Here is a 60,948-nt window from a genome sequence, read left to right as displayed (position 1 = left end):
AAAGGAGAAACTCTGCCCCTGTTTTTTTCCAGCCCCTTCTAGATGTCCACCTAGAGAAGCTGCTGACTATCTGAATGGTTAGGGCTTCACCCACTGGAAAGTATATCACTAAGGGGCAGGGCCCTGCCTCGAAAGGTGATGGATCTTCATAGTTATATTCTCTATTCCAGCTTTGCCATCTGGTTTCTGCTGATACGTGACCGGCATGCCCGATTCAAGGGGGAAGGAACAGGAAGCTTTGCTTGAGTTTCCTGGCCTGAGTTTCTTGGCCTGAGTCACATTTTCCAATCTAGCTCAGTTTTACCAGGAAGAAGCCCTGTATGTGGAGGAATGACTGCCACATGCCCAGCGATGTGTAGAGCACCATATGACTTCCCACCCAGTTAGTGTTCTTTGTGGTCATACTCCCTTGAGGATACCACAAGCTGAGGCAGGGGAAATGGTAGAATTAGGGCACCAAACCTTACCCAAAGTCCTTAACACTGACAGACACTAAGTTTTCTTTACAATAACATCAAATGAGGTGCTGACTTTGGAAACAAGCAAAAGTTAGTCACAGTTTTGAATCATAATGGTGCAGAAGCAATGAAGGAGCATCTGAAATTTTCTTGAATTTTCAGAAAGTAATTTGTACTGTAAAAGCTATTTAAACTACAGAGAAAGCACAGAGATCAGCAGTTTTTAAAGTGACTCCTGGGCTCTCAAAAGTTCTTAATTGGCATTTGTAAAGGGTTCTATTAGCTTGAAAATATATGAGCATATTGGTTTGACTACTGCTGCTTTAATAAAGACTGTAATTTTTACTTAAACCATGTAATTATATGGTAAAAATATTATGCTTTCCTTTCAAAATTCCATTTATTCAGGCCACATCTGGTGTCAAGAAACAGAAACCTATTCCATCTGAGCTAAAGTAAAAGTGTGATTTATTGTAAAGATAATTATCCCAAGCAAATCCAAGGAGAAAGAATATACAGCCAGGCCTCATGAAGCTGGTGAACCTGACTAGCTCTGAAGACCTCACAGCAGAACTGTGCGGCTCTCTCTAAGTCACTCCCTTTACCATGATCCAGACACCAACTTACTCAGCCATTTTTCTCAGTGCAAGTTTTTGACACTGTGAGAGAAAATCTATTGGTTCCCCTTGAGTAAGGTGTGTTTATTCTAGTCCAATCAGTTGAAGCCAAGGTGGTAAGAACAGCCGAGCAAACATGGCCGCTCGTGTCCGTGCCTTAGGTATGGCCTGTGGGGGAAGCAGGCTCTCTTAGAAGCAGGTACAGGCAAGGATGCAATGACTGACCATTGTATTTTAGTGTAGTTTAAAAAAACAGCAATTGACACCAAACTATATGAGAAAATAGGACAAAAAGCAAACCTATGAGTGGATTCAGGTAACACAAAATGATTGAACTCAATCTTTTTGTGTGTGTGCAGTCACATTATTGTCTAGCATAACATTATCTAAGATGGAAGTCAATCTTGCAAACTATTCTTCCCTAAATACAGGCATTCATGGGTCTTTCCATATTTATTACACCACCAAATATCTTTATAGTTGGTCTAATTTATCTGTTGCTCTTCCACCCTTTTGTCTTCAGAATCTGTAAAAGGAGGAGAATGAAAAGGTGTAACTATTTAAAAATCCACTAGTAACCTACGTTTTTATTAGCTTTTTGTTTGCTCTCCTCTTTCTTCTGTTTCCTGGATTCCTGTATTCAATCTGATTCAACTGAGGGAGTGTGTGTGAGAGGGATTCTATCTATGAGGGACATCAAACCACAAGACCATCATTAGATCTTTTACATACAGCAAAACTAAACTCTGGCCTCCCTCCTGACCTTAATCTATTTCTACTTGCAGTGTTGCTTGGTTCCTTTGCTTCCCATTCTGAATTTTGCAGCTACATGGTCAGTTCCATTTCTTCTCTTGGCTCTGCTTCTCGTCTATGTACCAATTCTAATTCCCCCTAGTTAGCCCCACTCCAAAGCCCATCATCCTATACATTTTCAGAATGGAAGGTACCATGGATTTGTTCATTTTATTGGACATTCAAATAAGAGTTTGGAGGCGTGGATGAATATCCTGACTGGTCAACCCCAAAGAAGTCTATATCAGCCTGGTTTTCAAAAAATACCATGACAACTAGGTTATAGACTTTGAAAATCTGGACTTGCAGATATATCTGTGTCCATTTCCTTACTTATTCATTCTAAAGGAAGGATTCAGTTGCATTGACATAGCCCTGGTTATAAATGTAGGAAGGGAGGTTCCAAAAGTGTCAGCAAACAAAGCTGGGGATGTAAGGGGGGAGGGTTTGAAAAGAATTATATCTGGGGGACACTTGATCTCTTCTACCCAGTTCTATTAATAGAATAAGAAAAGACTAGTTAATGTTTTGTTTCCCCACCTACCATTTATGGCTTCTTGACTGTATGGCTTTTCAGAGATGGGTTGAGGAATCAGATCTAAAAGATCCACTGCTGTAAATAGAGAATGGGCAGAACAGAGATTTTAGTATCTAAAGCACATTGATTTTTGAAGTTAGTCTCATTTTCTCCTATCCTGTTGCTTCCACTCCAAGTTTCTCTGAATGCCTTGTTCTTGGGAAGCTGCAAGATGCCCGATCACTTTTATATGGAGTCTTGAGAACTGGACTACGTTCTTCTGACCACAACGTCATTCTCTAAGACCCGACAGTGTGAGTCATGACCATTAGCACTACAGAGATGGTATGTGACTCGATTGACTTAGTGTCTGACATAACCAGGTTTTTTTCCTCATCTTGGATTAGATCAGAACACATTCTATCTTTATATTCTGAAACCAAAATTAGATAAAACATATTGGATTTAAAATATAACTAACAACTATGAAATGGTCTAGGTCAGTGTTTTTCAAACTTGGTTGACCATGACTCACAGTAAAAAATGCATTTTACATTATAGTTCAGTATGTGCACTTGTGTGCTTACAATAAAACAGAAAAAGTTACATGAAACAGGACTTACCCTTTTCTTATCTTTTCTACTCATCTTTGTTTTTCTTTTCTATTCTATTCTACTGCATTGGGAAAAAAAATCTGTTCTTCTTACTTACTCTTTTCTTATCACTTTTATTCCAGTTTAAGGAAAAAATGCCAGTTGTTAAATTGATTTCATCACCCACGATTTTTTTTTTCTTTTTTTAGTAGGCTTCACACCCAGCATAGAACCCAAATGGCGCTTGAATTCATGACCCTGAGATCAAGACCTGAGCTGAGATCAAGAGTCAGATGCTTAACTGACTGAGCCACCAGCAGCCCCCACAAAATTTTTTTACGACCCACTGAGGCCACACTGTGGAAAGCACTATCAAGTGATATTTGATTCTAATGCTCATTCAACACATAGCCCCTCAAACAACCTGAAATCAGCCCCATTTTCTCTACTTTATCACCACTAACCTTCTTCAGTCTGTGTAAGATTATGACTTAGTAGAGGGTCTAAGAATCTAACATTTTAATTAACAACTTGGATTGTTCTGATGCCTAAACTCTAGAATACATACTCTACAACTTGGCTCTTTTTCAACCATGCTGGAAAGCTGCCAGTCACCTTGCTCATGACAGATCTGACAGTTTTTTCTCAGTTCTCTCACAAGGGCCTTGGAGCCCTCAGTCATTTCCTTGAGTATTGCTCAATACCAGCTGGGCCAACTGGAACAACAGTGCTGCACCCATCCTAAAGATACTATATAAATACCTATTCTGTCTGGGACTGAGCTCACCACAGTCCTCTGGACAGTGATTTGGGTGGCTCCATCATCATCGAGGGGGCCAATGAGAAAGCCAGGTTAGTTCTCTAAGCCTAATAGCAGCCATTTCATACTTGTCTTGCCACCCACCAGCCACTTGGCTGAGCTCTCAACCAGCCAAACTAGAGATGACCTCCACGTGCCTCTTCCAGTTCTACTCATCATTTCGGGATCCTCTGCTCTAGTCCAGCTACTCTGTTTATTGTCTTCTGAATACAACTTTAGACTGCCTTGGGTTCACACTTCTGGTCATGCCTTGGCCACCTGAAATGCTTCCTCTGCCCATGTGGCTCCTTCTGGTGGGGCACCTTTCACAGCTTCTCTGACTCCTCCACCTGCAGGCTTCTTTTTCACTACATGACATGAGAAATTTCTACTCATCCTTCCAGACTCAGGTCCCATGTCACTTCTACTTGAAAGCCTATCCTAACATTGCTGTCCCTATCAGGAGACCCCCAGTGTAGTTCCATTATACCTGGGCCTCTCTCTACATACCACTTCCTTCTCAACAGGGTAGGTTTTTTTTTTTTAAGATTTTATTTATTTATTTGAGAGAGAGAGAGAGAGAATATATGAGTAGGGGGAGGGGGAGGGGCAAAGGAAGAAGCAGACTCCCCGCTGAGCAGGGAGGACATGAGGCTCAATCCCAGGACCTCAGGATCATGACCTGAGCCAAAGGCAGACGCTTAACTGACCGAGCCATCAGGCGCCTCTCAACAGGGTAGTTTTTGATTGGCTTTGCTGTTTCCCATGCTAGACGGTGAGCACTTTGAGAGCAAGAACAATATTTGATTTATGTTCATGTCCCTAGGACCTAGTGTGGTTTCTTTCTTTCTTCTTTTTATTGTGCTAAGAACATATAACATGAAATCTACCTTTTAAACATGTTTTTCAGTGTACAGTACAGTATTAACTATGTATACATTGTTGTATAATAGATCTCGAATATTTTCACCTTGTGTGACAGAACCAGCAGAGTTTCTGAATAAATGATCATTTCATTATCTTTAGCCATCTTAAGTCCCAACTAGGTTTGAAGATACGACTAAGTCTTCTTCATATATTACAAGGAATTCTCCTTTCCTTGTGCCTTTCTAACACATATAAATTCTAAGATTATTTATTATATACTCTCTTTCCTTTTGACCTGTATTGCTTTGTTTTATTGAGTTAAAAAACTCATTGTGCGTCTTGGCATTTACTTCCTCGTATTCTCAGGGCTCCTCTCCCCAGACATATCTGTATGGCTATAACTCTGTCATTGGTCTCCAGTGTCTCTCACAGTGACCAGTATACAGAAGGTGCTCAATGAATATCTGTTAATTTCCTTCAAAATTTTAATGGATTTTAAATATGATCTGATTTTTGAATATAGGATGAGGGTGATAAAAGATTTAATTTCCACTTTGTGGCTAATAGATGATCAAATTCCTTTCTTCGAAATTTAGTGTTAAGCCTTGGATAAAAAGGACATTTTTTTTTTTTTCAATTGTTATACCTACCATCTGAGACTCTTTGATTTTCCTGGCTGTTGTATGTGGTAGGTAAGGTGGTCTTTTCGTTGCTTTTGGCTATGTCAGTCTCTAAAAGTCAAGAAATTAAGTATTAAATTAATCAAAAAGATTAAACAAACCTCATGCATGAATCATCTCATTGATATGCTAATAAGCAGAGATCTCCAAACTGTACAAAATTCTGATTATTTTCAATGCCCTGATCTTGGAATCTCTGGAACAGTGTTTTGGGCAAGGTCTGAAGTTGACAGAATCAAGATCTATATCTATATCTATATCTATATCTATATCTATCTATCTATCTATCTATCTATCTATCTATCTATCTATCTATCTATGCCTTGACCTTTGTTAATGAAAACAGCATAAAATTAGGTTACTCTTTTTCAACAAACCCTCTATAATGCAAGTATTACGGAAAATTCAGGACTAACTACCAAAGGAGTCAAATTTAGAATGACTTCTTTATAGCCCATTCTCAGAAAAGGAATTTGCAGCTCTACTCTGCAAAAGCAGGAAGCCACACAGAGAGCTTCTAAACTCTGGGAATAAAAGAGTTCCAGTGAAAACCAACTGCTCTTCGGACTTCTGTGTCTATGCCCTTGGATTCCATGCTGCCTTTGGACTTTATCTGCTTTTGCCCATTCCTAGTGACTTGACCACTGGCAGAACCAGATCTGAATTCCCAAAGCCCATCCTCTGCCCAGAACCTCTTTTCCTCGAGGCCTGGTCTCTCTGCCCTTTCCATACTGCCATACTTTGACCTCACTAAACCCTTTCTGGTCTGGACCAAGGACAGTCTTCTGTCCCCTGCCAGGTTCTTTTTTACCAGTTAATTCATTCTGAGAGGCAGCAACTATTTTGATTGGGTGGAATCTGTACCATACTGGTTGTTAAATATTTTCAATATTTAGAGATCAAAGAAAGATGATAGCACTTTCTTGTGAGCTTAGTATTAAGAGAAACTGCCAGTGAGAAAAATAGGCTTGTTAAAATGTATTGTTTTTTTTTTAAGCGATCTAAAAGTAAATGGAATGTTGTGGGTTGGATTGTGTTCCCAAATGGGAGTCCCAATCCCTGATACCTGTGAATGTGACCTTATTTGAAAATAGGGTTTTAGCAGATTTAATCAAGTTAAGATGGGGTCGTACTGGAGTGCAATGACTGGTGTCCTTTTAAGGAGAAGAAACAAGACACACACGGAGAGGAGACCGGCACGTGAAGACAGAGGCAGAGACTGGAGTGATGCAGCCGTAGCCCAGAAGAGGCAGAAAAAGGTGCGTCCCTAGAGCCTTCTGAAGGACCATGGCCCTGCCAGCACTTTGATTTAGGCCTGCTAGTCTCATTTATTCACTAGAGAGTAAGTTTCTGTTGTTGAAGCCACCCAGTTTGTGGTCATTCGTTACGGCAGGCCTGGGACATGAATACATATGTTACACACAACATTTATAAGGTCATTGTGTTTTTAAGACGTGATTTCTTTAGCATTCTTATGAGATGTTTTATTTCGAAGGAGACACTAAACTTGGCAGTTTCTTTTGTCAATAATTTCATTTAAAAGTGATAAAGTATAGATTACAGTTATCAATATTCAATAGCAATTCAGTTTTAACAAGTATTTTTAAAAATTTTTTCAAGATTTTATTTACTTATTTGAGAGAGACAGAGAGCACGAGAGAGAGAGAGAGAGAGAGAGAGAGAGCATGAGCAGGGGGAAGGGCAGAGGGAGAGTGAGAAGCAGGCTCCCTGCTGAGCAGGGAGCCGGATACAGGACTCTATCCCAGGACCCCGGGGTCATGACCTGAGCCGAAGGCAGATGCTTAAATGACTGAGCCAACCAGGAGCCCCAACAAATATTTTAATAGTCTTTTAGTAGCAGCTCAATAAAACATCACATTGAAAAGATTACCTGATTGATAGGGCTGAAAATTGATCAAATCTCCAAGTGCAACAAGTTTCTCCTGTTGAAAAATTTTATAATCAGAGAAGTGACCACAATTGCTAGCTTAATCAATCAATCTTCAATAGAAAAACACTTTGGGTCTTGATTTTTAAGTAACCAACAAATATTTTTAACATGCCAGACATTATGTAACATAATGAGTAGTGTTCTTCTGATGATTTCTTCAAAGTCTTATTGCCTCCTGGTTGTTTTTAGGAAGAGGATGCAAATTGAACCCACAGAAAATCAGTGTGGGTTCCTTGGCCTAGAGGAATCAGTTTACGGTCATTATCAAAGTCAGTGTTCTTATATCTATTCAGACATTACCTGAATGAGATCACTTGTCATTCTGGTCATTATTTGTTCACTGATTTCAATATCTTTGAGATCTGTAAGAACCACCCAAGTTCCATTCTCAAATTTTACAGGCATAGAAAAGACGATCCCTTCAGGAATACCAAACTGGCCTGTAGTGAGCAAATAGAAAGCAAAGCAAAACAAAAGCACTCAGAACAATACACCCTTCATGTAAAGCGTTGTAGAAAAGGACAGAGATCGTACATGATTTTTAATGGTAACGGTGAACTAAATTTCTGAGAATTCCTTTCCCGGGAGGATTGAAACACCTACTCTAGAAGTATTGACTGAGCATCTCTCCAAGTTCTGACAACTCTCTCTTCTGTGTTTCTCTCTGAAAGAAGAACTACTGCTCCCTCCTGTTACCCCTTCTGTCCCCTCAGGCTTGGTTCAGACCCCACGCCTGTGCCTCGGGGGCTCATGTCTTTCTCCTCCATTTTGTCTAGACTCCTTTTTTCCGCCCCCTGTGGCCTTTCCTTGCCCCCTCACTGGCCCAAGACCCCAAGACATTTGTTCCCCTGGCCTTGCGCTCTTCCAGCCTGCTGTGGTGGTCCCATAACTGCAGTGTGAGGCCTGGGGTGGGGGTGGGGGGCTGGGGAAGTTGATGATTTCCCGGCAGCTCCCAGGGCCCAGTTTGGATGTGTTCCAAATGAAAAGATGGACGACACTTACTACTACTAACTATGCAACATTCAGATAGAATTGCCCCCCTGCCTTTTGTGCCTCCATCAAATGAGAAAATGATTCTCGCCATTCTAGTCATCAAAAATGCGGTCAGTAGAACAAAAATGTGAGGATAGTCAAGAAACCAGGATCTAAAAGGCCTTTCCTTAGAGGGCATCTGAGGTTCTCTGTTCACTCTCTTTTTTTTTTAATCTGTAAAGAGCCAGCCTGATGGGTGGACAACATACAAGAGTCTACCTACATGGTTTCAGGAAGACAGTGATGACCTGCCCTTCACCACCAGTATTGCACTGTTTATTGGTGAATTCCTACAGAAATTAAACTGTTAACAAATAAAGATAAGGTTTTAAATGCCTATTACACTAAAAAGGTAACATACTGATTTGATTCACCTTATGCATAAAAGCGTGCTCATGCACCTTACTGCAATTGAAACAAGATTCCCTGAGTGTCTAACCCTGAAGTAGCAGCAGGAAGACTCAGCCAAAGCCCTGCCCTCAGGGTGTATGTGCTCGAACACAGGACACAGGGGACTTAAAGAAATTAACCACGCCACCAACAAGGACAGGTTGGAATGCGCTCCCTGACAGAGGGACAAAATGCTATTCACATACAGAGAAGAGACAGATGATTTCAGACTTGGGGGATTTGGGAGATTTCCTTGAGCTGCACGATGGTCACTGGAATAACAGGGAGGATGGTGGTTCCACTCATAACATAAGGAACAAAAGAGGTAGATCAAATTGGAGAGGAAGACCATGAGTTCAGTTTGGTGTATGTCGGTCTGAGGTGACAGCATGGTCCAGGGGACAGTGTTTCATAGGCTGCTGCTCAGCAGAAAGGTGGAGGCAGGAAGCTTTAGCAGCGAATGAGTTTGCACAGGGAGAAAGTAAAACACAAAGGGAAGAGATGCTTTCGATAGAACCCACAGAACACAGAACAACTCTTCTCTCTTTCCTACTCTTCAAAAACATAGAAGTCCTCTGAAGTAGTTTGTAGCAGATGAAAGCGGTAAGGTTGTAAAAATGCATACACAGTATTTGCAGCTGGAGCTTTCCCCGTTCTCACGGGTGCCCTAAGATCTGCATCCTGATGTGTCCTTCGTATCCTGACCCTGGATCTTCGCCACTCTGGCTCCTGGGGGGTGTTCTTTCCACACTAGTCTGCCAGGTAAACACTGCTCAGACTTGAAGGCTTCCTGGGGGGTCACCTCCTTATTGAAGTCCGTCCTGATTCTTCCTGCCATCTGCCTAAAACCAACCTTGCTTTCCCTTCCTCAGCTGGGATACAGTGAGAACAGCTTAGTGGAACTCTGGAGTTTTTGTAGCTGGCTCTTCTTCCCTCTGCTCTAGGTCTCCTGAAGGCAGCAGCTGTGTGTGTGTTCCCTGCTCATTCACACAAAACATCGCAGAATTTCTCAATGGCTGAATGAGTGCATGAATAATGAGTGAGTGCATGAACGATAAGTGAGTATGGTACTGCGGAAGTCCAGACAGCTTACAGACCAGGTAAGGCAGAAGGCAGGGACACAGAAGCAGGGGTATGAGGCATACAGGCAGGTTTGAAAGTAATACAAAATAAAAAAAAAACCCAGATTGACCTTCACTTAGTACTCCCAAGGACACGATCTCCCCAGGTGGTGAGCCATGGTACCAGTATTTCAATGTAGTGGCTACACTGTGTGCAGATAAGATGGCTCCAAATTGTTTTCCTGTGGCCGTCAGGTTTTTAAGAGTTTCCACATATTGTCTGTTTACCCAGTCACTATAAGGAGAGAAAGAAACGATTTTACAATGGAGGGAAGAATGGGAATAAAAGAATGTTCTTTGGGTCAATGGATCTCAGTATAAGAAATCATCTCCATAAAAGAGAAATATGCCTTCCTGTGTACCTTCCTTATTCAAGCTTCTTGAATCCTGTAAAAAGTCAATCGACTCCTGCTATCTTCTTCTTCATGGAACACTACATCAAAAACTAATGATGTAATGTATGGTGATTAACATAACATAATAAAAAAAAAGTCAAAAATATTGGAAAGGAAGTTTAAAAAAATAATAATATAGGGCAATATGGGCAGAACATACAGGGCAGGCTGGCAATCCCATCTTGGGGATTGAGCTCCCAGAAACCCTCCTAAACAAAATGCCATCTAATTTAATTTTTTCACTGAAATATATGTTTTTATTTGTAACAAATAAATATTAAGCTATAAAGTATTTTTGTACAAATTTAATACTTTCTTAGCATGGTATTTATCATCTATGAATGATTTTGGGGAATTCAGAATTGTTGCAAATATTTGTATGGAAAAAAAACCCTCTAACAAATAAACAGTGATTTTTAAAAAGCCAAAAAAAAAAAAAAAAAAGTCAATCAAAAAGTAATGAAATATCACAGAAAGGAATCCTGAAGTGTCAAAACATGATAATAGAAATATGGAACACAGAAAAGTGGTCAGACTGCAAGAACAGTTTCAAAAAATTTATTCTATGTAGACGTTATCTTGGAGCCAGTGGTATCCTTCGTTCTAAAGAAAATGTTATCTGGGGATAACATTATCTAAAGAAAATGCACATTGAGAACTGGGGAAATAACTAAGTTGTTATCATCTGAAGTTTAAATTTAGGGAGTAGACCAGCTGGACTAGAGAGGGCGATAAAGGGCTGCCCCTGCTAAGCTAGCACCCAGAGGAAGCATGCGCCAGGAGGGTGGGCTTGGGGGCGCATCATTTCTGGGCAGGGATGAAGTGCCCCTGGCCTGAGGAAGGGGCAAAGGAGAGGAAATGCTACAGCTGGAAAGGGGCTGCAAAGCTTAGAAGGATGCTTCAGAGCCACTCCTCCTCCTCTCCCCTCCCCTGCCCCGTCATAAAGGTAGTGCTGACTGCAGTGGGGAGGTTCTTGGGGCTTTGCCTGTACTAAGCCATTTCATCTTCCCAACGACCCTGTAAGGCCCATGCTTTGGGACCATTTCCACCTTGCAGATGAAACACCTAAGGCATAGAGTGGTTAAGTAACGTGTCTAAAGTCATACAGCTAGGAAGTGGCTGCTTGAGAATCCCAACCCAGGTAGCTTGGTTCTAGAGACGGTGCTCTTGCCCAGTCCTCGGTCCTGCCTCTCCTGGGACAGAACACCCAGCACGGCCTAGGCCCGCTCACCGTCTTAATTTATTCTTGACTCACTTTGCAGATGCTTGATTTAGAGATAAATTTAAAGGAATATGTGAGCCGTTTTAAGGATAGTCTGAAATATAAAAATTCATAATTGCAAAGTCAAATAAATTGGGCGTGGGGATTGACCAGTTGGGATTCTGTGGGATTTTCTGTATCTTCAATAGAGCACATAAACAAAGGTGAGTGTGAACAATACCAATGCCAAGTCATTTTGGTTCAAAGATTTCTAAGATGATTTAAAGGATTATAACAACTATTATACATGTATCCAACATTGCTAGTATACTTCACTTAAAAATATACCATACCTATCAAAAATCAAGCTCAAAACAGGACGTGAGTAGTTAGGAGGTCCCCAAATAGCACTCTCATATCTGTAAACCTTGGCTTTTCTCAGATCAATGTAGTTATTTCCACTAATATTACCCCAAACTATCACATTTTTGATACCTGTGAAGAGAAAGAAATTTAAAATTAACATAAGAATGAGCATTAATACAAAAAATTGCCTGTAGTCTATTTTTTGTCTGTGTGTTGTTTTAGGATTGATCTTTTTGCTATAAAATGATCTAAGTTTATGCTCCCCCCAAATGTACAAATGACATGGATGATTTACTGAATCATCAGGGTTCGGCAATTCCTAATCATGTTCATACATAGGCCATATGAGTGAATTCAAGAAATACTGAAATGCTCCCTGAAAGACCTTGCTACTGAAAATTATACCACTGGTGTGGTCCTAACTTAACCACTCTGCTTGCCATTAGGAGAACTTTTTATCTGCTTTGGTTCTGACAAAGGTTCTTGATTCTAGACTGGAATAGAAATTTGGGCTAATCACTTAACCCCCGGATGGGTTTCATTTCCTGCAGAAGGAGGGTGTTATAATAAGAGGACCTCAGGAACATCCTAATCAATAAGTAATTGAATTAGCTTCTATGTGTAAGGCACTTTTAGGTGGAAGGTTTAAAAGGAAACACATCAGCCCAAATCCTTGCAACGTTCTGGGGGTGGAGGGGAGTGGGTAAGAAAGCAACTACTATACAAAGTGATTCCCCTGTGGAGGAAAATAAGAGGACAGGGGTTAGAGAGAAATAGGGATTAAAATTTAATATGATTCTAAAACTGTGGATATTCTAGGAATGTTGTATCTGAAGTGAAAATAAGTAATTTTATTGATTTTTTAACTTATTTGTTTAAAGACTTAATTATCTTCCAAAGTCATACCACTTCCTACGGTGGAGATTAAATTCTCTACTGTTGTGCATGAGGTAAGTTTGATGTGTAGGTTTCAAGTAACAGAATATCCTTCTGACTTGGCTTAACTCGGAGGAGCTCACTTTTCTCAGGCAATAACAAGTTGAGGTAGGCAGTAACACTGGTGCTTGCTCAGTGGCTCAAAGATGCTATTCTTTTGGCCTGCCTCTCATGGTCCTAAAACAGCTGTAGCAGCTCTAAGTATCATACCCTCACATGGTTGTGTTCAAAGGCAGGCAGTAGGGAGAATAATTTTTCTTATCAGACTTAGGGCTCTATATAACTCTGCTAGAGAAAATCATAGTGGACATCTGCTGTTTTTCCTCCTAACATTTCTTCCCTACGGTTTTTCTTTAACAGCATCCCGGTTTTCCTTTAAATAACTACCTTTTCTCAATTTCAGTCCATATGGTTTGGGTGGGGCTGTCCTCACCCCTCAGGTCTATCAATAGGCAGGAGTCCCAGATTCCAGACTCCTGGCCATGACGATTGATTTGGAGATGGGTAAATGGCCCAAGCCCGGCCAATGAGATATTATCCTGCTCCTTTTGTACATTTGAGAGAGCAAGCCCTCTTTCTCCTGGGTTGAGCTAAATTATGAATGTATGAGCCTGGAGACACCAGTGGCCACTTTGCCACTCTGTACAGAGAGCCTACCTGAGAAGCAAACCAATGCTGAGGAAAGCAGGGCTGAGTGATAGGTCAAGAGAGAGTGCAAGCCAGTCCTGACATCATCGTTGGAGCCCCAGCATCCATCTATGCCTGAAAATAACCTCTCTCTGTCTACAGTCTACAGTCGCTTTAAGTGGACTTGCTGTCACTTGTAGCAGAAAGAGTTCCAACCAACCCCAATGCACATGGTCTGAGAAACAGGGTTATGTGTGAACTGAACTCAAGGGACATCCTGGAAAGATCTGCTACCCTCTTGGCATCTGGACTCTTCACTGAATGACTCTCCTTGATGGTTTTCTGATTTCAGGAAACTGGCTTTGTTGGTGCAGAGTCTCTCGTTGCTGCTTTGCGGACCATTCCCGTGGACCTCTGTCCCTCCAAAGTCTCTCTTTCCTTTACCCAACGTTTCTCCATTTCTCTTTCTTCTGCTTCTCATATGCTTATTGGCTTTGGGTCCAGGAGAGCTTAAATTTATGGCACCACCAGACCCACATGAGAGCAGCTTTCTAGTTGAAAGCCCCCACCTTGTTTTAAATTTTCTAACACTGCCTCTTCTTGGCACTTCGATCCGCGTTATCAGAAATTTTTTGTGATAAAGCAGTGTCTACATATCTGTATATAAGGTTGGCACAGAGACAAAATGATTAGAAAGTGTTTTTCTTTCCTACTGAATAATTTTATAGCAATTTGGCTAAGGTAATCACTGAACCTGGGGGTGAGGCACTTAAGATCTGTGTGTGAGAATACCAGAAGTGATGGGTCTAGGGCCTTCCTGTAAAGCAGTGGGTGATACAGCTCTTCCTATAATGTAGGGGCTTCCTGAAGCCCTTTATGGCCCCAATTTGGAGCATGTGAGGCTCACATTTCATCGTCTCCCCACTGTCTTGAGGGAACGCCTCGCACCTCCCTGCGTTTTCATGGGCTTTGTTGCACCTGCTCCAACTAAAGGCACGGACACCTAAAATTTGTTAAAGATGATAAGTGTTTTCAAATACAGCACTTCTCTTTTAAATACAACAATCCATTTTCTAATCCAGTCTCATCCTCTCGTGGTTCTGACGTCTACCGGTTCCAAGACTAATTGGGGGCAGAAACCGATCAGACAGCAGAATCCTGCGGACAAGTTTAATACCCTTGCAAATGTTTACCATCACATCGGTGGGAAGTGGGGTGGAGCCACTTAAACACACCCCTGATGATTTTTTTTTTATAACACTGATTAGGGGCACCTGGGTGGCTCAGTCGTTAAGCGTCTGCCTTCGGCTCAGGTCATGATCTCAGGGTCCTGGGATCGAGTCCCGCATTGGGCTCCCTGCTCGGTGGGAAGTCTGCTTCTCCCTCTCCCACTCCCCCTGCTGTGTTCCCTCTTTCACTGTGTCTCTCTCTGTCAAATAAATAAATAAAAATCTTTAAAAAAAAATAAAAAACACTGATTACCTTAGTTGACTATTATTATGGAAAATTGAAATATTAGGTTTCAAATTATAACTAGAAAAACAGAAATCTTATTATATTAAACATTGGTTTAACTTTTTAAATGATGGACAAAGTCAGCCTGTCATGAAAAATAGTAAGAAAAAAATGTTCGCACCGTAGTCAAATCACACAGTAAGGAGTTCTTTGTATCTGCTTCCTACTTTCTATTCCAGATATCCAGAATAATCCTAAAGGGGTACAGTGTTCTTCCTAGCAGCTTTGAAATCACGTTGTTGAAAAACAGAAACAGACACAGAAGCTCACTCACATGAGGAGGTTGTTCTCAGTTTTCTGGCCAGTGCAGCTCTAGCTTGGCCTTCCACGCCCAGAGCCACAGCAATGATGTTGTGGGCCACGTTTGGGGCGTATCTCATAAGCAAAACGGTTTTAAGATTCACAAACGTTTTTCCTCCCACAATAACTCTGACAGAATCGTGAGCATTTTTCTCGATCAGGTATCCATAGAGCCTACACAAAGGAAGCCTGCTTCGGATGCAGTCTTCTAGAGTGTACACCTCCTGGTCAGTGTTCTCATCCAGGATGATGATCACGTGGGCCTGGAGGAAGGCGTCCTCCACTCGGGTGCAGATGGAGATGCTCCGGAGCAAGGGGGCCACCAGGTCCTGAGTTTCAGTCACGATAACGTGGAGATTTTCTTCTGCCTGCTTATTGTCAAATAGATTCAGGCTAATTTCCGTGTGCATTCCAAACACTTCACCACTTGTCAAGATGGGAATTAGGTTGTAGCAGGCAGGGACAGATGCGCTAATAAAAATGCAAAGCTGGATTATGAATGGTTAAATCTTTTGCTCCTGCTAAGCTTTTATTCTTAATAGATATTTCTGCAGGTGCATTAATAGGGTGGTTTAATATCTTAAATAGGCATACACAACCACATAGACTTTTTAAGGTGAGGAAGCAAAAGTTGAGCAAAAATATTCTTACCACCAATCCCTTGCTCTGACCATCTGAACACAAACCCCAAATAAGAAATGTACAAAGACTTTTCAAATAAAATAGAATATGCAGAAAGCAAAATTTAAAAGAATGGTGTCATAGTAGTCTAATTACATGTTGACATTTTCTTTCAAAAAGGTAAAGAAATAAGTTTTATTTAACCATAGCTCTTTTCTACTTTATACCCTCGTCTACAAAGTAATGACATTTTTTTTCTTTGGAAAGGACTATCTTTTCTAAATCCTTGCAAAGAAGCTCAGGATCAGCATAGGCTAGGTGTATCTGTACCCACAATCCGGCAAGTATCTGGGTACTCTATAGCTTGGCTACCAGTCGACAGGTGTAATGACCCTGACAGGAGTTTGGAAATGCACCTGGGCATTTTTGATTTTCACAATGGGTTTAGGGAGGGGTTCAATGAAGGTTTCAACAGTATCTGTACCATTTTAATCCTTTAAAAATATCTAAAGGTGATGTACTATTTATTAAATCTGGGTGTGAGTTTCATGTTTATGCTTATTACATCATTCTTAATTCTTTTCTGTGTTGAACTATTTCATAACGAATAATTTTCCAAAGGAACGTGACTGTTAGGATACATGCAGGTGTAGTAAGAAAGAAGGGCAGTGTGAGAGACACAGTGAGGGGTGGGGAGGGAGAGAGAGAGCAAGGACAGCAAGAGACACCAAGAGAGAGAGGGAGTACAGAGACAAAAGGTGTTAGTGAAGACTGCTTGTACCCACGACTGAACGCGGTGAGGAGCAAGAGAGGAAAAAAAGGAAGACGGAGCAAAACTCAGGTGTAGTATAAACCCTGGCAGGTTTGTTTTCTGTTTTTTACAGGTTTTGGTTGCCGAGGAGGTATCCACTTCAAAGATGGCTATCTGCAGTAAACACGCTGCCAGCCACACCGCTAAGGAACCAGGGGCCCTCCCACACCGAGGCTCAGTTGTTTTAGAGATCTCTGATGTCAGTAACTGGCCAGCCGGGCTGCTTGTTTTTTCTCTTCCCAAGCTTTAAATTTCCACTCCTAGGTTTTAAATTCGGCAGTACAGAGTGAGCCCACAAAACCTAAGTCCCCCACTCTCAACCCCAATAAAAGCGGAGCCCCAGGGCCTTGTGTGCTCACACATTCTCTCTCTCTCTCCCCACCAGTGACTTCACTGTGTGGCTCCAGGGCTGCCATGTCATTTCCAGGATGTGTAAGTAACAAAACCCCTTCTCCCCACGTTTCCTGTTGGTTATTGCCGAGGGGGTCTTGCCAACGTAGTGAGAACCACAGTCTGGTCCAGCCACAACATTGGTTACTGAAGCGGGCACACAACACGAGGTCAGCACTAGCAAGTGGGAAAGCGAGGCAGGGCAGCAGGCAGTGAGACCGGAGTGGGGAGAGGAGAAGGAAAGCGAGGGAATGGGAAGGAAGGGCGGCAAGGCAAAGAGCAAGAAGGCAAGCAGCAGATAGCATGAGAGACACAGAGTGAGGAGACAAGAGCTGGAGACAGGGTTGTCGAAGTAATGATCTTTGCTATACAGTTGCTCTTAGATTTTATACGTGTGTGTGCATACATACACCTATAATCTAAAACTTAAATATGGAGCTATATTGGGGGATATATATGTATATATTCACATATCTATACATGTACATATCTATACATACGAATCTCAAACTTGACATTCAGAGGTTCTTCCATCATGGACTTAGTCCCACCTTATCGTCCTTTCTAAATGTAACACCCAATATCATGAATCCTGGAGTCTGACTGTCCCACCTGGTGATCCAGACCTGCAAAGGGTGGATGAGATCTTTCCTGATTTCTTCCTCCAGTTCTTTTTCTATATGTGTTTCCAGGTTCTCTTGAGCAATTATCTTCATCAGCTCAGTAGTCATGCTAGAGGTGACACCATAGTAAAGCTAAATATTAGGAAGAAAAAGTCAACACTGACAATGATTATAATGGAAAGTTCTTGTTTAAAGCCAGAATAGAATAAAGAGAGCAGAGAGAATACTTTGGAAAGCAAGACATTTGGAGAACAACTTGAGAGAATGGCAATGTTTTGAGCAGACAAACCAACTTAATCCATATACCTGGGCGTATTCCAGGAACTCGTTATATCCTCCCAAAAGCAAGCCCTTTCCTCCACGATCCAACAGCTCTCTCCATATGATGGGGGACTTTTTGTGACTCCACGTATTTTTCTCACACAGGTCTTTTAACCACTCCTATTGAATGATATTCCAAGAGAAGTCGTCCATTGAATCTGTCTCAGAATTCAGTTCCATACTTCAGAATTCAAATACGAACTAGCTTGTTTCTTTTTTTTTATTACCACTGAGCATACATAATAAAATTTAGATATCTTTACGTTGTAAAATGTAAATAGAGAAAATAATGGTGAGTGAAGTAACAAATTAATCAAATACGAAAGACTATTCTTCAAATTCGCTGACCAAATAAAGGTACCGAAAGTTGCTCTCTTTGCCGAGGAGACGGAGAATGCAAGTGGTTAGCTTAAAAGAGAAGCCAAGTCTTCCAACTTAGCTGATTTCAAAAAAATTCAACTGGTTCTTACCTTGCTCTTCTATGTGAGATACTTCCAGTCTTAGGGCCACCTAAATTTGATATTGCTGTCCAAATATGTGGGTATAATTTGTCATTCGGACCGAATTAATGAGCTAAAAGTTATCTGTGGATTTCTAATAGTATTCATTAGAGAAAGTTTAAATCATCATTATCTGGTTTGTGTAGACCAGGCCTTCTAATGACAAGAGCTGAGTAGAGACAGAGAGCAACATTCTTGTGAGTAAAGTACATGACAACATTCTTGTCATTGGAGGCATGTGTAATGAGGCTAGCTTACACATAAAATCTTAGAAACTAATTTCTCTTGATGATGTTGAAGATCTCTCTGCCTTTATCTTCCCTTAAAGCAAACAATGCTGCTGTGAGGATTCCACCATGGTTCCCCTATTCATTGCATAGCCTGGCCAGTGAATTGCCAGGCCTCTGGAGGAAAGGGACTCTGCCCCATAGGACCTTCAGCACCAAGTGGGGCATGTTGATGTCTTGGTAGGACTGGGGGAATATGTATAGGACTGGACCCTGAGGGTGCAGAATCAAGAGTGGAATATGAAGTTGGACAAGGGAGAATTTATCAATATAAATCACTCTTCTGCAACTCAAGAGTACATATTCTGGCAAGCACCTCAGAAGACAGTGGCAACACGTTGCTAGGATGGCTCTCCGAAGCTTGGAGAAAGTGATGGTTCACGTGAAATGAAACAGAAATGCCAGAACATCCACAGAAGACAATGGAAGAAAGAATCAAAAAGCTTAGAAAAATCGGCATGCTGGAGTGGATATGCTACTATGGAAGGCAGGAAACCTACTAGTCCATTATGTTCTCCAGAAGGGCCTGGAGGACACTACATCCATCAAAATGATAAGAACTGCACTGGTGATAGGTTCTCAGCATCATGGAGAAGACTGGTGTGGCTGTCCATCCTAGGCCAGGGCTATTAAAGGACATGCTGTTATAGAGCTGGACTCCCTGATAGAATCCTAAATAAAAAGAGGCCAGGGGCAGTGCCCATCAGAGAACATAGATGGTGATAAAAGCATGGAACAGCCCAGCAGATAAGGTGACTTAGCTGAAGGCACACTGGGCTCACAAAAGAGACAGAGGTTATGCTACAGCCCTAGAGAACAAGCCACCACTCACCAAAGCTGATCGAGCCATTGTGGCTGCTAAACGTCCAATGTGCTGGCAACAGAGACCAACACTGACCCCCTGATAATGGCACTGTCCCTCAAAGACCCTAACCAGCCTCTTGGTGGCAAGTTGATTACATTTTACCCCTTCTACCCTAGAAAGGGCAGTGATTCACCTTGACTGGAATCAACATATATTCTGGGCAAAGAACTGCTTTTTCTTCTTATAGGGCTTTGGCCAGCACCCTGCCCAAGAGCTTAGAAAATGTTCAACCTAGCAACATGGGATTCTGCATAACATCACTTTGAACCACTTTGGAGTAAAGCATGTGTGGGATTGGGCACGTAACCATGGGATGCACTGGCCCTATTATATATCACATCAGCTGATAGAGGGATAGAATAGTTCACTGAAGGTGCTTAGAGGTTGCTACCTTGTAAGGATAAAGCACTGTCTTTCAGGATGCAATATACACCATGAATCAATATAGTGCTTTCCCCACTAGGTGAAATACATGAATCCAGGAACCGAGGGATGGAATTAAGAGTGACCCAGTGACCCACTTGGAGAATTTGTGCTTCCCCAAGCCCACTTAACTCTAGATTCTATGGGTCTGGAGGTTCTAAATTCCAGGGGTGCCAGGGTGTTTCTATCAGGAAGAGTTCCACTAAAGGTTAAGCTATGGTTGCTGCTTGGTCACTTTGAGCTCCTGTGCCAAGAGACAGCAGTCAAGGAAAGGAGTTACCATCCTGGAAGGAGTACCTGGCCCTGCTGATCAGGGGCATGTGGGCAGGAAAGAATATCTGGCATCTAGGTGACCCGCTGGGGCATCCTTGGTACTGCCTTGCTCAATTTTGCCAGCAAGCGTACACGTGCTGCAGTCACATCCAGTTACATCCTGGGAGACTAGGACTCAGACCCCCGAGGATACAGGTCTAGGTCATCACACCTCAGAAGTCACCTAGACCAGCAGAGGGTGAGGGGGATTGACATTGGATCATAGACAAGAACGGTGATGAGTGTCAGTTACAGCCCTAAAATGATATGCAGTGGAGACTGTGGTTCCTTTCACTGACCATCCTCTTGTCAAGTTTCCCCAGGGAAAGATGCCAACCAGAACCCCAGAAGAGCTGCTCCCAGATTGTATGAATTTATTATATGGAACATGTAGATCCAAAAGGCACAACAACTGGTGACCTGTAGCAGATCCTGTCATATGTCGTTCAGATTCCCCCTTCATGACCAAGACACTCATTCCCTGGGTCACCAGGTGTACTTACTGCTGACGGCTCAGTGCTGAGTCTCTCTCTAGGAACTGACCTCAGAGAGGTTCCCTTGCCTAGAGTTAAGTCCCCTGCCCAAGAGCAGCCTGCATCCAAGGACTGTTAGTTGTGTCAGTACAAAAGCCCAGCCCCCTTACCTGTATTTGGGGCATCTCTGAAGGGCCAGCCCAGCTTCAGAGGCCAGGGCTGGCTGAGCCCTCTGTTGCAGCAGCACGGTGGTTCAACCTCTCCTGTTGCACAACACTGCTGTCCTCATTCCTTCCCAGAGCATTATTCCCAAGAGCACCCCCCAGTAAAGAAACTCCTTCCCCCAAATCTCTGTTTGTGGGGAAACACAGTCCCAAAGAAGGGTATTTCAAATAAGCAAGTGCCTCATGTCATTAGAAATCAAATGAAGGAGAATGAAAAGTTAAAAAGGTTAATACAGGTTACCTGGATTCCTGGGAGAAGAAAACAGCTAAATTTATTCTACTGATTGGTTAGGGCCTCATTTGTTTTACTAGGTACAAAGAAAAAAACATATAATGTTCTGAGACTGCTAAGTAGGAATTAATTTTATTAGTGTTAAAATATCAGTAGTACATGAACATTCATTATTGGAAGCCCATCTGATAACACTGGCTAATATTTCATTAAATCAGAACACATTTTTGTGAGTGTGTGAGTTTAACAAACAATAAAGGTTTCTTACCTCCCAAACATGAGGATGTTTTGTAATTTTATGTACCCGAAAATCAGGAAGATTCTTTTGTAAGTAGTCTGCTAGGAGTTCTGCTTTAGCATAATATGGGCAATCTGCTCTACCTAAAAGAGTTCAAATTTGCAACATTTTCTTATATCACACAGAAACTATCATGTAGTTGTAAGTATTTGTCATATAATTACAGAATTAATCATATAGTTATGATATATTTTATAACATAGAATTATAGTATTAAACTGCCACCATATAAACTTCTGATTTTTATAACAGTAGTAAAAATAAAATGATCTCACAGGAGGTCAGAATCTTAAGTAATAAAATGTGGAAAGAAGAAAAGGCGATTGGATATTTACTCTCCTCCAGGAGTGTGCTAGACTTCACATTCTCTAAGGGGCTGCCATGCTACTAAGCATGAACTATTAATAATGAGCTAGTCATTAGTAGCCACTAAAAGGCAAAGTGTAAAGTGAGGAGTGGTGGTAAAATCACAGGTAGATTTGATATGTGTTCCAGGGAGTGGTACTGCGGGGGAGGAGAAGCACAGAAAAGTCTGGGATAACTCCTAGTTTCTGGCTTGGGTAGATGATCCTGTACTTACTGAACAGAAACCACAGGCAAGACGTTTAATTGTAGACAAATGCAGCTGGAGGTATGCGCAGTTTACCTAAGTGGATAAGCCCAGCAGGTAGCTGCACCTATAAGTCTGAAGTGCAGGCCCCATGTAAGGGCTTAAGAAACAGATTTTGCAGCCATCAATACACAGGAAGTTAGAGCTGCCAGAGTAGATGGATTGGGTGGGTGTCTGATGGGAGTTGGAGGGGCAGGGGCCCAGTGCAGAACCCTCTCTGCAACAATCTTCCCCAGTTACTCCCAGTCGTGACTTCCTCCACTTCATGGCGACTTCTAAATCATCAACCCTCTCAACCACTCCCTGTCTGTGAGCCTCCCTGTTTAGTTCAAATCCATGGTTCATGAGTTCAAACCACACTCTAGCTCATGTTTTAAATTATCTTGCCCCACTATGTTTCTGGCAAATCAGCCTGGTAAAAGCCTCTCACCCTGGATGAACGCAGTTACCTGCCTTTTCTGTTTCTGGGTTCCATCTACTGCTAGGCACCCCTGGAGAAACATGGGAGAAGCAAGCAGAGAGGCGCCATTATAAATTCATGGTCACTGGCCTCAACTGGCCTTCAGCTCTGCCTGGAGACTTTTCTATTTTCCTTATCAGCACTCTCTTCTGTTCTCCACAATTTCCATTCCAAACGTGGCTCACTTCTTGCAAACTTCTTCCTTCTCTCCATTTTCCCACACTGTCAGAAGAGATAACCTTGCTTTCTACTTTACAAAACCAAAACCAAATCAGGGGCGCCTGGGTGGCTCAGTTGATTAAGTGTCTGCCTTCGGCTCAGGTCTTGATCCCAGGGTCCTGGGATCGAGCCCTGTATTGGGCTCCTTGCTCAGTGGGGAGCCTGCTTCTCCCTCTGCCTGCCACTCTCCCTGCTTGTGCTCTCTCCCTCCCTCTCTCTCTGACATAATAAATAAATAAAAATCTTTAAAAAAAAAAAGAGTGATCTAAAAACAAAACCAAATCATACAAAAATGTTGTCATTTGGGAAATCCCCTAACCTCCTGCCATCATACCTACAAGCCTGTCTGCATCTGGACTCATCCTTTCCTTCTTTCTCCTATTCACAGAAGATGGCTCCTACCTCCTGTTCAGCTCTAACCTCACCACTTAGGCTCTGAACACCACCCTCTTCCTCCTTCAGAACTGCCACCAACTCTGCTTAATTGGTTAACCTCTCTTTCAGCACCTTATCCCTATTCTTAATGGTCCTTTTCCATCCTATTTAAATATAGTCAAGTTACATTTAAGTTTCTCCTGTCTTAAGAAACAAAAAGCCTATGTCCCTCTCTAGCTATTGTGTTCTACCTGTCTTCTTCTATTAAAATTTCTTGAGAGAGTTCTCTACACTTACCATCCCCAGTTCTTCCCTTCCATTTGCTTCCCATCCCCCTGCAATCTGGCTTTAACCACAGTTCTCTAGAGGGGTATCAAGGACCTCCATGTCACTACATCCAATGGATACATTTTGATCATTTTCTTGTTGGCATTTGCCTTCTTCTATCCTTCTGAAACACCCACTATGGTGGGGGTCATTCTTCAGGTTTTCATCCTACTTCTCTGGTCATTCTCACTATACTTTGTAGGTTCTTATTCCTCTATTGATCCACTAAAAGGTTAGCATTCTTCAAGGCATCTTTATACTCTATGCATTCTTCCTGGGGGATCTCCTCCACTCCCTGGGTTCAAGTAGCAATCTGCACATCCAGTTCAGAACTATCGCCTTATCTAGATGTTTATACTTTCCTGTATTTTTCCATCTCCCTCTGAATGTCTCATGGGCCCTCAGCATGTCTAGTACAGATTTTGCCAAAACTCCCCCACCAAATTTGCTCTTCTCTTATGTTCATTATGTTCAGTTATTTAAGAGAATTAAGAGTATCCAGAGTATTAAGCCTACTTTTCCACTTTTTTTTTCCAATGACTCATCTACCCATTTTTCCAAACCACTGGTTGGAAATAATTTTAACTCTTTCTTCTCCCTTGCCTTCCTCCACCCAATCAGACATTTAGTTCTACGAATTCTGCCTCCCTAATATCTCTCTAGTTCACTCAATTCCTTCCATTTCCATTTCCCACCATACTAGGCCAGGCTACCACTATCTTCTTCCTGGACTATTGCAACTAACTGGGGTCTTGGCATCTAATCTTTTTCTTCCCATAGAGAATACCATTCAGATAAAATGCAAATTTGATTATGTCCTCTCCTTCCAAAAGCCTTCTATGTACTTTAGATAACGTTCGAAATACTGAACATGGCTCACAAGAATCTATATCTAATTCTGGCCTCAGCCTATGACACTCTCTTTCTTGTACCCTTTGCTACAATCCTACTAAATCTATTTCCATTTTCTAGCTTTCCTCATTCCAACCCCAGCCCCTGCCATGGATGAGTTAATCACTCTCTTCTTCCCTACCTCCTTCTGCTAGGTAACTCTGCTTAAAGATCTCTGCTTAAAAAACCACTTCGTCCAAGAAGCCTTTGCCTGACTAAAGGCTCCTGCCACTGCTCCTATAGAACCGGCCCTGCCACTAGCCCACATGTAACATTCTTTGTAAGTGTCTGTATCACTGCCTTCCCAGCATATAGTCAGTCAGTGCTCAAAAATGTTCTGAATGAATAAAGAAGCAAAGGAAATAGATTTCCAAGCAGATGGGAGATGTCAATTGTGTTAATGCATCAGAAAGTTCCAATAAAGACTGGACAGCTTCTGTAAAAGTCATTGGTGACTGATGAAGGCCATTTCTGAAAGGAGGCAGAAGTAGAAGCCAGACTGAATGGAAGAAGTACCTGAAGAAACAAAAGCAGTCTACTCTTTCAGGAAGCTTGCTACGAAGGGACGGAGGCAGGTACAATAGCCCGTTGTTTTTACTAAGACCCTTTAGTAGTTTTCCGGATGCCAGTGACATTTTCCATCCTTTTCCTCCATTTGCTGACAAAGGTGGGCTTCCTAAAATGCAAACCCATTAAGGATACTCTCCTGCTTAAAAAAATTTTAAGACTCCTCATTGCTTTCAAGATACAGTTCAAACACCTTTGTTTGGGGCACTTCAGGTGCCAGGATCCGGCTGCGGCTCCCATTCTAGCCCCAGGTCCAGTCACTTCCTCCATATCTAGTTTCTCCATTAGGCCATGAGACTTCCAGCTGTGTGCCTTTATCTGGAATGGCCTCCATATCCCAAACCTTCACAAAATCAGCTGCTGCAACACCTCCCAGAGCCCTGTACATCTCCCTCATTTCATTAATTACAGTGGATCAAAATTACTTGTTTACATGCTTCTGCACTCCGTGAGACTGAAAGTTCCTCGAAGGCCCAGGTATATCTTTTCCCCCACTGTGTCCCCAGTGTCCGGGAGTGCCTTGCACAGGACCCTGCCCAATAAGCATCTTTGAATGAATGCATTAGAAGCCTGGGGTAGTCCATATGGAGGTTGGAATTGCTAGAACAAAAGGCAGTTAAGAAAATCACTGCTCAGCGACCAAAGAGGGTGAGTAGTTGTCGGTGTTTTGAGCGATCTACAGGCGGACGTGGGGATCACTCACCCGCAAGCACGAATTTGGCCATGTTAAAGCCTCGACCCAGGGGCAGGAACCGCGGCTCGGCGGTCTCCTGGCAACCACGGCGTGGCGCAGGCGCACTCTGAAGTTGAACGAGGGGTCTGGGGCCCTGCCAGAGGGGTTAGGTGTTGGGGCACACGATCATACACTGTCTTTAAAAGCTTTATGCTTTCCCCTGTCCCTATACCTGAACCCAAGGAAACTAGTCGTTCTCTTCGGTAAGCTGTTTTTTTACTGAGCAAACTTCTCCGACTACCGCGAACGTAAGCTTTTTGACCTATGAAGGATCCGTAAAATCTCGCGATACTCCCAGCTCGCGAGAAAGCTGTCATGGCTGCGCCTGTATAGAACCACGGGGTTTTGACCTCAGGTGAGTGGACAACGAATATAGGCGGAGCATTTGGCAGTGCTACACCGTAGACTTCTTGCGTTTTGGGGGAAGATCTTAGGAGTTGCTTGGGTCTTACCTTTAGGGAGGTGGGTTAATACTGGGTGGCCCAGCTTGGGAAAGATTAGCTCATAACACTTTATGAGATCTGGTGATACTGGCTGATGATTTATCACCCTCCCAAGCTCAGGCCGCATGCAAGCGTCACTTTGGTTTGTTGATTCCTCTCCTCACTGGTTCTACTTGTCCCAGCCCCTGTGCTTAAAGTCCGGGTTCGGCCGTTGCTAAATCTTCATTTTAAAAAAAGTATCCGTCAACGTTAAAGTTTTTTCATTGAAGACCTCTCCAAAGCAATGGTAACATAAAATGCCTTTCTTAAGAGGAAACTTTGTGGGAACACTTTTCACCTGAAATTTCACTTTATTTATTTATTTTTTAAATACGGCGACTACTTCCAAAGTAACCTGGCTTCTCTAAGACAGTTTACACATTGTGGGAGAAGTGGAGGAAGCCTATATTGGTAAAGTAGTTTTACCGTTTTCATCTTTAACGTCTCCATAGGTTCCCATTTTGGTGTCTATTAAATTCATTTCCTTTCTTTAAATAAAAGTTTTGCTTTAATTTTTATTCCTTTTATAGTTCCTTCCCCTACAGGAAACCAACGGCATGTCTTCTCTTTAAACAACGGCTTGTCTTCTCTTTCACTCCCTGAAGTGGCACTGTATTATATAGACTACTTTAAAGCGATTTGAAAGCATTTGAGTGGATAGCACAATGAATAGCAGAGCAGGTTCCTTTTTATGGAACCTCAGACAATTCAGTACTTTAGTTCCAACAAGCAGAACTATGAGGATGTATCCTTTGGGATTTTCCAGACTGAAAATTGTTTATTCAAACTGGAACCCAAGAAACCTTCTCTTAAGTGACTTTGGTAATGGAGTGCAGTCATCTATTAGGTATCTATTTCAGGATGCCTTAATTTTTAAATCAGGAGATAATTTTCAAGCAAAGGGCATAGGCACTGAGACAGTCCTTACAGTCAATAGACTGCTTTGTCCTAGAAGACTGTCCTTTGATTCAAAACACTCTCTTGACCCCGATGATGGATTGAAGAAGATAACATTTCATCATAAGGCCTCCAATGAAGATGTGCTCACCAAGGAAACAAAACCAACCCCTGTCAACTATAAAAAACTGTCTCAGGAGTGTAGTTCTCTGAGTGATGTGTTAGATAGATTTTCAGAAGGACCTATATTTCCCGGTAGTAACTATTTTTCAGCAATGTGGATAATTGCCAAAAGGATGTCTGATGACCAGAAGCGTGTTGAAAAACAACTGATGTTTAACCACCCTGCATTTAACCAGCTGTGTGAACAAGTGATGAGAGAATCCAAGATCATGCACTATGACCACCTGCTGTTCAGTCTTCATGCTATGGTGAAGCTTGGAATTCCTCAGAACACTCTGCTGGTACAGACTTTGCTGAGGGTGGTCCAGGTAAAATCAAAAGGAGACTTAAATATTTTACACAGTTTGGCATATTTTGAAAGAATGAGGGGAAATAGAGATGGATCCTCCTTGGAAGGGATTATCAGTGGAATAGGTAGTTTATATTCATTTCTGCATATACATGATTTAGAGACCTTAAGTTAACCAGGTCTTGCCTTCCTTTTGCTGTGGGAATTTATGAAAGCTTGCACCATTTTTCTTTGCCAGAGATGACTAATAGTGAGTAATAAACTAAAATGAGGAGAGGTATAAAATATACAAGGAAAGGTTGGTTAGTTGAAGGTAAGAGAGAAGGGAAGAGGGGAGAACTAGTATTTATTGAGTACCTACGCTTTTTACTTATTTAATCCTCTCATTAGCCCTGTAAGACGAGGAAACAGATTTAGTGATGTTAAACAACTTGGCTAAAGTCAAACAGCAGTGGATTCATTTATTCATACTGTAAACATTTATTTAGTGTCCGTTATGTATCAGTTACTACACTTGTCACTAGAGAGATTTAGGAGATGTGATTCTTGTCCTTATAATGTAAAGGGGAAGACAGATACTTGTAAGGCAATTGCAAAAATAACCAACATTCATTTAATAAGTCATATATTTACTACATTATAGGCACTGAGCTGAGCCCAAGGGAATATAATTATGAACAAAATAATGGCCACAGGGAGCTTTCAGTGCAGTGGAAGAAAAATTTAGTCTTGTAAGAGTGTATAACAGACTTCTAACTTAGGAGAAGGCCTTCATGATGGGAAGAGGAGACAGGGGAGGAGGATACAGGATTAGTGTTTGAGGCAGAGATATATGTATGTAGTTTGAAAACAGAATTGCCTCATGTAATCATCAGTGTAGCCTTTTAAAACAGATACTACTTTAATTTTACTAATGATTAGGAAATTCAGGCGTAGGTTAAATAACCTGCTCAAGATTACCTTTCTGTTAACATCACTATTTATAGGTCTTGATTTGCTGGATGAATTAACAAACACCTAGTTCATGGTAGAACAAGGATTCAAGCTCAGTAGGAGATGATATCTAAGTTGAATCCAAGGAATGAGCAGTAGTTTGTGAGTGAGAGATCGATAGTGAAGGGGATAGTATTTGAAGAAGAGGGTAGCCTGTTCATCCAGAAGAGAAGTTTACCAAGTTTGGGGAGCTAAAGTAGTTCAGTAGTGCTGAAGTATAGACTGCTGGGGTTGTGTGTTTGAGGGAATAGGGAGGAAATTACATAATTGTGGCCGGGGAGGAGGGGTTATGGGTATAGGGGCGAGATCTGAGTCTGGAAACGGGAGGGTGGGTATTAAATTATAAAGAGCCTTTTATGCCTCTGTAAGGATTTTGGAGTTATCATATAGGCATTGGGGATCCATTGAAATATTTTAAGCAAAGTGTCGACATGTTCAACTTTATATTTTAGATCACTGTATGAGTGGAAAATGGACTGGAGGAAGAGTGAAATTGGGTAGAAGAGCCACTTTTAGTTTCAGACAAGCGAGTCAGTGTGCTGTTTGATCTCACTGAAGCACCAGATACGATGATGAAATGATAATGCATTGACGTAATTATTTACCTTTTAAGGGTGGACATCTCAGACTTCTAAACTCAGTGATCAGAATTAAATAATTTTTAAATTTCGAGGATGATCTCACATATAATCCTATTATAGAATTAAGTTATTAAGCATATGAGTTTTTAACTTTTTATGTTACTGTGATTTCCATATGTCCTTCATTAAGAATGAATTTTTACTTGTGTGTATGTGTGTTGAAGCCACACAATATATCCATGTTTATTTGGTAGACTGTGTTCCCTATATAGTTATTTAAAAGTGATTATGATAAGTCACTACCTGGTTAGTAATGCTTTTACTAGAGTTTGGACGGGTATCCACATCAGCATAGCTTCTGCATTGGTGAGGTATGAGCAGTGGATATTTGGAGTCAGAATATATGTATGTATGATTGTGTCTCCCTGACCTGTTGGAATGTTGTAAAGACATTTTAGCTAGAGATGAAAGGTCAATATGTCATTAGTGAATTTACCCTTCAGCCAAATGGTCTTTCCTTTCACAGCAGATATTGATGGAATGGTGTAAATCGCTATGGAAACCCTCCCATGGGAATGAGACCTTTCTTTTTCTTTTCAGCCTTATCCATTTCTTCTTAGTACCTGGTGTTCTCACCTGAGACTTCATGCCTTGTTTGTCATGCCATTTTAGCAAAAAAGCATACCTCTTTCAGCCTAAGTTTTCCCACCTGTGATGACAACTACTCTTGTGAGTTGTATGAATTGGTTGTGATTAAACTGTAGAGCCCTAAGTAAGCTGTGTTGTTTCTCTTAACTTTCTGAATTATGCCCACTGCCATTTCTAGAATCTGGATTAGTGCCTTAACCCAGGAGATCTGAAAGAAGGATCTGAGGCCAGGGGCTCCCCTTGAGACCCAGATAGTGGTGGTAAAATGGGATAGCAGATGTGGATCAGAAAACTCACAACTGAAGTTATAGTTTGATACCAGGAAAGGATATAGAGAAATTATAAGAGGACAGCTGTCTAAGGTTCTTTAGGGATGGACAAATTGCCCCATGTACCTCTGTAGCTCTTATATTACTACACTTGTCTTCATGCTGAACTTGAGTCCTAAGAAGAAGTAAAAATAATGTTTGATAAAAGTTATTTCAGAAGCAGAGGAATACAATCAATACCAAATGGGTTTTCAATGGTAATGGTAAATGTAAAAAAAGTGTTGATATATAAAAGTGTGTATTGGTTATTTGGAAAATTCATTACATGTGACATTTTATTTCTCAAAGATGTTTATTGTGGGCTATGAATTATTGGTTTGATGCTTAATCATTTAATTGAAAGCTTCAGTTCAGTGCTTTTGCTTAGGTAAGGTAGTCTACTATGGGCTTATCATCTGCAGTGTTTTTGTAATTATTTCAATAGGAACGTATCAATGAGTGTGATGAGAAATGTCTTTCAGTTTTGTCAACTGTTTTAGAGGCAATGGAGCCATGTAAGAATGTGGACGTTCTTCGAGCAGGGTTGCGGTAAGTACTCTCTTCATGTGGCATTCTCTATTCTGTTTATATCTCGAATCAAAAACCCAAATGAAAACTGACTTGCCTTATTTGGGTGGGGAGAGACTTTGTTGGTAGTTACAGTCTTTAATACCTTATTAAACTTAAAATCCTGATTCTGGATCAAGTAAAGCTAGAGATAATGCTTCTCTTAGGGTCCATTATAAAAACTGTGTGGGTAACATTGAATTCTAAATTGATCTTATAAACCTAGTACTGATGTGGGCTGGGAGTGCACTGACATTTACTTGGCTCATAACGGTTATTTGGGCACTGTGTGGAGGTTACATGATGCTGACCTGGCCCAAAAAAGAGCTTGAGTTTTATAATTTATAAAATTGATGCAACTGATCTAATGTCATAGGTCAGTGAGAATAATACTGAATTTCCTTTTTCATTGACTATGCAATGGGATATCTTACTATAATCTCCTGATGTGATTTGTTTGTTCATGGTAACAGAATAATGTGAGAGGAAATAGTGCTAGATTGGTCCTCGATCTTTAACTGCTTACACTCCCTTGGGCAGGTAGGTTGTTTCTGTAGGCTTCATCTTCCTTGCCTAGAAGTAGGAGCTGGACCAAATGACTTTTAAAATAATTCTTCTGGTTTTCAGATTCTAGGAATGTGGTATTTATTGTGTCTAATTACAGGATACTAGTTGATCAGCAAGTCTGGAAAATAGAGCGTGTCTTTACATTACAAGCTGTGATAAGATGTGTTGGAAAAGATGCACCGATTGCTCTTAAAAGGAAACTGGAGGTAAACACATTTTGAATTTTCTCAAGTGGGTAAGATTTGAAAAAAAAATTTCTTATGACCTGCTATCGGTTCCTAAAGTTAGTTTTTTAGGAGGACATCATTGTGCTTTTAGGTTCAGTTTTGCTAAAGTGAAGTAATAGAAGTTGATTTATATTTATTTGTATATATAAATATATATATATATTTTAAAGATTTATTTATTTATTTGAGAGATAGAGAGGGGGAGAGAGAATGTGCACATGCGAGTGAGAGGAGGGGCAGAGGGAGAGAATCTTCAAGCAGACTCCCCACTGAGTGCGGAGCCCCAACACCAGGCTCAGTTTCATGACACGTGAGATCATGACCTGAGCTGAAACCAAGATCGGATGCTTACCCCACTGAGCTAGCCAGGCGCCCCCGTACATATAAATCTGTATATTTGACCTGTATATCTGTTTGAGTCATTTTGCTGAAACTTTATCCTTTTTACTTAAAAATAAAAGTTTAATATACTTTGCCACAAATTATAAATTAAAGTTTGTCTTTCTTTAGATGAAAGCCTTGAGAGAATTAGACAGATTTTCTGATTTGAATAGCCAGCACATGTTTGAGGCATTAGCTGCCATGAATCACCGCTCTATTATACTTCTGGATGAATGCAGTAAGATGGTCATAGGTAAGGGGAATTTTTCTTTCATGCTTTTTAGCATCTGACCTACTGTTCTGGACTGTAATTGTTAGTTTTAAAAACTTTACTGTTATACAAATAATAACTGATGATATGATTAGACCTGAGTTTTACTTTTGCCTATTAGTTTTTTTGTTTTGTCTTTTACAAAATACAGTGCTCTATTTTTCTAAAGAAACAAACATATTGAGTGTAGAGTGTCTTGGATTTTAAATTCAAAGCCATCTGGTAATTTTTGTTTGTTTATTTAACTCATTCTTAAAGGTAATATCCATGGGTGTCCTTTTAAAGTACTGAGCAACATATTGCAGTCTTGCAGAGACCTCCGGTACCGTAATTTAGATCTTTTTAAGGCAATAGCAGATTATGTGGCTACAACTATTGACATCTGGAAGTTAAAGCAAGTAAGTTTGTTAACAGTTTAGAATAAGCCTCAGAAATTTTCAAGAAGCACATCAATTCATTTAACATTCTGGGTATTTCTCTGTCAGCTTTATAGTAGTTAAGAGACTAAAATATTCCAATGTTGAAATGACTTTTGAAAAAATAGCTCTTTATCATTTCTGTCTAGGAGTTACCTGTTAATATACTATTTAATCTTTTGACCATCTTTCCAAAAGAAAAATTATGTTGTCCAAAGTTTGTTCTTCTATTTGTTTTTTAAAAGATAGTGTGGTACTTTGGATAATTAGGATTATTTCTGTCTTTCTGTTTTTCTTTTTTAGACTTAGAATAGTAAAAACAGGTGATGTGACAGGCTTATGTGTTCTGAAGAATAAAATGCCATTACTTAATTCATGTCTGTCTTCTATTTATGGAAGGTTGTTTTGTTCTTCCAGAACAAGAACCTTTAAATTTGGGGGCTATGTTAGTAATAGAAACATCTAATGAAGCAGCTGGTAAAAACTTCTTTTTGTAATGAAGCCGCAGTAATTGTGTTCAGTCACTAGGTTCATTTTACTTTGGAGAGTAAGGTGCATATTGAGTTTGCCATGGAAATTGGTTTTGGAAAGAGAAATACTAATAGTGAGAAGTTCCAAGAGGGAAATGAGAAGTGAACTGGAAATTTTAATTTAATCACAGTATATTTCATCTCTGTTCTCATTTGTACAGCTCAATATTGAATATAGAAATTTTTGAGTTACCTCTTAGATGTTTTGAATGTAGAAAGTGTCTAGGTTTGGAAGAGGGAATAGTTCAAAATTGAGTTGGTCATTTTGAAAAACCTCAGAAAAGGTATATTTAAGGTAGTTTTTAGGTCTGATGTATGAAAAGCATGTAAGAAAGGATTTATTTTTAAATGAAATGGAAGTATGGAAACCATTGTATGCTCTGGTTCTCAGTTTATAAAAAGAGGTTGTTTATTAACATCTGATTCAGGAATTGCTGGAACAGATTTTGTGAAGAAAAGAGAATTGTTTCTTTTTAGGGAATATTCTCTTCATCTGGACAGTTCTATTGCTGTTTTAATTTTTTGAGATCTAAAAAAATTCCTTGTAGCATTCTATAATTGAAAAGTTTTCCCTCAATTCATTCTTTTTTTAAAGGTTCTCTTTCTCCTCATTTTATTTGAAAACCTTGGCTTTCGACATACTGATTTGATGGACTTGTTCATGAAGAAAGTGATAGCTGATCCTGCCTCTCTAAACATGAAAAGCATTATCTGTATTCTTCATGTGTATTCTTCTCTCAATCACTTCTACAAATGCCAAACCTCAGAGTATGTACTTGTTTTTTTTTTTTATTGCCACATAACATACTTCAAGAAAAGGTTACATATTATCATAAGCTTAATGCATTATTACAAGTGAACACATCCATGGCTGTCATTATATCAAGAAATAAGGTGTAGTATTCTTTATTTGTGAAGTTATTTTTGTTGGGGTTTTTTGTCTTGCTTGTTTCTTTGTTCTTTATGGTGTTATTTGTTAATTCAGCATAGGAGTCTTCATTTCAAACTCTCCTAGCTTATTCCCTCAGCTCCTGAGTTCATAGTTCAGTTTTGACCCTGCCTATTCATTTGGTCCCAAATTACTGCTTTCTATAATTGTCATTTTTAACCACAACCATGCATTTCTACTATTAAATACAGCAGTTCCTCAGACATTCTGGGCTCTTTCATACCTCTGCTTTCCACCCAGAACGTCTTTTCTCCCTCTCTAGATCAGTTTGAGTTCACTAAAAACAAAAATGTATATAAAATGTCATTTTTTTTAGAAGCACAGACTCTGGAGACATATTGCTTAGGTTTGAATCCCAGCCCTGCCATTCATCAGCTCCTTAACTTTTGGCAAGTTGCTAATCTGTGCTTCAGTTTCTTCATCTGTTAAAACGGGGAGAAGAAATAAGAGTTATTCCTAATCACATTGAGTCAGGGATTAAATGGGTTAAGCTGTGTAAAAGAATTACAGTGTAGTCACAGGGTGGCAGGAACAAACTAGGCCAGTTCTGAGGGTCTCAGTGGCAAGAGTCACAGACCATCTCTTTGCCATCAAGTGAGTGACTTGACTTCAGCTGCTTTCTGTCCTTGTGGTTTCCCTCAGGATTCAGATTTCCAGAAGAGGAGATCCGATTGAGTTTGGGTCACACGCCCTCCCTTTGGAGCACATAACCCAAGAAGTGGTGCTGGGCCCGCTGAACAGCATCTGCCCGTCGTAGCCTCTGCTGTACTGAAAAACTCTGTTCGTGCTGTGTTTCCCGTGCCTCCCTGGCTTGTCCGTCAGAGCCCCAGTGCTTGTCACATCTTCTATGAATCTCTGGTCGAGCCTTGACACAGAGCTATAATTATATGTCCGTAAGCCTGTGTCTGCTTCTCAGTTGGAAAGCTCTCCAGAGTCAGACCCAGCTTCTTGTTATTCTGAACTTAGCACAAGACCTGGCACAGAATAGGCATCTAATGAAGGTGTACGAATATCCCCCAAATTCCGTCTTCCTCTGCTCCCCTGGATTGGTTTTCTTCTGAGGCTGTCTCTCATGTACCTCCAGCACTTTCTTGACAAACACTGTCAAGCTAAGTGGTAATTGAAACTCCAGAAACAGCTGCATGGATTCCATGGTATTAGGAGAACAAACACTGGGTGGTTAGGGAGTTTTTCAGCTCATTGTGGGCATCCCAAGAGACAGCTTGGTCCACATTGTTACATCGTGTTCCCTGTTCTTCCAGTCTACTTAAGGAGGCAAGTGTTGGACTTCCAGAGGAAGGCAGTAAATGGAGGTACCAAATGAACACTTGACAGAGAAAGGATGATGGTGTCTTCGGCTGCAGTGGCAGATTTATAGAAGCAGGCTAACTCAGACCATTTGGGAAGTTGATTAGCAGAGAGTGGTAGAAAATTTGGCTTAGCACATTATATATCCACATGTGGTACGTTAATCATTTTATTTATGTGGTGGCTTCTAGGGGAGAGGGTGTATTAAATCCAGAGTATGTTCCGGGGTTTGGAACCCAAGAAAGAAAACATTTAGCATTTCAACTTTCGTTTCAGTCCCCTGGTTTCTTCTTGATCTGTACTTACCACCCCCTAGATAATCCCAGATTTGCATCTCTGGTCCTCAGTGTGCTTCTGAACTCGAGAATATCTGTGGCTTGCTTGTGGTCACCATAGATCTTCTTCCTCTTCTTCCTCCTCTTTTCCTGCTTCTTCTCTTCCCTCTCCTCCGCCTCCATCAGTTATTTACTAAAAACTATGTGAAATGATTTTTTAAACCACCTTATTGAGGTATGATTAACATGTAAAAAGCTGTACGTGTTTAATGTACACAACTTGGTGTACATAATTATTCTTGATTCATCTTTCTCTACTAACATTCTCTTCTTTGTGTCTTCCTCATCTAAATTTGTTTGTTTATTTAGCCAGAAAACCTATACCAAGCACTTGGGTACTCAGGACAAAGATGAGTAAGACACAATCCTTTTTTTTTTTTTTTTTTTAAGATTTTATTATTAAGTAATCTCTACACCCAACATGGAGCTTGAACTCACCACCCTGAGATCAAGAGTCACATGCCACACCAACCGAGCCAGCCAGGCACCCCACGACACAATCCTTTTTGCCAGGATTCTCTGTAATGGGTAAGGTAGACACATAGAGTTTGGCAATTAAAGACAGCTTGAAAATTGGAGTGATAGATTTTATGCAGAACTTATGACAGTAGAGGAAGGATGCACCAGAACTCTAGCCTGGTGACGTGGAGCTTCAGGATGAATGCCAAGCGGTGCTGCCTGGAGGAGGTGGTACCTAAGCAGATCTTCAAAGGTGGGGAGATAGGAGGTAACCATAGGAAGATAAGCAGGAAAGAAGACTCTGAGCAGAAGGGACACCATGTTAAAGTCAGGGAGGAAAGAAACAGCAGAGCATTGCAGGGAAGGACACGAAGTCGGGTGTTACTAAAGCAGGAGGTAAGGAGTGGGATGAGATCGGATAGGTGATTACCACCCAGGCTCCAAAGGCGATCGTCTGCAGCCCACCCTTTCTGGCCTCACTGCTGTTTCCCACCCCGTAGTAACTCCCGCAGTCCTGCTTAGCCTGCCACATCCTCCCACTCCCTCCCTCAGCCGTCTGCTGCTGCCTGTGGGACCTGCCAGCTGATCTGAGGCCTTTTCCTGGACAGCCTCATTGTGTGTAAGGGCTCGCTCCAGGGCGGGCTGCCTTCGCCGAAGAAGCAGCGCTCTGTGCCTCTGCCTCACCAGCAAGCAGATAGTGTGCCCTTGGGCCTCCGTTTCTTTGCTCGGTTCCACATGATCGTCCCTTTTCCCATCGTTTCCACTTCCTGAAATTCTCCTTATACCCAGAGCTGCTCTGTCTACTTCCTTTCCTGTACGCTATCACCATACTTTGCGTGTCATTCATTTTTTTCTTACAGAATGATAGATAGCTTATGTCCTAAGCCTGACCTGGGTTCAGAACCTGTCTGTGCCATTTATTACCATGTCACCCTGGGCAAGGGGCCCCACCTGAATTGATCTTTGCTCTCTTCATCCATGCTTAACTGCTTTGTCATACTGTAGAACATTAGTTCTGCGTGGTAGGATTAGGCTTGCAGTTCTTTTAACTCAGAATATTGATAGCTAGAGAATTTTAATTGGTTGTGAAACTATGGTGGTGTTCCAGACCTTACAGACACACTCAGGGTAAAAATGCAGGAGAACAGCTAAAAGGCTCTGGAGCCTGACAACTTGAATTCCAACACTGTCTCTGCTACTTCCTGGCTGTTTGTTCTTAGACAAGTTCCTCAACCTCTCTGAACCTGTTCACTCATCTTTATTATGAGAAGAAGAAGAATACCTGCTCCATAAAGTTTTAATAGAATTAAATGAGTCACAGCCTATGAAATACTTACTCTGCACAAGACATGTAGCAGTAGCTAACTGCCATTTATTGAGAATATGTATTTACTTTGAGATAGCCACCTGACCTGAAAGACATAATGCCAGTCTGATTTTCCTACTTCCTTTCTTTGGACTCCTTTGGTTCTCTGGCACCCTACTCTCCCTACCACGACCTTGTCTTCTATTTATATTTGAAAGCTGACTTTTCTTTGTTCCCTTGAAGGTTCCAAGAAGTTATGGCTACTTCTCTGACTGGTTATCTCCACCACATCTCTTCTGAAAATTTATTGAATGCTGTGTGTTCATTTTGCTTGATGAACCATTTTCCCATGGCCCTTATTAATCCACTTCTCCAAAAGGACGTCATCAATGAACTGATGTCAGGTATGGTGTCCGCATACAGTGGTGACAGATATAAGGCAGTCCCACTAGCTAGCTACTTTGTGATTCTGAATGGGGTCATCGTTGGAGCAGAGTTGGTTAAAACATGCAGAGCAGATGCTGCTGAGGAAAGGACCCAAAATGGTGAAGTCAGAGGTCAGTGCTTCAAACCGGCAAACCTATGCAGCCTCCTTTAGTAACAGACTCTTAACGTACAGAAGGCAAGGATCAGAAACACATCGCCATTGTTCCTTTTATTTATACCGTCTGCACCTGTGTGAAGGCTGCATGTTCACAGTGTTCTTTATGCCTTGATCAGAGGTGTTTGTACTTCCTAATCCTTAATGTCGCCTTTGGAGCTGAGTTCAGTCAGCTTTTGCAGCCTGAATCACTTTGTCACTCCTGGCCTATAATGAGGACACAGGCTCTTAGATCAAGCAGTCAAATAGTTCCCAAAGTGGTGAACTTATTTATACTCTTGGAATGAAATTAATTGTTGACTTTGGTCTTTAATATTAAATAAAGAAAAGCAATATCCGGCTAGATGTACAAAATTCAATAATGTGTCTGAGAATAGAGAAGTTTAAATTCTTTTAAAAACAATGTTGGGAAATTCCAAAGTCAAATTGTGAAGAAGGAACAGCACGTGCTGATTTTTTTTAAGCGGTGACAGTGGGGGAAACAGCCTTAAACCCAGGAAACATGGATTTGAGTCCCAACTTGGCCTTTGGTAAATCATGAGGCATTTGAACCTTCCTGGGCATTGCTCATCATTCAGTGAAGAGTTTAGACTAAATCACCCAGAAAGATCTTTTAACTTTCAAGCATAATCAAATACCGGGCACCGATGTAGGCACTGTGGGAACTAGGGAGACCCAGAGAGATTCCTCCTGAGAAGAAACAGATCATTAGAAATATAGGTACATTAATACAATGTCTTAAGCGTGGCATTAATGTTTCTTCTTAACTGTATAATTTTTTTCTCCTTTTTTTAGGTGACGAGAGGAATGCTCACAAGCTTCGTATTTTGGCTGCTTGCCTAAAATTGGATATTTCTTGTCACAACGTGGTAGATTTGGCCCCACCACCGCTGCCGTCCACGGCATTGTATCCAAACGTGAAGGTGGCAGATGCGCTAAGTAGCCTTCTGGGAGAAGGATACTTCTCAAAAAACAGACAGTTGCCACACAATTACCATATCGGTATGGGGCTTTCTTTGGTTTTCCTCTATTGTATTTTATTTTATTTTCCTTTATTTCGGGCGAAGATGAGGAGTTTTCCACGGCAGGTTGGTGGAGCGTTGGCTCCGGAGCTGAACTGCTGGTTCGGAGTCTTGCTTTGTGTGTGCTAGTGCTCTGTTCGCGAGGCGCTCACTCCGTCCCCTCGCTCTGTCCCCTTGCTCCGTCCCCTCGCCTGTAAAGTGGCAGTAGATGGAGTGCCCGCCTCATCGGGCTCCTGTGGTGAATAAATGAGGTGATGCGTATAAACCCCAGACTGGAGTCTGGCACATGGTGCGCTCATCATATGTTGCCTCTGATGCCATTATCATTATTGGTAGGGTTAGTACACATTTGGAAACAGTATCACTTTGAGCAGTGTTTGAAAAATTAATTCTTTTCTTTCAGATTTTGAAGTAAGAATGGATATTAACAGGAGTCAAGTGCTTCCATTTTCCGACGTGGTAACTTGCGCTGCAGATACTCAAAGGTTGCTGATGTATATTCATTTGCTGAGCTTTCTGAATTTAATTCTCAAAGACTTCATATTAAGTAGCAGTAACAATACTAAGACCTATTTGTGCAGAGCTTGTGATATACCAAGAGACTTATCATCCATTAATCTACTGCTTAGGTGTAAATACAGACATTCCTTAAAGACAGTGGACTGCAGTTGAGCCATGTAATGAAATAGGCAGTTTTTACAAATGAGGTTTTAAAGCTGAGTACTACAATAGAACAACGTTACCATAATTGAAATTATCCGTGCAGATGCTTCAGGTCGTGTTGCACACACCCTGTGTTCAGTCAGTCTCTGTGGAAAGGCCCTGCAGGGCAAAGATGAGTCACACATGGGCTGTGACCCCAAGGAACTTCTGTCCCCATTGCTTCATAGGACATGCACATAATTACAGTAGAGAACAGAAATCTGTAGGGCTTCACACTCTGTCTGCTCATGCCTTTCCATTCTCCAACTCTGTAAACTTTACCCCTTTCTGAATCCATCTAGCTTGTTCCTCGGCCATCTTTTTCACTGTGACCTTCCCTGTACACATTACCCATCTCCTCTGAAAGAAAGGCTTTCTCTTTGACCTCTGTGAAAGATAATTTTTCATTTTCAGGTACTCCACTGTTTGGGCCTCGTAATATAGCAACTCTCAGCCTAAAGTACTGAGGAGAAGTAAGGAATATGAGCATTCCTTTAAAAAATAAAATTTCTCTTATGTTATCTCAGATAACAGCCAAAGTATAACAGAAGACAGTAAGGATACAAAGGTCTTGTTTTTCCCCCAACCAACTTAATCTTTCCAAAAGGCCAAGAACAATGAAAAAACAAATTACACCTTCCATGTTTTGTTACACATACAGATTTTATCTTTTTAACAGTCTGGCCTTTCTCGTAGTGTTTTCTTTGTATTTGCTCTCTCCGTTCTGGTTTTTAAATGCTTCTCTCTCTGGGAGACAATATGTACAACAAGAGCATTTGTCATCTGGTTTATCTACATCAATACTTCTAGTAGCATAAATAATTATATTTAGATCAGAGATTAACACTGCACAGGAAGGCCTTAAAATGCTTTCCTATCTGGATATTTTCTTCATCAAGAATACAGCCATCCTTAAAGATGGTTGAGGGATAATCATGTAAAGCATTATTATAAGCGTTTGGTGTCTGTAGCCTTCGTATACTGGAGTATTTGCAGAGGCCAAGTAACAACGTGGAAGACAGTCAGGGCAGGAGGGAATGGTGACAGCTGTGGTCAGCAGAGAACTCGACTTTAAAATCTCCAAAGAACAGGAGTGCAGCACGATTGTAGTTGTAATCTCATTAGTAATGGGTCTTCTTTTGTGCATTTTCATTTTCAGAGTAGCTGTACTGTGTGTTCCTAGATCTACTTACTGTTTGGATTTAGCCCACCCCAGAGGATTCCTTGCTATGAAAATGCGACATTTGAAAGTAATGGGTTTTCACGTAATCTTGGTAAGAAAAAAATGCAAACAAAATACTTTTCAGTTACTGATATCCATTCTGCCGGGGGTGTTGTGGTTGAGCTTGGTTATGAGGACTCTAGAGGAATCGTCAGCAGTGTTGGACTAAGTACCTTAGTTATTTTTTCTTTGGAAAAGAAAATTTCTGTTCATGATGTGGTTTCTAGTCAGCTGATAACTATTATTTACCAGGAGTTTTATAAGTGCTACGTTTGGTCAATTTTATTCCTTTTTGTTAAGAGGAGAAATGTAAATAATTAGTTTTCTTATTTAATTTAAGACCCATGACATGATACTCAATTTCCAGAGTTTCTTGAACAAGGGAAGAAAAGATGTGAATTAAAGCTTTGTTTTCATGGGCTGATGTGAGGCTGTTGTAGGATGTTTGTCGCCGGGAAAAGCTGGATGGGCATGAGAGGAGAGTTCTTCTTCCCCCTCACACCTCATTTTCATTCCAAGCTCCACAGCTTTGCTTTGCTAGCCTCTCCAGATGTCTCTGTATGGAGCAACAACCTTATGAATGAACTTACATATATTAATGTTGGGATCTCTCTAAATGCCACTCATTTGGTCCTGCACATAATGTGAAGTGTGAACATTCTCATCTTCATTATGGTACTTTTTGTATCCAAATACGGATTACGTGCAGATTACTGAGGTTGAGATGGCACGTTTCTCTTAATGGGCTACTATTTACTATTTTTTCCCCCCATAATGGATATTATATGAATTCTCGGGAAGATTATCCCAAGAAGGGAGTTTTTGCACACTTTAGAGGGCCTTTAAAGTTTTCAGAATTTTCACTGGTAGAGCTTTCTTCAGCCCTAGCACATAGTCTTACTAAACCTTTAAAATATGAGTAATTATAAGATAACACTTGTTTTTAAAAACCAGTTGGCTTGATGTTACTTTGATATGCTTGGATCTTGAAACTAGTTTTTATTTTACTGTCATCGTCTTCTTGCAAACTGATGATTTTCCCCCTTCTTTGGTAAGGTCCGTAATTGGGAGGTGGAAAGGCTGGAGATGCAGGATGTAGTCACACTTTTGAAGACCAAACTCTACTCAGCTGAAGTCTTTCTTACTGCTGATGTAAATCTGCAAAGCACGTGTTAAAGTCAAAGCAGCCTTTTCGTATTAGCAGACATAAGTTTGTAAAAGAACTTTAATAAAGACTGCAATTCAGTTGTCAGTGGAATTCACCTTACTGCTCACCATAACAGAAAGTGTCACTTCAGTTTACTGTTAAAATTAATTTTAAGAGTGGAAGAAATGTTGTTTTTGGCATTTTAGAAGGTGACTCCAGAAGGGTCACTTTCCCAACCATACCTATTCCCTCCAGGGCCCAGATATTTGACAGATTCGTGGGCTGTAGGTTTTACTTTTGCTCGTTAGCTTTGATGCATTGAACACTGGTTCCTTAGTTGGAATGGGCTGCGGCTGAGGTGGCTTGGGCAGTCCTTGTGTTCGAAATCTGCGCATCTACACTCTCTCGGTAAGCTGTCCTGGGACTCAGGCATTGACCACATTTTTCAGTTTGACCACATGGTAGCCGGGTGCTCGAATTGCAGCATGTGTAAGAAATAACGAAATAGCATGGGCGGGATGGCTGCAGATGGGGCGTCTGCATTCGTAACAGGCATTTGAGGTGGGAGTGGTTTGTGGGTCCCATGGAAAGATGCACAGATGAGACTGCAGAGATGGCAAGGAGTCCAAATTTATTAAACCTGGTAGGCTGTGGGTTGCTCACGTCACTTTTGCCATTGCTGAGGTCCTTCCTTCCCCTTCTTTTCCCTCTCCCCGCCCCACCATTTCATGAAGTCATTTAGATTAAATATATAGCTGAACTATGTTGTGAGTCAGACCTGAGGACTGCTTTTCAATTACGTTTGTTCATTCTTTTGTTGAAATATTTGTTCAAATCTGCGGTATAGCTGTCTACCTAGTGTTTGACTCATGTGGACACAGACACTTTGACCATGAATCCTGATGCCATGTTAAGTTGGAATGGTTTTACCTCCATGCAAGAGACTGGATGTTTATGTCGCCCCCTCTGAATTCCTATGTTGAAACCTAACCCCCAATGTGATGGTATTTGAGGTAGAGCATTGAGGGGTGGTTAGTCCACGAAGGTGGAGCCCTCATGAACTGTATTAGTACTCTTACAAAAGAGACCCCAGACAGCTCCCTTGTTGCTTCTGCTATGTGAGGGCACGGTGAGGAGATGACCCTCTGTGAGCAGGGAAGAGGCCCCCACTAGACGCTGAGTCCACCAGAGCCTTGATCTTGGACTTGCCAGCCTCCAGAACTGCGAGAAATAAATTGTTGTTGATAAGCCACCGAGTTGATGGCATTCTGTTAACATCAGCCCGGATGAACTAAGGTACACCAAATACACAGACCTGCAATTTCTGGACATCTTGCTCTCTGCCAGACCCAGCTAAGTTCTCACACCTATGCTCTCTTTTCATTATCTTAACTCTTAGAGGTATAGCTCTATTAGGATCCTCTTGGGGGCTCTCATTTCCTTATCTCTAATATGAGGATAAATTATTTGCCATGACTATGCAGGTAATAGGGCAGGGCTGGAGTGTGAGCCTGAGCTGACTCGGGCTTAAGAGAGTTGAACCCTGGGGCAGCCATAAAAAAGCTCCAGCATAGGACTGCTCAACTGTCAGAGATTTTGTCCACTTATCCGGCCTGCATTTAGGAAAGGTTAGGGCTGAAAGGAAATTTGGCAATCATTTAACCCACCTCCCTCATTTTATGGTTGAGGAAGTTAGAGTTCAAAGAACTTGATTTTCATGAGTCTCAGCCCCGTCACTGATGCCCACATCATTCCATCCTCTACTGCCCTTTGGCTTGAGTCTCAGGAAATCTGGATTCTGGTTCCAGATTGGACAGCACTTAGCTTTGTGTCCTTGGCCCAACAATTTAACCCTTAGAAGCTTCAGAATGAGAGTTGAAAATATTTTATTAAAGAAACTAAAATTCATTCTTTAAATGTTATGTGTGTATCTGTTGCTTCTAGTGGCTAATTATGGCTCATGTTCAAAGGACTGGACAATTTTATGAATACTTGTAACTACCTTTTGAGGAAGTAGTTTCTTTGCATTTGTACCGGTTGGCATGGCAGATTAAAAAGGCATTCCTCTTTTATACTAGTATTACTAGTATCGGCATTCTTTATTGGTTTGTAGTCTAAAAAAGTCTCGTGAGACTCCACGTACAGCAAAGGGAAACAATTTAGTAATATATGTCTCAGGATAGAAAGATTTATTCCTCTAGGAGAATATTTACATATTCTCCTTTTCTGGTATTCATTCAACTGACTCAAAAAAAAAACCCAAAAAAACCCAAACCACACAGCCCCAGTTTGATTTCATAGACCCATTTCTCATTCAGTGAGAGAGGATCACTAGGGAGTTTATAAATCCAAATTATGACTACTCTTAATCAAGTCACAAAATATTTTATATCTTAGTACCACTGTCTCCACACTGTAGAAATGATGAAACTAACCTGTTTTACTGTACCAACCAACCAAAAGAGTGAATGTGAAAGGTAAAAGTTGATGTGTTTATATACACGGCTTGCTTCTGTGGTGATAAGTCAGCCATCTTGTGAAAGAAATTAGGTGTTTGGAAAAGACTTTAATTTCATTTATGCCTAATTCTGTGTTCTGAACTTTGAGTCTTGTTCGTGTTTGGAGCCGTGTTAAGATTTTTATTGTTATTTATTTTTTTAGCCTTGAACTTCTTTAAAATGTCTACATAGATTACAATTACGCCAAGTATACAAAAAGGTAAACATCAAGCTGAGGGGAAAAAATACATGATATATTTTTGACAAATATCTAAAGAGCCCCTATAAATTGGTAAGAAACACTCATGTAACAAAAGAAAAATGAGCAAAGAACTGATCGACACAAAAAAATTTCAGTCTACTACTAATCAAAACCATGCACATCCAAAAAAATGAGTTACGTTTGCCTTTTAAATTAGCAGTTTTCTTTTTTCAAGAATTGCAGTACTGCTGAAGAAGGTGTGATGAGGTAGGCACTTGCAGATGCAGCTGGTAGAATGTAAACACCTTTCTGGAACAGATTCTGTGGCTCCTCCCCTCCCCCTGTATTTAAAAAAAATTACTGTGTAATTGACAGTGAACTGCATATATTTAAAGTGTACAATTTGATACACTCTAACAGATTTTACATATAAAATATCCATGAAAATATCACCACAATCAAGATAATGAACATACTCACCACCCCTAAAAGTTTCCTCCCTCTTTGCCTTGCCCTTTGTTCCCTGGAAACCACTGGTCTGCTTTTTGTCACTATGGAATGTCCTTTGTATGCATCCAGAGTCTTGGAAAGACTGGTATCTATTGACATTGGCCAGTAATTAGGTTTTTAATGATCTTTGTGCCTATATGCGTACATAGTACACACTTGATAAATATTTGTATTACTCCTGCATTGTGTGTAAGGATTCTTATCACTCCATTGATATGGTATTTCACTGCATATGAGCCAGACATTGAAAATTATGTGTGTTCATCATCACTGGAATATATATCATTTTCTAAGCCCTTGCTACTCAAAGTGTGGTCCACAGACCAGCAGTGTCACCATCATCTGGGAGGTTGTTAGAAATACAGAATCTTGGGATCCATCTCAAGACCTGTTGAACCAGAATCTGTATTGTAACAATCCCAGGTGATTTATGTGCTCATTAAAATTTGAGAAGCACTGTTGTAAGACATCATTTTATTATTTGTAAAATACCTGGATGTGCCATAATTTACTTGACATGGCGAAAACCCTACAATTATATTAAATGGAAAAGCAAACACCAACTCCATATACTCGGATTCAAATTTTATTTTTTAAAAATGCAGCTTATATAATGCATGCATGTGCAGAAAAAGACAGGAAGGAAAGGGATAAAGATGGATATTTCTGAATAGAATTGTGATTTTTACCCATATTTTTCATATTTTCAAAAATGAATATGTATTACAAAGAAAACAAATCATTAGTTGATCTCAATTCATTCCTAATGTTTGATTCTCCAAACAGCATTGTAGTAATTAGTGATAACCACGAAGAGCTTACTTAGTGTATTCTCAGAATCATGGGGGATATGAAGAAGTTAAGACGGGGATCCTCTCAAGTTGCTTATGAGATAAGACGCCATTATTGTTTGTCAAAAGAGAACCTGATGTGTGAAAAGGCTCAAAGCAGAGGGAAGAGGAATTCTGAGGGGAAAGGGTCACAGGGTTGGGTTTTCAGAGCTGGCTGTACAGGGGAGAATGAGTAAGATTTGGTAATATACAAAGGGGGACCATATATAATCTGAACATTTCTTGCAGGTTTTGTATGAGATGGAACAATAGTGGTGGTGGTATATGTGATAAAATTCTGATCTAAATTTTAAAAGGGAAAGGAGCCAAGAGCATTATCCTCTGCTTAGAATGTTAACGTAGTAAATAAGTACTGTGAAATCTTGTTCTCTGTGATAATGTGGCTCACTACTCCATTCCAAGCCCGACCTTTTTTATGTCATGGTGCACATAGAAAATGAAGTGTTTTCATAGCACTAAGTTAAGGAGTATTTTGAGTGTTTATTTGGCGGTTAGTAGAACAAAATATTATATTTTCTTCATATGCTATAATAACGAAAATCAGTAAAACCCAAGTATTAGAGAAGATTTTAAATACTGATTTTGTGTAAAATTCCCAAACACATTTTTAAAACACCTTAATGAGAAACTTGATCTTGCTTTCTAGAGAGAACTGGTAAATATCAAGTTGCATGCTTGATATGGCTATATCCAATTCTTGATCAAGATATTTTAATAGGTCTTCGAATTCTTGGTAGTCACCATTGACAAGAAACTTTGTTTACATAAGTAGCTGATGAAACAATTTTTTTTGTTTTTGTTTTTGTTTGTTTTTTTAAAATTTTATGTTAGTCATCATACATTACATCATTAGTTTTTGATGTAGTGTTCCATGAATCATTGTTTGCTTATAACACCCAGTGCTCCATGCAATACGTGCCCTCCTTAATACGCATCACTGGGTTAACCCATCCCCCCACCCCCTCCCCTCTAGAACCCTCAGTTTGTTTCTCAGAGTCCATAGTCTCTCATGGTTCATCTCCCCCTCCGATTTCCCCCCCTTCATTTTTCCCTTCCTAGTATCTTCTTCTTCTTCTTCTTTTTTTTAAACATATAATGTATTATTTGTTTCAGAGGTACAGGTCTGTGATTCATCAGTCTTACACAATTCACAGCGCTCACCATAGCACATACCCTCCCCAGTGTCCATCACCCAGCCATCCCATCCTTCCTACCCCCCTCCACTCCAGCAACCCTCAGTTTGTTTCCTGAGATTAAGAGTCTCTTATGGTTTGTCTCCCTCTCTGGTTTCATCTTGTTTCATTTTTTCCTCCCTTCCCCTGTGATCCACTGTCTTGTTTCTCAAATACCTTATAGCTAATGAAATAATTTTAAACCATTTTTAAAACCATTCAAAAATTGAAAATTCTATTTAGGGCCTAACAGCTCTTCTTGTTCTGTCATTGACAAATGCAGTGTTGATTTTTTGTGTGTGATGATACAAATGGGTTTGAAATGCAATTGAATTTTTTCGTATCAAGTATTTCCAAATAATAATGAAGTTCTGATTGTGTGTGTGTGTTGTTAGAACAGTCACCCTGCAACTAGTTTGGACATCTCTAAGCAAATAGATATAAGTCAACAGAAGAGATTTGGGGCATCTACCTGGACCTGTACTTATGAGGAGCTGGCCTTCCCCAAAGCCAACTGTCTGCACCTCACCATTGAAACTGTCAGCAGCTGGAGTGTCCCTCGTCCATGATGGTCAGCAGCTCAGCCAGCAGCAGGCTTCTTAAGTAGCTGTCCGGGTAATGGGACACATTCCTGGCTTCACACAACACATCACAGCACAGCAGGGAAATCCAATGCTTCTCATCTTCTTTATCTGTAGGAACCAAGGGGTGAGCCATCAGGCCCCACTCTGTCTAGGCTACAAGGTGCCTGCAAGGACTAAAAGAGCCTTGTAGGAAGAAGCAGCCTTCTGCTAATGGCCAGAAGTTTACATCCAAGCACACTGTGTTTAAGCTAGATAGAGTGGTTTCTGTTAAAGATACTAGAATGTATCTATCTATATCTATCTATCTATCTATCTATCTATCTATCTATCTATCTATCATCATCTATCTATCTATCTGTCATCTATCTATCTATCCTGGAGCCAAAAATTGGATACCTTTTTATTTTTTAAAAAATATTTTATTTATTTATTTGACAGAGAGAGACACAGCGAGAGAGGGAACACAAGCGGGGGGAGTGGGAGAGGGAGAAGCAGGCTTCCCGCGGAGCAGGGAGCCCGATACGGGGCTCGATCCCAGGACCCTGGGATCGTGACCTGAGCCAAAGGCAGACACTTAACGACTGAGCCACCCAGGCGCCCCTAGGATACCTTTTTAAAAAGCTTTCTGAATTTTGCTGCAAAGAATTTCAAGGTTAGAGACATACATCATGTTACTAAGACCCAGTAGGACTATCATGTATACTGCCCGCTGGTTTTACGTGTACCTCGCCCTCAGGAGGTTCTTTCAGGCAGCAATAAATGTTCCCTGGCAGATGAAAGGCGAGACCAGCCCTCCTCTCTTATTTTCTGCTTGTACACCCAGTTGTCACCATACTTCTCCGGTTTTCAACTCTGGAACTCTGCCAGTTCCATCTCAGGCAATCTCTACACTAGGACCCACATCATCCCGAAGAGGAAAAGAATAACATCTAACTTTTGCCTAATTGTTTCAGGAAATCCATTCCTATTTTTGCAAAAAAAAAAAAAAAAAAAAAAGCAGTGAATGGGGGAAAGATGTGGAATTCGTTAAATACATAAAGACTCTGATCTTGTCATAACTTTTAAGTTAAATTAGACAAAAAAGCTAATGCTATAATATTTGGGAAACTTTGAAGTGCTTTGATGTCACTTAGACTCATCAGAAAATCTCCCGTCTACCTTATTAAATGCTAGCCTCAAAGAAAAGATAATGGAAACCGGGCAATGTCCTCTTCACCAGCTCGCGGTTCACATCGAGTTGCATCCACGGCTAGTGCCCCTGCTGTAGCCGAGAGGGGGGCCCACGCAGTCCAATCCACGGGGCTGTGCCTTCGAAGTGCTCGCTCTCTCCCAGCTGCCCCTGGGCGGGACCCGCCACGGGCATGGGGCTGTAAGAGGGCTCCCTCGCTCCCTCCGTGTCCTCCTCGGGGAGCGCCAGGCTCCACAGCCATCTACCTCAAAGCCCCCCTGTGGGCCAGGGCAGGGAAATCAGAACAGGTTTTCCAGGCTCAGCCTCCTACCTTGCCCAGCAATATTTCTTGGGTGACGTGGGTAAACACGTAGCCACAAAGAAAAACAGATGCAAGCAAGGCAGCACGGCCATCGCCACCCTCCGTCTGCTGGATTCTATTCATCTCGTAGAATGGATACTGTACCCCCTGAACAGTAACTTCGCATTGCCCTTCCTGCCAGCCCCTGTCAACCACCATTTTCTCTCCGTCTGTATGAATTTTAATCACTCTAGCTACCTCATATGAGTGGAATCATACAGTATTTGTCCTTTTGTGTGATGACTTATTTTGCTCAGCGTAGGGTCCTCCAGGTCCATCCATGTGGTAGTAGGTGTCAGCATTTCCCTCCTCTCTAGGGCTGAGTAATATCCTACTGTATGTATAGGCCACATTTTATTTATTCATCATCTATCCATAGACACTTGGGTTGCTGCCATCTCTTGTATCAGTGTGTTGTGGGTTTTTTCCCCCCTTAGAAACATGTTATTCTCTTGAGTGTCAAACTGTTTTAAATATTGGTCTCTCATTTCTAGAGCATTTTCTTACCCTAAAAATGATATATTTCTGTCTCTCTTATCTATCATCTCCTCTCCTTAGAGTCTTTAGTTGTTTATTTTTTTAATTAAGCATGTTACTGTAGTATATTTTATGTGTCCTGATATCATTTCACTGTGGATTTAATATTTGGAAATAGCAAAAAGTCACATAGGGCAAATTTGATGAGCTGAGAGGCTGATTATGTTACAATAGCAACGACTGATTACGAGGTGACGCTTATAAGCCGGGTACTCAGTATGCAAGCCCTTCATCCTTAATCTCGTTCAGTCCATACCACAACCCTGTCTGGTGACTATTAACAAATATTAGTATAATTTTATAGATGAGAAACTTGATACTCAAGGGCATTCAGTGACTTTCCTAGGGGTACACAATTAGAAAAAAGAGCGGGATGCTTGGGTGGCTCAGTTGGTTAAGTGTCTGCCCTCAGCTCAGGTCATGATCCCGGGGTCCTGGGATCGAGCCCCGCATCAGGCTCCATGCTCCGCAGGAAGCCTGCTTCTCCCTCTGCCCACTGCCCCTGCTTGTGCTCTCTCTCTGTGATAAATACATAAACAAACAAACAAACAGACAGAGCTAGATCCACAACCCAAGTCCTTCTGACCCCAAAGCACATGTATGTATCATTACATTATTTCTAGAACTTTCCTGATGATCACATTTACTTGCATTCTTGATGAAAATACAAATTCCTGGGCCCTTTCCCAGATACACTGAATCAAAATCTACAGAGAATGGGCCTGAAAAAGTTACACTGCTTGACATCATGGTATCTCCACCATGTTTAGGTTAAACATGTAACATCATGTAACAGGAGATTGTGTTGTGCAGCTCAGGGCTGCAGGCAGTTCCAGCCACAGACACTCAGAAATGTTAGGAGCATTAGTCATTGGAATGACAGTAGAGGATTCAAAGTGACTTCTTTGAAAGACAATACTTATTTGAATGTTCTGCTGTGTAGTCATTAAAATGAGCAGCCTCACTGCCATGTAGGCACAACTCCCGTTAGGATAAAGAGATTGCATTTTATAGTGGAAAGAGTAAGACAGCCCTGGTCTGGGATCCTGGGGAAGTCTCTTCGCTCTTCCGAGCCTTGATTTCTGCATATGTAAAATGGGGATGCTAATGCCCAATTTGAAGGACTATTGTATATATTAGAAATAAACATATATACCTTGTCATGTGATAGGTGCTTCATAATTGGTAGTTCTGATAATGATAAAGCAAATTTTCCATGGCGATTGTAAATGTGAGCCGCAATCCTTGGCAGTGATCATTGTGTAATAAATTAGGCCACCAGGGTTTCCAGCTGACGTAAGTCTGGAGCTGAATCTAGAAAAAAATGTGCAGAGAAGCTTCTGTGGCTTTCTTATGTAGATAAGGGCCGTGGGGGAGGGGGGGACGGGGGAGCTGCAATATTTTAAAAGGAATTTTATAGTGCAAAGAGCAAGAAATGAATGACACTGTCCCCTAGGTGGTGCTGCATCATCGTGAAAAGGCAAGTGGGAAACTTAGTATTTTTAGAGGTGACTTCCTTGTGGTTTGAATTTCAAATAAGAGCAGGACAGCTCCCTGGGACATCTGGGAAAAAATGACCGAGAAGAAAGAGTCTTTTTAGTAGGATTGAGTGTACAATACTCTGGCCCGTGAGGCCCCATCAGGTCTTGGGTTTGCTGTAGTTGGAAACAGGAAGCGTGGTCAGGCCAACTTTTATTCATTCCCTGTTGGAGCCGTGACTGATTTTGACAGATCGAAAACCATTTATAACACTGCTGTGGGGGATAGTTTAACCTGGGATATTAGGTCTGGCCCCTGTAGGGACCGAGTATGGGATTGGAGGGATGTGAAGATCCCTGGAATATTCAAATATATATGCTAATGAATTTTCACAAGAATAGCCCTTTATTGTTCTGTGCGTATCACTGTGCATTTCTCAGCTACCCTTGTCCTTTCCAACCTCAATTTCTGGGCAACCTATTTTTTATTCGGCATCAGAAGCGATAGCATCTGGGAAGTGAATCTGATGAATTCTGTCTGGCAACCAACATCCTTCAGACTGCCAGATCCTGGGGGGAGAAAACCGAGATGCTCAGGAGTTGGTTCAGGGCCAGATATACCTGTCCTTGAGGTCCCAGTGATGGGGGAGGGAGGCTGGCCAAATGCGGAACTTCTGAAACTCCACTTCCTGAGTTCATTTCCATTTTGGCAAAATGTGACTTTGGTTTCCAAGAGAAAGACTTCGCATGTATTAAAATGTCTCAGTTGCTGAAGTTGCTTTGTGTCCTCCACTAAAGCCTTCTGCCATCAATCCCTATCTCCCAACACATTTTCAAATGTGGTGTCTTTGGGAGGTAACCATAGCAACAGAGCTTATTCAGAAATGCCTGAATCTAGGCAATAAAGGGAGAGGCAACCCCATGGTATTTTTCCCTGGAAATTCACAGGACACTGGATTCTAATAGTTGCCTCGGCTGAGTACTGTTAGCTATGTTCTAGGCACTGTGCTACTTTAAGACATTTGATTCTTAGGACCACTCTCTGGGGTAGTCGTCATTATCCTTTTAAAACAGCTGAGAGAACTGTAGCACAGAGATTTTGGTGGCTGCTCCGTGGTTGTACAGCTAGTGAGATCCACTGGGGCCCGAAATCAAAGGGCCCCCGATATGCCCTGCATGGGCTGCCTTGCAGGGAAAGCTGGAGAGAAGTCTTTCAATGTCTATTTTGCAGGTAGTGAAAGTGAGTCACCGAAACATGGAAATTGTTCAAGGTAACAGCTGCAGAACCTCTGCCCCCATCTCACTAACACCCTTCTGTTATATGTAGCTCTAGAGCTCCCAGGGTTATCTTATCTGATGCTCAGAGCGAGGCTTTGTGATGACCGTATTTGTATCTATTTACAGATGAGGACATTGAGACATGAAGAGGTTAAATGACATTTCTCAAGGTCACAGCTATCATGTTGAAGAATAAGAAACCAAATCCAGCTCTCATTTCATGTTGACTTCCTAGATTTGGTGCTTTAAAAATATTTCATCTCTCCATCCATCCACCTATTCATCCCTTTCATAAGAATTTATGAAAGAATTAAGTACCTTATATTATGTATGTTTGACAAGGTTTTCAGGATTAACTTTAATTGAACAGAGATGAATTTTACTATAAATATGAGACCATCCTTGACCTGTGTGCTGTGGAAATACTGTTTATGAGTATAAACTTTTATATGTCAGAATTACATATCCTAATGAATCTAAAAATCCATACTTCATGTGTTATAGATATGAAATCATATTCATCTCTGTAAATTGCCTAAAATGATAACAGAGAAGGATATTATGCTTAAAATACTTGATTAAGTCAAAAAGCTCATATATTCTCAAGAGAAACATGATCTGTAATCCTAGCTAGAGCCACCTGCCATACAGGGAACCGAGGGTATAGAGAGGAAGGGAGAGGGGATGGTTCTCATCCTGGAGGGCATGTTGGTGGCTTGGACTCACTGTTCACTCAGTGAAGTGTAGCCATGACTCATGGAGTGACGCTCCAGAGACCTTGACTCAGAATTCTTTTGAGATCTTGATGTGGGTCCTTTGAACATGGCGGGGCGTGGAGATAGGATCCTGACTCTAGCCTGCAGAAGCCCAAAGGCAGGAGACTGCCTGGAGCTGCTTCTGTTGGCAGAGCCAATGCAGAGGGCAGTGTGACAGGGCTCTAGGCTTCCAGGTTGGGCTGGGAAGGGGAATGGCACGGATGGCTAATACCTGCTTGAGTCTTCCTGAAAGGCATCGCCCTAGAGGACTTCCTGCCAGGGCGCAGCAAACCCGGCAAGGAGAGTGCGTGTAGTGTTTTCACAGTCAGCCTGAGAGAGCACTGTGGGGGTAAGGGCGGGGACACTGTGGTGTCAGAGGGCAGCACCCAGTGGAAAGGGGGATGGTCGTGTCTCTTAAGAACCCCGCAACACTCACGTGAGGAGGAGCCAGCATCGGTGCAGCCGACACACCAAAGGCATCTTCACAGAAGACAAGGTCATCAGTCAACAGACCCTTTATCCCTTGTCTCTCGTCTCCGTCCTGACCCCGCAGGAGCCAAAAGTAGCACAGCGAGTGGGGCAGGGGGACTGGGAGAAAGAACAGGGTGGACAAACAGCAGAAGCAGAGACTCGCTCACTACTGAGCGGGGAAAAGGAACCTTAAGTGGGCGAGGGATTAGAAGGCTTTGAGAATAGGTGAGTAGATGAACTCTTAATACCTGCACACGAAGCTGTTCTACTATCCGGGGGTGACCAAAAGCGCTCCAGTGCGTGTCTGAGCTGTCCTTGCTGGGGGAGGAGGGAGAGCGAGCAGAGCCGCAATGGCGGGCAGGGGAGGGAAGAAAATGGAGCCACCTGCAGCCCCACGCCCCATCTGGCCTGTACAATAGGCTGGTTTCACCTCCCAGTAGCCTCTCAGGGCCATGATAGATTTTCAAAGGAAATGCTGGATTTCCTTTCCTTGCTCCTTCACCCGCAGCAGCGAAGCTCACTCCAGAATCCATATCCTATGTGTTTTTTTTCTTTCAACTTCTGGCTAAAGAAGAACCTCCTGCCCTCTTCTGCTTGGCTTCACATTTTCCCGTGAGGATTACTCCCAGAGAGAAAGGATCCTTGTTCCATCGCTTGCAGGCCAGAGCTGCAAACTCCCTCCCAGGAACTTTGTAGGGCCTTCAGGACGAGGCTGGAATCTGAAAGGGGAGTAAACATGACTATTAGAAAAAATGATCCCTTGCGATAAAACATCCTCTGATATTGCTCATAATAGCATAGAACGTTACGTGGTGCAGAGCCCAAACACGAGGTATTCATCTGCAATTATTTATGCTCACCAGGGAAAGGATTTTTTCCTGTTTATTGTTTTATTCATGATTAGCCAGCAGTATAATGATAGGGTTATAATGATAACAACATGAAGAATGAAAATGTTCGAGGTGCAATTTGCAAGCAAGATGCTAACCCCAGAATCCCTGAAAGTTTCAGAGGCAGGGAGTCTGTAATCGTGTGTGTGTGTGCGCGTGCGTGCCTGTGTCTGTCTGTCTCAGTGGAGAGGAGAGGGGATAAGTTTATCCTGAATAAGGAGTGGGTAGGAGCAGCCCGCGTATCCTTCTGTGTCTTCCTCAGCCTGCTTTGCGTTCAAGGTCAGGAGTGGCCCTCACAGGCCGCCTCTTTTCCTTCTATCCCTCACGCAGAATGAGAATTAATCATTCCCGGAGCTAGAATGATCTTTCCTACTTGTGAAAATCCATATGGAATTGTTTCTGAGAGGCAAGATTTCTATCTCAAACGTTCCAGAAAGTTCTAGCGTTCCAAGGGCTGACCTTGAGTCCTCAACATCCCCTTTCCCACCTTCTCAACTCTGGAACAGGGTTTGGTACCATGGCTTGTGACTTTCCCAAGGCTCCTGGGCCTGATCTGGCAAATAGAAAATGTATCCCCTCTACCTGAGGAAGCAAATTCTTTTGAGTATCCTAAGTCATGGCAAATCTTCATCTTTTGTATTTGGCTGTTGTTTTCACAAATGGTTAAAACTCCCTCACAGCTAACATTGGTGAATGAAATTGATAAAACTGAGTAAAACTCTTCTTGGCCAAAACGTAGGCTTAAAGGGATGATTTTCTCCTAAGATGTAAAAGCTAGCTCTGGCAGCAGTTCCAAAGGAAAAAAATGTACCAAATATTTTGAACAATGACAGCATCATGGGAATGAATATATGGTGAGTTCCCAGGGAAACTATTTTAAGCTCAAACCCACATATATAATATATAAAACACAATACTAGCCACTGTCTTTTAAGCTATTTTCTCAAAGGTTAATTAAATAAAACAATCCAACTTTGATGTATATGTTATTATGCCCATTTTCCAGATGAAAAAACCCAGACTTAGACTCACAAGCCACATGACTTTGAGCAGGTTATTTCGTGTTTCAGATTTGATCCAGGAGCCATACATCATGTATTCCATAACTTTATGCCAATCAAACAGAGAGCAAGTCATTTTCAAACAAATCTCATCAATTTTCTCTCATTTTTATATTACAATATGAATGTGCTGGTACATTACACATACGTAATTTTTTTTTCATTTTTGAATTTCATCATAGATAAGACCCTCCTTCCACTTTTTCTTTTTTTCTTCTCTTTTTTTCTTTCCTTTCCTTTCCTTTCCTTTCCTTTCTTCTCTATTCCTTTCTTTTCTTTTCTTTCTTTCTTCTCCCCCTCCTCCTCCTCCCCTGTCATTGTCGTCGTCTTCTTCTTCTTTTGTATTTTGAACTGTAGAGAGGCAGGAGAACTAGAAGGCCACTGGACTGAGAATCAAGAGACCCAAGTCCCAGCCTCCACCTCTGTCATTTAACTTCTTCAGGTCTTGGTTTCCTTGCCTGTATAACAAGGAGGTCACATAAACCTTCTCTAAGACCTGAAGCTCTCCATTCTTTACAAGTGATTCACAAAGCCTAGATTTCCAATTCCAGCTTTTGGCCAAAGGTCCTCCCCATTGCCCCAAGCTCCTAGGTGAGCAGGCCATCCTCCCAGAACGAAGAATACACAGTGCTGCGTAAATCAAATTCAACATTCATTTGCACTGCAAATAAAAAGTTTTACACAGTTAAAATGTTGGTGTGTGGGATTTAATGAGCTCCAGATGCCTGACCTCTGGAAAGAAATGATTTGGGGAACTGTAGCTGTGGAAGAGTCGAAGGGCATCCGCATCTGGTGTGAGTTACATGGAGTGAAGGGGATCGACCACATTTTTGTATTATTGCCAAGCTGGGGAAGGCGGAGATACCATGGAATCTGTGTGCTCACCTTCTGAGATAATGCTGACACTCTTCAAACTTTCTCTCACTCTTCAGGAAGTTGTGGAGTCCAGTGGATCCTGACTTCCTTGCCACAGTTTTCCCCGGCTTTTCATGCCCTCAAGACCATTGGGATTTGGGTCTGCTCTGATGAAAGCAGGCTCTCTTGTTGCACGTGGCAGGGACTTTGACCACTTGTACTCATTTTGCTTGACTCTGCTACTCCTAAAGGGTCCTGCCTAAAACCCAGATCTGACAGGTCATTCCCCTTCCTTATTTAAAATATTCCGACTCCCCATTGCTTCTGCACATACTGCATGCTGACGAGTTGGACCTGGACCTGCTCCGTGAAATTCCTTGGTCATTATTCCCCATCCTTGGCATCCTGTGCTCTAGCCATGGGGGTCTTCAACATTACAATCTCACCTTCCCAAGCATTTCCACATGCCTTCTACTCTGCAGAATCCCTGCACCAATTCTCCACCTGGAAAACTCCTAAATCCATGTAGTTCACACACACTTTCCCTGGGATGTCTCTCCTTACTTGTTCCTGCCCCATTTGTGGTAGTCTTTGCCATTTCTGTGTCCTGATGGCCTTTCGATGCAGTTAGGGCTAGAAAGAAAGATCGTATACTCTCCCCTCAATAAATCAGAGAGCTCTTCATGAGCGCAAATGTGTTTGATTCTTCCTTTTATTTTCTGGAATAGAGCAGAATTGGCTCTCAGTCAATGTTTAAGTGAACAAATGAAGGAATGAAAAGAAAGTCCCGGAAACCAGAGTCTCAGTCTTTTAAAGCTTCTCCACCGTGTTTCTCTGATTGTCTTGTACACAATAATTTATGTCTAACAAGAGTTCTGCCATACTTACATCCTTTTTGAAGACTACTGTTCAAGGATAGGAAAAATGCTAGCATTCTTCCAACCTCGAGAAGTTGCTACAAAACAGCACAGAGAGGAACAAACAGTAGACTCACTTGGCTTCACAAAATGCTGTTCCTCCTTGAGCTCAGTGAGCACATGGATGTACCCTTGTCTTAGAGATACGCTTTGAATGCAGTCATTCTCTGTGTGTAGTCTTGCAAACAAATAGGTCTCACAACTTGGAAACTGATCAGAGACAAAAATGTAGGTCTTCCTTCATAAAATAGGATTTCATTCTGCTCTTTTTGTCTTTACCTTTATTTCAATTTATTTTCTAAACCCAAGACACCCAAGGTACGAATCAGCATTTATCTTCTTGACATCAGATTCTGAAAATAAAGAATATTCATATTTTGGAGATTCTTAGTACTGGTTATCTGAAATAAAAATTGAGAAGAATTGAGAGTAATATTTTAATAGGACATGGTGGCTTTCAAATACATGATCTCATGTGATCCTTACAACAGTCTTGTGAAACGGACAGAGCAAAAATTTTAAATCCTTGTTTTAGAGGTGAGGAAGCTGAAGCTCGCAGAGCATAAGTGACTTGTCCAAAGCCACATAGCTAGGAAATGGCAGTGCTAGCACCAGAACCAATTAGGATTATGTGGGTACCCCCACCTGCCATTGCAAGTATTTGTGAGAAAGCACTCACATTGTCACACATGCTTTTGGCTATCTTTCCAAGTCTCTAACCTCCCAACACAAACAGACCATGTTGGGAAACTCGCTACTCAAGGAACTTCTCTGGGTCATTTTCGTGGTCTAATGAGAACATGAGAGAAGATGTATTGAGAAAGGACAATAGTGAACATTGACCATTCACTTGATTAAAGGTTTGATGCAGAAAGTGACTGAAGTTACTTGGAGGAAAAGCAGATTGTGGGCCTGTGCATTTTTATTTTATTTTATTTTATTTTATTTTATTTTGTTTTGTTTTGTTTTTAAACTAGGACTATCCCTTTCTCCATTCTCAGGGAGATACAGACAGTGATGAAGAATATAGTGATTCCTTTTATTTGACTAACTGGATCCTTTTCAGAAAAGGTGAGGGTAGTAAATGTGTTGGGAACTCCATTAAAAACAATGGACAATTTAATATTCGGCAAATTGGGTGTTCCCTGTTTAGCTTTCTCTTGTTAGAATAATGGAATTTGAGCATTTAGAACATAACTTGTTTTGAAATGATGCATGAGTTCCCAAAAACCTTGTTTAACATATTGCTGGAATAATGCATATGAGATGGTTAAAAATGGAAGTAGGAAAAAAAATCCCCAACACCCTTAGAGGAATTTGCAATTCATAAAGTTACTGACAATTTTGCATTATAGTTGCCATGGTAACCATGCTAGGCTTCTGCTCAAATGTTTCTCAGAAGGGGAAGGAATAGTATATAATAAGCTCTTCAAGTGTAATTTTTTTTTTATTGTAGTTGAATTAGTGTGTAATTCTTATGTGAGTATTTTAGTAATCCATGAACACGCACTCTAGTTACGGTTCTGATTTCTTATCTCTGTATGCTTAAGCAGTGTATGAAAAGTTGCTGGTGACTAGCAATGCTTGGTAATTACTTATAAAAAATAATAACAAAAAGCATTACCCACGGTAATTAATTATAAAAGTGAAAAGCATTTCAAACTTGACTGTAGTAAAATTCCTAGACCAAAGCACTAGCTTGCTTATTGATTCAAAGTGCTTTCAGCCAAGCATTCAGGCTACATTCACAAGTCACCCCTGGCCCCTTCCATCCTTTTTTTTCAGAAGAGTCCTATATAGTGAATAAATGAGGACCAATTAGACCAAAATAATACTTTCATTTGGCCATTTGGATAGGGAGCTATTTTTAAATGGTAATTGACTCTGTGTGTGTGTGCGTGCACGTGTGTGTGCGTGTGCGCGCGCACGTGTGTGCTTTGTTCAGCTTCTGTGGAGCCAGTCGAACAGCTGGGGCGGAGCAGTGCATATCTGGACATGGAGCTAAGGTCGTTTTCAGGTTTGATTCCATATGGGTTAGTCTTGAATAGAGAAGAGATCTGGGCTTTGGAGTCAAACAGGCCTGGATTGCATTCTAGCTCTGCATTTGACTAGCTGAGACCTTAGGTAAGTCCCTAAACATTGGGAGCCTCAGTCTCTTCATTGGTGTGAGTGGGATGATCATGTCTTTATTCAGTGTTTGCCAGAATGAGAGATAGTTGGACATGAAACACTTGGCCCAAAGTTTGGCACAGTGTATTCGCTGCCTATTGTTCCTGTGACACATCTGTGCAATCTTCATGTCTTAAAACCACACACATTTAGTATCTTATAGCGCTGGAGCTCCCAAGTCCAAAATGGGGGTAGCAGGATAAATTCAGGGTGTTGGCAGGGCCGCCTGCCTTTCTTCTCTCCCCAGAAGAGAATCTGGGTTTTGCTATTGTTGCTCTTCCAGCTTCAGGGGCTGCCTGCATTCTTTGGCTCATGGCCCCTTCCTCCGTCTTCAAAACCTGTAGTGACCGGTCCGGTCTTTCTCACGTCTCTTCAGCCTGACACTGACTGTTTGCCCTCCTCTTCTGCTGTTAAGTCTCTTTGGAGCCCGTCTAACAGCTGGGGCAGAGCAGTGCATGTCTGGACATGGAGCTAAGGTCGTTTGACCTGTGCCTATCCAGGTCATCCAGGATGATCTCCTGATCTTAAGGTCAGTTGATTAACAACCTCAATTCTCCCTTGCCGTTACCATAACATATTCATGGTTTCTGAGGATTAGGACATTTTTGGGGGTGGGGGCGGGGGTCATTATTCTGCTTAACCATACACAGCAAGCACCAATAAATGCCAACTGTATAATTTTGTGTCATTGTTACTATTCATAGTATTAGCAATAGTAGAATGTTTACCACCTAATAGTAGAATGTTTTTACCACCTAATAGTAGAATGTTTACCACCTAAAACAGGAGTTGGTAGAAGAGAGAGCTGTCAAAGTCCAGAGCTGCCTGGATCAAATGTGGGCCTGCGCGCCGTTCTTTGTGGCCTCTCTGTTTTCGGACAGTCACATTTCAGTGGATTTGGGTGGGTCCTGGCCGATGGAACCCATATCTGGAGAGCCACCAGGGGACAGAGTCTCATTTCCCAAATGTCTTGCCTTGATGTGTTTCTAATTATGAGAAGCTTTATTTCATTAACACTGATTTTTTTAAAATGGTCTTCTCAAACCACACCAATTCTTAAAATCTAGGAATCGCCTCTCAG

At 41.4% G+C, this 60,948-nt stretch overlaps 3 protein-coding genes across 6 annotated transcripts in view; 2 read left to right on the top strand and 1 right to left on the bottom strand.

Moving 5' to 3' along the window:
* Positions 1–943: 943 nt before the first annotated feature.
* On the bottom strand, positions 944–25,942 carry MDH1B (malate dehydrogenase 1B). 4 transcript variants are annotated; one of them, XM_032403695.1, is made up of 12 exons: positions 25,690–25,942; positions 21,508–21,620; positions 17,909–18,043; positions 17,592–17,734; positions 15,132–15,628; positions 11,767–11,908; positions 9,889–10,052; positions 7,575–7,714; positions 7,215–7,266; positions 5,294–5,374; positions 2,412–2,480; positions 944–1,601 (listed from the first exon to the last, which is right to left on the bottom strand). In XM_032403695.1, the coding sequence occupies exons 1-12, from the start codon at positions 25,709–25,711 to the stop codon at positions 1,561–1,563; spliced, it is 1,599 nt and encodes a 532-aa protein (XP_032259586.1). In that variant the 5' UTR covers positions 25,712–25,942; the 3' UTR covers positions 944–1,560. The 4 variants fall into 4 exon arrangements, with proteins under 4 accessions (XP_032259586.1, XP_032259595.1, XP_032259611.1 ...); XM_032403704.1 differs by lacking the exon at positions 21,508–21,620 and having other exon boundaries at positions 1,534–1,601; XM_032403720.1 differs by lacking the exons at positions 17,909–18,043; positions 21,508–21,620 and having other exon boundaries at positions 1,534–1,601.
* Positions 25,943–25,994: 52 nt separating this feature from the next.
* FASTKD2 (FAST kinase domains 2) lies at positions 25,995–45,181 on the top strand. Its single transcript, XM_032403684.1, has 12 exons — positions 25,995–26,074; positions 26,732–27,589; positions 30,546–30,649; positions 31,332–31,440; positions 31,972–32,095; positions 32,372–32,511; positions 33,655–33,827; positions 37,660–37,820; positions 38,813–39,019; positions 39,443–39,524; positions 40,901–41,015; positions 42,020–45,181. Exons 2-12 carry the CDS (start codon positions 26,867–26,869, stop codon positions 42,137–42,139), a joined length of 2,058 nt encoding a protein of 685 aa, XP_032259575.1. The 5' UTR covers positions 25,995–26,074; positions 26,732–26,866; the 3' UTR covers positions 42,140–45,181.
* A 7,457-nt stretch (positions 45,182–52,638) lies between these two features.
* Positions 52,639–60,948, top strand: part of LOC116642792 (60S ribosomal protein L27-like) — a 10,573-nt gene continuing 2,263 nt past the window's right edge. Inside the window, exons 1-3 of the mRNA XM_032425061.1 lie at positions 52,639–52,711; positions 56,859–56,941; positions 58,700–58,769. Coding sequence (XP_032280952.1) covers positions 52,639–52,711; positions 56,859–56,941; positions 58,700–58,769 — 226 coding nt within the window. The remainder of the gene's footprint in view (positions 52,712–56,858; positions 56,942–58,699; positions 58,770–60,948) is intronic.

Source organism: Phoca vitulina, unplaced genomic scaffold (genome assembly GCF_004348235.1).
Source record: "Phoca vitulina isolate PV1807 unplaced genomic scaffold, GSC_HSeal_1.0 scaffold1, whole genome shotgun sequence".
NCBI classification, from domain to species: domain Eukaryota; kingdom Metazoa; phylum Chordata; class Mammalia; order Carnivora; family Phocidae; genus Phoca; species Phoca vitulina.
Note: the sequence above shows the minus strand (reverse complement) of the source record. Positions and strands in the feature narration are given on the sequence as shown.

Bases quoted from the DNA above. Each gene is read 5' to 3' on its own strand.
- MDH1B (XM_032403695.1), bottom strand. From the start codon at position 25,711: ATGGCCAAATTCGTGCTTGCGG. The intron at 7,267-7,574 runs GTAATGTCTGAA...ATTTTTCAACAG, and splicing joins TGACAAGTGATCTCATTCAG to GAGAAACTTGTTGCACTTGG. The intron at 5,375-7,214 runs GTAATCTTTTCA...CTTGACTTTTAG, and splicing joins TTTTCAGCCCTATCAATCAG to AGACTGACATAGCCAAAAGC.
- FASTKD2 (XM_032403684.1), top strand. From the start codon at position 26,867: ATGAATAGCAGAGCAGGTTCCTTTTTATGGAACCTCAGACAATTCAGT. The intron at 33,828-37,659 runs GTATGTACTTGT...GTTCCCTTGAAG, and splicing joins TACAAATGCCAAACCTCAGA to GTTCCAAGAAGTTATGGCTA. The intron at 37,821-38,812 runs GTATGGTGTCCG...TCCTTTTTTTAG, and splicing joins CATCAATGAACTGATGTCAG to GTGACGAGAGGAATGCTCAC.